The sequence below is a fragment of the Humulus lupulus genome, chromosome 1 (genome assembly GCF_963169125.1).
Source record: "Humulus lupulus chromosome 1, drHumLupu1.1, whole genome shotgun sequence".
Taxonomy (NCBI): Eukaryota; Viridiplantae; Streptophyta; class Magnoliopsida; order Rosales; family Cannabaceae; genus Humulus; species Humulus lupulus.
This window is the reverse complement of record NC_084793.1, coordinates 280,519,138-280,591,226: the sequence shown is the minus strand read 5'-3', so window position 1 is coordinate 280,591,226 and position 72,089 is coordinate 280,519,138. Positions and strand designations below refer to the sequence as shown.

General features: G+C 38.0%; 1 protein-coding gene across 1 annotated transcript; it reads right to left on the bottom strand.

Annotated features, from left to right (window-relative positions):
* Positions 1–29,532: 29,532 nt before the first annotated feature.
* On the bottom strand, positions 29,533–32,064 carry LOC133777972 (uncharacterized). Its single transcript, XM_062217763.1, has 4 exons — positions 31,533–32,064; positions 30,645–31,346; positions 30,197–30,306; positions 29,533–30,078 (listed from the first exon to the last, which is right to left on the bottom strand). The coding sequence occupies exons 1-4, from the start codon at positions 32,062–32,064 to the stop codon at positions 29,533–29,535; spliced, it is 1,890 nt and encodes a 629-aa protein (XP_062073747.1).
* Between the last annotated feature and the right edge of the window lie 40,025 nt (positions 32,065–72,089).

Below are 72,089 nucleotides of genomic sequence, written 5' to 3'. Positions count from 1 at the left end.
TTGGAGCTGATCCATGATTTCGTAGTCCGTCTCGACATTCTCCATCTTTGTCGTGAGAGTATCAACCATACTAGTCAACATGTAGTACCGTGCCTTGTTATTAGCTGTCTGTTAACACTCGTATTTGTCTCTTACAAACTTGGTAACTCCTTCAGCCGAAACTTCTGGGGATTCCTCAGTCATGACAAAATTGGAGTTGTCACCAATCAACACTATGCTGATATTCTGCTTCCACTTAAGGAAGTTTTCTCCAGTGAGTTTCTCCATCGAAAGTTGAGAAAGGATGGGAGTAGACACAACCATACTTAAAACTATATATTATCAATAAAATAGAAATCAATCACATTTTCTCAATAAAACTTCTATTCACTCTAATTGCAAGAAATATCACAACATATACCATAAATATGTAAGATATGGAAAAAAAATACCAAAATAATAATATCTCTATTTCTCTAGGTTTTTAACTATTTTATGATATCGTTGTCCCGGTTGGCGAGAGTCAAAAAAATATCATTAGTTAAATAGAGTTGTAAACTCATTTTATAATGGACACCATTATTAACTACTTATTATTCGATCAAAATAAGAAAACAAAATCTCTTATTTTATGAGCTAGATCCACAGTTTCGATAATCAATAGATTTAGTCCTAGTAGTCACCGTAGGAGTGAGTCTAGTAGAATTTGACCTATAATTATCTATCTTTCGAAATTTAACCTTGTCAAAATAACTAATGAACACATTCCATAGGGGGATGAATCAAAGCGTCTCGAGGCCCCATTAAGCTATTGACCTTGTTAAACTAACGGTGGAGATCGAATATAATCTTTAAAATAAGATCATTATTACATAAGAAATAGTATTTTTATTATTAATTCTCGAAAATTAATAACTATGGTTCTCCAAAAAATTGTAAAGTTAAATTTTTAAAACCAAAGTCATATAATTTTCTGTTAATTCTAAAGTGTCCTATTGAAACAAATTCAATTAAATTAGAATTAATTTGTTGCTAGTCAATATTTAGGTTTAACTATTATAATGAACCTATAAAATTAAGTCAAACTCAGGCAAATGAGCCTTAACAATTGGGTTTGTATGGAGGAGGGCTGGGTCCAGTATGTCGTTCCCACTACTAAGGCTCTCATACTTCCATACAAGGTCCAAAAGACAGTAATTTAAACATTCATTTTATTAATTGTTATTAATTGATTAGGCCCACTATAGTCATGCAAAGCAAATGGGCTTCACAAGTAGACACCCAAAATAGAGGAATTTAAACATTACATTTTCTAATGGGCCCAAATAAAACATATCATTTTATGAGTATTTTATTTAGTAAAATCCATATATTAAGTAAACATATGGACAACTATATGCATCTAAGCCCAATTACCAAAATACCACATATAATGCAAACAGAGATGTTATAATTGGATGAGTCTAATCATGTTACTATATGAGCAAGTCTATGAATTTATGCAAAAATACCACAATTAATTTTCTATAATTTATCCAAAAATTTGAATTAATTAAATTTTTGCAAAAATAAATAAGTCAATTTAAATTAAATTTATCAATAATTACAAAATTTAATTTAAATTTCATTTATCAACAATTAACTTAGTTTAGATCATTTTGAAAAAAAATATTAATTTAATTTAAATAGGATTTATCAACAATTAACCACAATTAATTTAAATCTCATTTATTAAAAAATATTTTATTAATTTGTTTGAAAAATATGATATTTTAAAAAATTTAACCAGTTATAAATTTTAAAAAAATTATCATTTGTTGTTTTTGAGAAAATATCTTAAACAGTTAAACAAATTAGAATATCTATAAAAATATCTAGTCATCAAATTTTCAAATTTTCAAATTATTTAAATATTAAAATTCATAAAATAATCAAATATTACTATTTTTAAATAAAAGATTTCAAAAATATCTTTAATATCTGATAACTTAATTATAATATTTTAATATATTAAAATATTTAAAATTAATTAGTTAACCTATTTTTAAAATTTGAGTCTTTGTAGAAAATGTCTTTTTTTTTAAAAAGATCAAACAACAAAAATATCATATATCAAAAAATATATATTTAAATAATAGAAAATGTAACGCCCTGGTTACCCCAAGACCGTTACGATGAACCGTAAATTTAACTCGCTACCCGAGTCCTTTAGTTAAAAAAAACGTACTTCTAGGTGTTATTAACAGGTTAAGGTGGAAAACCAATCAAAAGGGAAGGATATACTATATTTAAAACATAAAACTGTTCATGGGCCCATCCAAACATTTACAAGTTATTTACAACTCAAAATGGTCATTACAGTTTAAATTTACAACCTGCCCACCTAAGCAGCAAAAATAGGTTAAACCCACTAGTTCCCCTGAGAACTCCTTGGCCGTGGTGGTCAAGCGACCGCATATGTACACATCACCACCTAAGCTCTCCACTCAAGGTTGGGTGAGCTTTTATTTCCCTTTACCTGCACCACATAGCACCAATGAGCCAAAGCCCGGCAGGAAAACTCAATACAACGTGAAATAATATCAACAATGATCATAATAATCATTCAGGACTTTTAGTCCAAAACAGAGGAGTGACAGTCGCAAAAGTCACTAAGATGGGTTCTATTCCCATTAGCCATATGACGATAGGGTCACCAGGGCTTTACAAATAAGTGATCCTTTCACTAGCTTAAACAAGATAGGTGCTTAATGAACTAGTCACTAACATATCCTACCTCGTGACCATAGAGTCACAATCATGGGATTCCGCTCCCTAGCCATGTGACAAGCTGTCATCTAGGCTTTAGGCCTTGGCTCTAAGTAACTAGCTTAGACTAGTCAAGCGCTTATATTTTCATCGACCTTAGGGTCGATCCAGCATTAATGCTCCTACAGTCATTCAACGCTGATATTGATTAGATCTAATCTTTAATCGGCCCTGCATTCAGGACGCTTATGTCGTTTTTGACTCTCAGGTCAGTAATATGCGACCAGTGCTGTCCCTGACTAATCAGTGCCATACACAAGTAAGAAAGCTCTGCTAAGCATTTAATATGCAATCATTTTTCACATTTAACAACCAACATGCCTCTATAATAACCCCGCATGTCATATATAGGGTGCAGTTTTCTTACCTCTGGTTCAAGCGAGAATTAGTATAAGAACGACCCTTGAGAACGATCAACCTTTTAATTCCTTGACGGTCACCTAGTCATAACCAAATATGGGATTCCATCAATAAAATGAATAACAAAGGTTCCCGAACCAAAACCTAGCCTCAGAGACACCGAATCCTACTAAACCGGGTAGTAGGATCGATCCTGAGGCCTAAGGCTTGAATCCCCAAGCCAAAACCCTATTTTTGGCCAAAATGCCACTAAGGGCCGCGGCCCTCCCTGGCCATTCCGTGGCCCGCCCCTCAAACAGAGGTGGCCTCCCTTCAGCTCCTAGCACGGGCCGCGGCCCTCCCTGGCCATGTTGCGGCCCTTCAGCCACTTCCTCCCATTTTCTTAAGCTTGGGCCGCAACGCTCTAGAACAGAGTCGCGACCCCACCTGAAATTCAGTCAAAAACCCTATTTTCCTCCCTTTGAACTCTATCTAAAACCTCATTAAAACTCCCCCAACATCACCAAGCAAAGCCCCCAATTGCTACCACAACTTACCCACCATACAAGCTTCAAAACCCAAGTAAACTTCCTCCAAAAACTTCCATTAATTCTCAACTTAACACCTTAGATTTCACAACTGAAAACCATAAGAAAAATAGAGCATAACTAAGGTTTCATGGATAGATTCTTACCTGAAGCTGGATTTAAGTCCTCATCAATGGTTGAACTAGAGTCCTAAGCTCCAAACTTTGATTCCTTAGCTTAGTTCTTCAAATTGGGATAAAAAACTCCAAAGGAAACAAGAGGAAGATGATGAACGTGAGGGAGGTAACCAAACTCTGTTTTGGTTATATTTTCTACAGCCTTCAGCACATATACCAATCCTAGGGGTAAAAAGACTAAAATGCCCCTAGGTCAAATAAAAGTTTCCAAAGACTCCCATGGGTAAAATCGACATTTTCTACCTATCTCGTTAATCATAATTAACGTTCTCCAATTCCCGATATCCTCAAATACCAATAATTCACAACCCGTTACCCTTTAATTCCCGGTAATGCTCTAATCACCAAACATCCCGAGACTCACCCCGAGCCCCGAGCTTAAGCATGTTATGACCAAACCGATAATTTATATTCAAAGATCGTTTCATGTCGATTAGCTTGAACAAATCCACATTATAATGTGGCCTCAACAATTAATCACAAACATGCACCAAAATATTCAAATATGCCCTCAACGGGTCAAATTACCAATATACCCTTATAATCAAATGTGGACCCATATGCATGCATTTAACATCATATTATAGTATATTTGACATAAGCATGCATATAACAGTTTAATAGCATAATAAATCAATTATGGCCCTCCCAGCTTACTAATCCGACCATTAAACCACATTAGGGATTTCAGGACATTACAGAAATTTCGTCCTCGAAATTTACCTGAACAGCTCGGGATACTGATTTTGCATATCTGACTCCAGCTCCCAGGTCGCTTCCTCAACCTTGTTGTTCCTCCACAATACCTTAACCAAAGGTATTGTCTTATTCCTGAGGACCTTGTCCTTTCTGTCAAGTATCTAGACTGGCTGCTCCTCGAAGGAGAGATCTGCCTCAAGCTCCAGATCTTCATAGCTCAAAATATGAGTCACATCAGATACATACCTCCGAAGAGCTGAAACATAAAACACATTATGCACAACTGACAACGCTGGAGGTAAGGCAACCTGTCAGCCACCTGACCAATCCTCTCCAAGATCTCAAATGGACCTACAAATCTAGGACTCAACTTGCTCTTCTTCCAAAACCTTCTCACCCCTTTCCATGGCAAGACTCTAAGGAAGACATAGCCTCTCACTTGGAACTCCACGTTTCTACGCTTGGGATCTGCATAGCTCTTCTGTCTTCTTTGAGAAGCGAACATCCAAGCTCTAATCTTCTCAATGGCCTCACTGGTCCTCTAAACTGCCTCAGGACCCAAGTATCTCCTTTCACCTGTCTCATCCCAATGAATGGAGATCTGCACTTCCTACCATACAACATCTCATAAGGTGCAACTCCAATGGTAGACTGATAACTGTTGTTGTAGGAAAACTCTATCAAAGGTAGATACTTACTCCAAGATTGTAACGCCCTGGTTACCCCAGAACAGTTACGGTGAATAGTGAACCGAAAGTTTGACCCGCTACCCGAGTCCTTTGGTTAAAAACGTGATCTAAGTGTTATTATCACGTTAAGGTGAAAAATTAATAAAAAGGAAAGGATATCTTTTATTTAACGCATAAAACTGTTCATGGGCCCATAAAAGATTTATAAGTTATTACAACTCAAAATGGTCATTACAGTTTCAAAATATCAAACGCGCCGACCTAAGCGGAAAAAATAGGGTAAACCCCCTAGTTCCTCTGAGAACTCTCTGGTCGTGGTGGTCAAGCGGCCGCACATGTACACATCACCACCTAAGCTCTCCATTCAAGGTTGGGCGAGCTTTTCTTTCCCTCTACCTGCACCACATAGCACCCATGAGCCAAGGCCCAGCAAGAAAACACAATAAAGCATGATATAATATCAACAATGATCATAATAATCATTCAGGACTATCATTCCAAAACAGATAGGTGACAATCACAAAAGTCACTAATATGGGGACAGCTCCCTTTAGCCACGTGATGATAGGATCACCAGGGCTTAACAGATAAGTGAGCATTTCACTAGCTTTAACAAGATAGGTGCATGGTGATTAGTCACCAACATAACCTTCCTCATGACCCTAGAGTCATAACTATGGAACATCGTTCCCTAGCCATGTGACAAGCAGTCACCTGGGCCATATGCCCTGGCTCTCAGTAACTAGTCTTAGACTAGCCAAGCGCTTATAAGTTCATCGACCTTAGGGTCGGTCCAGCATTAATACCATAGAGCCATTCAATGCTGATATCGATTAGATCTAATCTTCATTTGGCTCGACGTTCATGACGCTATGCCATTTTTGACTCTTAGGTCAGTGTCCCTGACTAGTCAGTGCCATAAACAAGTAAGCAACATTCTTTAGCATTTAATATGTTATCCATGTCCACATTTATCAACCAACATGCCTAAAAAAAATCACGCATGTCATATACATATACAGGGTGCAATTGTATTCATACACTATTTTCTTACCTCTGGTTCGAGTGAAAATTAATATAAGAACGACCCCTGAGAACGATCAATCTTTTAATTCCTTGACGTTTACCTGGTCATAACCAAAATATAGGATTCATCAATGAAAATGATTAACAAAGGTTCCCAAACCAAAACCTAGCCTCCGAGACATCGAATCCTACTAAACCGGGTAGTAGGATCGATCCCGAGGCCTAAGGCTTGAATCCCCAAGTCAAAAACCCATTTCTGGCCAAAAATGCCTCTGTGGGCTGCGACTCACCCCTCTAACAGAGGCATTTCCCCCACAGAAATCAACACAGGCCGCGGCTCACCATAGCCGTGCCGCGGCCCTTTACACAAACTAGCAGTCCACCAGCTTTCTTCCCCTGCGTTTTCCCTTGAAACCAAACCTTCAAACCAGTCCCAAACCTCATCCAAACACTCAATCCAACCCCTAAACACCATCTATATCAAACCCTCATCAAAACCCAAGTTAAACATCAATCAAAACTTCGATTAATCCAAACTATCCTCAACAAAATCATAGGCTGAAAACTAAAAAAAAATAGAGTAAAACCAGAAAAACTTATGGCTGAAACTCACCTCAAACTTGAGTTTAAATCCCCTTCAATGGCTGAACCAACTCTATGAACTCAACTCCTTAATTTCCTAGCTTGATTCCTCACTTTGAGCTCAAAAACTCTAAAGGTGAAATGAGAGAAAATGATGTACGGGAAGGAGAAGTAAGGGCTCTGTTTTGTTCTGTTTTTCTACAGCCATCTAAAGTTTCATATAAACCCAAACCCAAATGACCTAAATGCCCCTAGGACACTTAAGGTTTCTAAAGTCACCCCAAGGGTAAAATCGGTATTTTCCACCTATCTCGTTAATCATAATTAACGCTTTCCAATTCCCGCTAATCTCAATAATCTCAAACACCAATAATTCATATCCCGTTACCCTATAATTCCTGGTAACGCTTTAATCATTAAAAACACCCCGAGACTCACCCCGAGCCCCGAGCTTAAGCCTGTTATGACCAAACCGATAAATTATATTTAAAGATCGTCTCATGCCGAATAACCTGAACCAATCCACATTATAATGTGGCCTCACAATATATCATTGACATGCAAACAAATACACAATTATGCCCTCAACGGGCCAAATTACCAAAACACCCCCGTAAACAAATGTGGACCCACATGCATGCATTTAACATCATATTATAATATAATTCTCATAAACATGCATAAATTCATTTAATGGCATAATTAAACAAGTATGGCCCTCCCGGCCTACTAATCTAGCCATTAAACCATATTAGGAAATCCGGGGCATTACAACTATCCCCTCCTTACAGAAATTTCATCCTCGAAATTTACCTGAACAGCTCGGGATACTGACTCCGCATATCTGACTCCAACTCCCAGGTCGCCTCTTCGACCTTGCTGTTCCTCCACAATACCTTTACCAAAGGTATCGTCTTATTCCTGAGGACTTTATCTTTTCTGTCAAGTATCTAAACAGGCTGCTCCTCAAAGGAGAGATCTGGCTCTAAATCCAGAACATCATAGCTCAAGATATGACTCGCATCAGATACATACCTCCGAAGAGCTGATAAATGGAATACATTATGCACAGCTGACAAAGCTGAAGGCAAAGCCAATCTATAAGCCACCTGACCAATCCTCTCCAGGATCTCAAATGGACCTACAAATCTAGGACTCAGCTTGCCTTTCTTCCCAAACCTTCTCACCCTTTTCCATGGCGAGACTCTAAGGAAGACATAGTCTCCCACCTGGAACTTCACGTTCCTGCATAGCTCTTCTGTCTACTCTGAGAAGTAAGCATCCGAGCTCTAATCTTCTCAATAGCCTCACTGGTCCTCTGAACTGCCTCAGGACCTAAGTATCTCCTTTCACCTGTCTCATCCCAATGAATGGGAGATCTACACTTCCTACCATACAACATCTCATAAGGTGCAACTCCAATGGTAGACTGATAACTGTTGTTGTAGGAGAACTCTATCAAAGGCAGATACTTACTCGAAGATCCACCAAAGTCCAGCACACATGCTCTCAGCATGTCCTCCAAAATCTGGATCGTCCTCTCAAATTTCCCATCTGTTTGAGGATGATAAGCTTACTGAACTTCAACTGTGTCCCCATGGCTTTCTGCAAACTCCCCCAAAACTTGGAAGTAAAAGTGGGGTCCCGATCTGACACGATCGACGTAGGTGCTCCATGGAGGTACACGATCTCTCTCACATAGAGATCTGCATATTGGTCAACTGTATATGTAGTCCTCACTGGCAGAAAGTGAGCTGACTTGGTGTAGCGATCCACTATCACCTAAATAGAATCATGCTGACCAACAGTCCTGGGTAAGCCCACCACGAAATCCATTGTGATGTCTTCCCACTTCCACTCTGGATTATCCAGAGGCTGCAGTAACCTTGCCGGCCTCTGATGCTCAGCCTTGACCTGTTGACATATCAAGCACTTAGCCACATACTCTACTACATCTCTCTTCATCCCTGGCCACCAATACAGCGATCTCACATCCTGATACATCTTCGTGGTGCCTGGATGCAAAGAGTAAGGTGTAGTATGAGACCCATCCAGAATCTCTCGCCTCAAAGCAGTGTCTAGCGGAACACATATTCGCCCCTTGTATCTCAACAACCACAAATCAGACACTGTATAATCTCTGGATGCTCCAGCCAAGACATCCTCTCTAATCTTGATCAACTGTGGATCACTCAGCTGACCTTCTTTAATTCTTTCCAACAGCGTAGACTGCAGCGTAATGTTAGCCAATTGTCCCACCAGCAACTCTATACCAGTACTGGTCATATCATCTGCTAACTCCCTGGCTATCAGCCACATACTATAAATCTGTTCCGGACCCTTCCGGCTTAAAGCATCAGCTACCACGTTGGCTTTCCCTGGATGATACAAAATCTCACAGTCATAATCTTTTACCAATTCCAGCCAATGCCTTTGTCTCATATTAAGATCTTTCTAAGTGAAGAAGTACTTCAGGATCTTGTGGTCTGTATAAATCTCACACCTCTCTCCATAGAGATAATGCCTCCTATCTTTAAAGCAAAAACCATCGCCGCCAACTCTAAATCATGAGTAAGATATCTCTTTTCTCAGCTGACGAGAAGCATAAGCTATTACCTTCTCTGATTGCATCAAAAGACAGCCCAAACCCTGATGAAAAGCATCGCAGTAAATCACAAACTTCTCCTGATCTGTTGGAAGACTCAGAATCGGAGCTGTAATTAACCTCTGCTTCAGTTCCTGGAAGTTGTTCTCACACTTATCTGACCACACAAATTTCTGACTCTTGCGTGTGAGCTCAGTCAACGAAGTAGCAATCTTCGAGAACCCTTCCACGAAACGCCTGTAATAACCTGCCAATCCAAGGAAACTTCTAACCTCAGAAGCATTCTTTGGCCTTGGCCAATCTCTGACCGCTTCAATCTTTGTTGGATCCACTTTAATCCCCTCCTTATTGACAATGTGCCCAAGAAAGGATACCTAAGACAACCAGAACTCACACTTCTTGAACTTTGCAAACAGTCTGTGTTCTCTCAATCTCTGTAGAACCAACCTCAGATGCTGCTCATGCTCTGACTCAGACTGAGAATATACCAGAATATCATCGATGAAGACGATCACAAACTGGTCTAGATAATCCTTGAACACTCTGTTCGTCATATCCATAAAAGCAGCAGGGGCATTAGTCAATCCAAATGACATAACTAGAAACTCATAATGCCCATACCTGGTACGAAAAGCAATCTTCGGTATGTCTCCCTCCTTAACCCTCAACTGATGATAACCAGAACAAAGGTCGATCTTAGAGAATATCGTCATGCCTTGCAACTGATCAAACAATTCATCTATCCTTGGCAAAGGATACCGGTTCTTAATTGTCAACTTATTCAGTTCTCTGTAATCAATACACATCCCCAGAGAAACATCCTTCTTCTTTACAAACAGAACTGGCGCACCTCAAGGTGAGAAACTAGGTCTGATAAAACCCAAATCCAACAGCTCTTGCAACTGTACTTTTAATTCTTTCAGCTCAGCTGGAGCCATTCTGTAAGGTGCTCTAGACACTGGCTCTGTCCCTGGTTCCAGTTCTATAATGAACTCAATCTCTCTGTGTGGTGGCAACCCTGGCAAATCTTCTGGAAACACATCCAGAAACTCATAAACAAGTCTAGTCTCCTCTGGTCTCACTGGCACGACCTGAGTGGTATCAACCACACTGGCTAAGAATCCAATGCAACCTCCTTGCAACAAATCCCTAGCCCTCAATATAGAAATCAATGGTATGCGAGGTCCATGCACAGCACCAACAAACACAAAAGGATCCTCACCTTCAGGCACAAAGGTGACCATCTTCCTTCTGCAATCAATGGTTTCCCCATACTTTGCTAACCAATCCATACCCAGGATCATATCGAAGTCAACCATAACCAACTCTATCAGATCCACTGACAACTCTCTGCCCTCTACTGACACTGGCAAAGATCTGACCCATCTCCTGGATACCACTATCTCACCAGTGGGTAACAAAGTACCAAACCCCACAGCATAAAAATCACAGGGTCTACACAGTCTATCAATAACACTACTAGCAACAAAGGAATGTGTAGCACCAGAATCAATCAATACATTATAAGCGGTTCCAGCACTAAGAAGCTGACCTGTAACAACTAAGGGAGAAGCCTCAGCTTCTGCTTGTGTCAATGCGAACACTCGAGCTGGGGCTGAGCTGTCCGCCTTCCTGGGTTCTTCTTTTCTTGCCTTAGGGCAATCCTTTTTAAGATGACCCACTGCTCCACGTGAGAAGCAGGCCATTGCCCTACATTCTCCCAAGTGATGCCTCTTGCATCTAGGGCACTCAGGATAAGACCTCCAGGCTTCACTACCACCTAGACGACCCATAGAAATACCACGGGGCCGCCTGTCAGGACCTGGAACTGGGAAGGTGTCAGGAACCTTCCTCTTCTGATCACTGGGGCCAACACCCCTACCAGAACCCACAAATGGAGGACCTGACCTCCTGAAATCCTTTCTAGCTACACTGTCACGCCAGATCTTGATCTTTGCACTCTCAGCTGTGAGTGCCTTCTCAACCACCTGTGCATAGGTAGTAACCCCTGCCACAGTGGTGATACGTACATCACGGGCTAACCTGGGCTGTAGCCCCTGCAAGAATCGCTCTCTCCTGGTCCCATCAGTGGGCACCAATTCCTTGGCAAACTTTGCCAAACGATCAAACTTTAAGGCATATTCAGTGACTGATAAACCTCCCTGAAGTAGCCTAATGAATTCCTCAGCTTGAGCTGCCCTGATAGCATCATTGTAATACTTTTCATTAAACAAGGTCTGAAACTCCTCCCAACTCAGGGCATTAACATTCTTGGTCTGGGTAATCACTTCCCACCAAATCCGGGCATTCTCCCGATACATATAGGTAGCACAGGCTACCCTCTCATTACCAGCTACCCTCATAAAGTCAAGGATAGTGGTAATCATACTCATCCATTGTTCTGCCTTGGCAGGATCTACACTACCCTCAAATACAGGAGGTTGTTGCTTCCTGAACCTTTCATAAAGAGGTTCACATTTTTCCTACCTCAGGCAGCTGCTCAGCTACTGGCACCGACACAGAAGGTGCCTCTGAAACACTGGCCACTATAGGCACTTGCTGCTGTCTTAGGAGACGAAGCTCCTCTCCCCGTTTCAACACTGTTGCCTGCAATTCATTAAACAACTGCTGCCAGTTTGCAGGAGCTGGCTGTGGAATCTGGGACTTGTCATTCTCTTGACCCTGGCTGTTATTATTCTGGCCTGTATCACTCTGGCCAGCTGACATGTCTATCTACTCTGGGTTCATTCTGTCACTGATACCTTACTCAAACAATGATCAATATGGCCAGTCAGGTAGTAATAACTAAACCTCTTGCCGCCTTACGGTCCAAGAACAAGCAAACAATTATCACATTCCACAGTCATACAAATATATGAGCTGATACATGTTTATAACATTGAGCACTTAGCATGTATCACATAATAATTCACAATCAATCATACTTATAAGTATGTTCCAGAAATCTCAGTACTAATTAGCACACATTTGCTGAAAATATAATATTTCAAGGCACAGGTTTAACATAGTGTCTCATGCATACAGGTAAAGCATATATACCATATTTAAGCAGTTATACATATAACCACATAAATAGTTACCAAACCATGAGTCGAGCTTGACTTCAGTGATGTGTTTACACGCCCAGCCAGTCTATAGGAACCTTAACCTTGGCATGCTCTGATACTAAGTCGTAACGCCCTGGTTACCCCAAAACAGTTACGGTGAACAGTGAACCGAAAGTTTGACCCGCTACCCGAGTCCTTTGGTTAAAAACGTGATCTAAGTGTTATTATCACGTTAAGGTGAAAAATTAATAAAAAGGAAGGGATATCTTTTATTTAACGCATAAAACTGTTCATGGGCCCATAAAAGATTTATAAGTTATTTACAACTCAAAATGGTCATTACAGTTTCAAAATATCAAACCCGCTGACCTAAGCGGCAAAAATAGGGTAAACCCCCTAGTTCCTCTGAGAACTCCCTGGCCGTGGTGGTCAAGCGGCCGAACATGTACACATCACCACCTAAGCTCTCCACTCAAGGTTGAGCGAGCTTTTCTTTCCCTTTACCTGCACCACATAGCACCCATGAGCCAAGACCCAACAAGAAAACACAATAAAGCATGATATAATATCAACAATGATCATAATAATCATTCAGGACTATCAGTCCAAAACAGATAGGTGACAGTCACAAAAGTCACTAATATGGGGACAGCTCCCTTTAGCCACGTGATGATAGGATCACCAGGGCTTAACAGATAAGTGAGCATTTTGCTAGCTTTAACAGGATGATAAGCAGTACTGAACTTGTCTGAGGATGATAAGCAGTACTGAACTTCAACTGTGTTCCCATAGCCTTCTGTAAACTTCCCCAGAACTTAGAAGTAAAAGTGGGGTCCCGATCTGACACAATCGACCTTGGCGCTCCATGGAGGCGCACGATCTCCCTCACATAGAGATCTGCATACTGATCAACTGTATATGTAGTTCTCACTAGTAAGAAGTAAGCTGACTTGGTGTAGCGATCCATTATCACCCAAATAGAATCATGCTGACCAACAGTCCTGGGTAAGCCCACCACGAAATCCATCATGACGTCATCCCATTTCCACTCTGGGATATCCAGAGGCTGCAATAACCCTGCCGGCCTCTGATACTCTGCCTTGACTTGTTGACATGTCAAGCACTTAGCCACATATTCCATTACATCCCTCTTCATCCCCGGCCACCAATACAATGATCTCACATCCTGGTACATCTTCGTGGTGCATGGATACAATGATCTCAGAATCTCTCGCCTCAAAGTAGTGTCTAGCAGAACACATATCCGCCTCTTGTATCTCAACAAGCCTAAATCAGACACTATATAATCTCTGGATGCTCCAGCCAAAACATCCTCTCTAATCTTGATCAGCTATGGATCACCCAACTGACCCTCCTTAATTCTCTCCAACAGCGTAGACTGTAGCGTAATATTGGCCAACTGGCCCACCAGCAACTCTATACCAGCTCTGGTCATATCATCTGCTAACTCTCTGGCTATCAGCCTCACACCATAAATCTACCCCGGACCCTTCTGGCTTAAGGCATCAGCTACCACGTTGGCTTTTCCTGGATGATACAAAATCTCACGGTCATAATCTTTTACTAACTCCAGCCAACATCTCTGTCTCATATTCAAGTCATTCTGCATGAAGAAGTATTTCAGGCTCTTGTGGTCTGTATAGATCTCACACTTCTCCCCATAAAGATAGTGCATCCATATCTTTAAAGCAAAGACCACAGTCACTAACTCCAAATCATGAGTGGGATATCTCTTTTTATACTTCTTCAACTGACGTGAGGTATAAGCAATTTCCTTTTCTGACTACATGAGAACACAGCCCAAACCCTGATGAGAAGCATCACAATAAATCATAAACTTCTCCTGGTTTGTTGGAAGACTCAGAATCTTAGCTGTAATCAATCTCTGCTTTAGTTCCTGGAAGCTGTTCTCACATTTATCTGACCACACAAACTTCTAATTCTTACGTGTCAGCTGAGTCAATGAAGTAACAATCTTTGAGAACCCTTCTACGAAACGCCTATAATAACCTGCCAATCCAAGGAAACTTCTAACCTCAGAAGCATTCTTTGGCCTTGGCCAATCTCTGACAGCTTCAATCTTTGCTGGATTTACCTTAATCCCCTACTTACTGACAATGTGCCCAAGAAAGGATACCTGAGATAACCAGAACTCACATTTCTTGAACTTTGCTAACAGTCTGTGTTCCCTCAGTCGCTGTAAAACCAACCTCAGATCCTGCTCGTGCTCTGACTCAGATTGAGAATACACTAGGATGTCGATGAAGACGATCACAAATTGATCCAGATAATCCTTCAACACTCTGTTCATCAAATCCATAAAAGCAGCAGGGGCATTAGTCAATCCAAAAGACATGACTAAGAACTCATAATGCCCATATCTGGTACGAAAAGTAGTCTTCGGTATGTCTCCCTCCTTGACCCTCAACTGATGATAACCAGAACGAAGGTCGATCTTTGAGAATACCTTCTTACCTTGCAACTGATCAAATAGATCATATATCCTTGGCAAAGGATACTTATTCTTAATTGTTAACTTATTCAGTTCTCTGTAATCAATACACATCCTCAGAGAACCGTCAATACACATCCTCAGAGAACCGTCCTTCTTTTCACAAACAGAACTGGCGCACCCCAAGGTGAGAAGCTAGGTCTGATAAAACCCAAATCTAACAGCTCTTGCAACTGTACCTTTAATTCTTTTAACTCAGCTGGGGCCATTCTGTAAGGTGCTCTAGACACTGGCTCCGTCCTTGGTGCCAGTTCTATCACGAACTTTATTTCTCTGTGTGGTGGCAACCCTGGCAAATCTTCTGGAAATACATCCAAGAATTCACAAACAAGTCTGGTATCTTCTGGTCTCACTGGCACAACCTGAGTGGTGTCAACCACACTGGCTAAAAACCCAATGCAACCTCCAGATCTCTAGCCCATAATACAGAAATCATAGGTATGCGAGGTCCATGCACAGTACCAACAGACACAAAAGGATCCTCACCTTTAGGCTCAAATGTGACCATTTTCCTTCTGCAATCAATGGTTGCCCCATACTTCACCAACCAGTCCATACCCAATATCATATTGAAATCAGTCATAACCAATTCTATCAAATCCACTGACAACTCTCTGCCCTCCACTGTCACTAGCAAAGATCTGACCCATCTCTTGGATACCACTAACTCTGCAGTGGGTAACAAAGTTCCAAACCCCACAGCATAAAAATCACAGGGTCTACACAGTCTATCAATAATTCTACTAGCAACAAAAGAATGTGTAGCATCAGAATCAATCAAAACATTATAAGGGGTTCCAGCACTAAGAAGCTGACCTGTAACTACTAAGGGAGAAGCCTCAGCTTTTGCTTGTGTCAATGTGAACACTTGAGCTGGGGCCGACCTGTCCGCTTTCCTGGGTTCTTCTGTTCTTTCCTTAGGGTAGTTCTTTCTAAGTTGACCCACTGCTCCACATGAGAAGCATGCTCTTGCCCTACACTCTCCCAAATGACGCCTCTTACATCTAGGGCATTCAGGATAAGACTTCCAGGCTTCATTACCACCTGGACAACCCATTGAAATACCACGGGGCCGTCTATCAGGACATGGAACTGGGATGGTATTAGGAACCTTCCTCTTCTGATCACTGGGGCCTCCACCACTACCAGAACCCACAAATGGAGGACCTGTCCTCCTGAACTCTTTTATGGCTGCACTATCTCACCAGATCTTGTTCTCTGCACTCTCAGCTGTGAGTGCCTTCTCAACCACCTGTGCATAGGTAGTAAACCCAGCCACAGTGGTAATGCGAACATCACGAGCTAATCGAGGCTGCAGCCCCTAGAGAAATCTCTCACTTCTGGTCCCATCAGTAGGCACCAGCTCCATGGAAAACTTTGCCAAACGATCAAACTTCAGGGCATACTCAGTGACTGACAAATCTCCCTGAAGTAGCCTGATGAACTCCTCAGCCTTTGCCGCCCTGATGGCATCATTATAATAAATCTTATTAAACAGACTCTGAAACACCTCCCAACTCAGGGCATTAACGTTTCTGGTCTGGGTAATAACCTCCCACCAAATTCGGGCATCCTCCCGAAACATATAAGTGGCACAAGCCACCCTCTCATTACCAGTCACCCTCATGAAGTCCAGGATGGTGGTAATCATACTCATCCACTGCTCTGCCTTGGTCGGATCTGCACTGCCTTCAAAAACTGGAGGTTGCTGCTTTCTGAACCTTTCATAGAGAGGCTCCCATTTATTACCAACCTCAGGCAGCTGCTAGCACCGATACAGGAGGTGCCTCAGATACGCTGGCCACTACAGGTGCTTGCTGTTGTCTCAGGAGGCGAAGTTCTTCTCCCTGTCTCAACACTGTAGCCTACTGATCATTAAACAACTGCTGCCAGTTTGCAGGAGCTAGCTGTGGAATCTGTCCCTGATTATTCTCTTGACCCTGATTATTATTATTCTGGCCTTGATCACTCTGGCCAGCTGATGTATCTATCTGCCCTGGATTCATTCTTATCAACTTATACCTAGCTGAAACAATAGTCAATACGGCCAGTCAGGTAGTGATAACTAAACCTCTTGCCGCCTTACGGTCCAAGAACAAGCAGATAACTATCATATTCCACAGCCATACAAATATGCAATTAGATACATGATTATAGCATTTAGCACTTAGAATGTATCACATAATAATTCACAGTCAGCAATACTAATAAGTATGTTCTAGCAATTTCTGTACTTTTTAGCACACGGTTGCTGAAGATGTATTATTCAGGGCACAGGTTTAACATAGTGTCTTATGTATACAGGTAAAGCATTTATGCTATATTTAAGTAGTTATACATATAACTACATAAATAGTTACCAAACCATCAGTCGAGCTTGTCTTCTGTGGTGAGTGTACATGCCCAGCCAGTCTACAGGAACCCTAAACCTTGGCACGCTCTGATACCAAGTTGTAACGCCCTGGTTACCCCAAGACAGTTACTGTGAATGTTGAACTGTGAATTTAACTCGCTACTCGAGTCCTTTGGTTAAAAAAATGTGCTTCTAGGTGTTATTAATAGGTTAAGGTGGAAAACCAATCAAAAGGGAAGGATATACTTTATTTAAAACATAAAACTGTTCATGGCCCCATCCAAACATTTACAAGTTATTTACAACTCAAAATGGTCATTACAGTTTAAATTTACAACCTGCCGACCTAAGCGGCAAAAATAGGGTAAACCCCCTAGTTCCCCTGAGAACTCCTTAGCCGTGGTGGTCAAGCGGCCGCATATGTACACATCACCACCTAAGCTCTCCACTCAAGGCTGGGTGAGCTTTTCTTTCCCTTTACCTGCACCACATAGCACCAATGAGCCAAAGCCCGGCAGGAAAACTCAATACAACGTGAAATAATATCAACAATGATCATAATAATCATTCAGGACTTTTAGTCCAAAACAGAGGAGTGACAGTCGCAAAAGTCACTAAGATGGGTTCTATTCCCATTAGCCATATGACGATAGGGTCACCAGGGCTTTACAAATAAGTGATCCTTTCACTAGCTTAAACAAGATAGGTGCTTGATGAACTAGTCACTAACATATCCTACCTCATGACCATAGAGTCACAATCATGGGATTCCGCTCCCTAGCCATGTGACAATTTGTCACCTAGGCCTTTGGCCCTGGCTCTGAGTAACTAGTCTTAGACTAGTCAAGCGCTTATAATTTTCATCGACCTTAGGGTCGGTCCAGCATTAATGCTCCTAGAGTCATTCAATGCTGATATCGATTAGATCTAATCTTTATTCGGCTCTGCGTTCTTGACGCTTATGCCGTTCCTGACTCTTAGGTCAGTAATACGCGACCAGTGTCGATTCTGAATTGTCAGTGCCATAAGCAAGATTTGATAAGCATTTAATATGCAATCAATGTCCACATTTAACAACCAACATGCCTCTATAATAACCCCGCATGTCACATATAGGGTGCAGTTTTCTTACCTCTGGTTCAAGCGAGAATTAGTATAAGAACGACCCTTGAGAACGATCAACCTTTTAATTCCTTGACGGTCACCTAGTCATAACCAAATATGGGATTCCATCAATAAAATGAATAACAAAGGTTCCCGAACCAAAACCTAGCCTCCGAGACATCGAATCCTACTAAACCGGGTAGTAGGATCGATCTTGGGGCCTAAGGCTTGAATCCCCAAGCCAAAACCCTATTTTTGGCCAAAATGCCACTAAGGGCCGCGGCCCTCCCTGGCCATGCTGCGACCCGCCCCTTAAATAGAGGCGACCTCCCTTCACCTCCCAGCACGGGCCGCGGCCCTCCCTGGCCAAGCCGCGGCCCTTCGGCCCTTCAGCCACTTCCTCCCATTTTCTTAAGCTTGGGCCGCGGCGCTCTAGAACAGAGTCGCAGCCCCACCTGAAACTCAGTCAAAAACCTCATTAAAACTCCCCCAACATCACCAAGCAAAGCCCCCAATTTCTACCACAACTTACCCACCATACAAGCTTCAAAACCCAAGTGAACTTCCTCCAAAAACTTCCATTAATTCTCAACTTAACACCTTAGATTTCACAACTGAAAACCATAAGAAAAATAGAGCATAACTAAGGTTTCATGGATAGATTCTTACCTCAAGCTAGATTTAAGTCCTCCTCAATGGTTGAACTACAGTCCTAAGCTCCAAACTTTGATTCCTTGGCTTAGTTCTTCAAATTGGGATAAAAAACTCCAAAGGAAACAAGAGGAAGATGATGAACGTGAGGGAGGTAACCAAACTCTATTTTGGTTATATTTTCTATAGCCTTCAGCCCATATACCAATCCTAGGGGTAAAAAGACTAAAATTCCCCCAGGTAAAATAAAAGTTTCTAAAGACTCCCATGGGTAAAATCGACATTTTCCACCTATCTCGTTAATCATAATTAATGCTATCCAATTCCCCATATCCTCAAATACCAATAATTTACAACCCGTTACCCTTTAATTTCCGGTAACGCTCTAATCACCAAACATCTCGAGACTCACCCCGAGCCCCGAGCTTAAGCATGTTATGACCAAACCGATAATTTATATTCAAAGATTGTCTCATGTCGATTAGCTCGAAAAAAATCCACATTATGATGTGGCCTCAACAATTAATCACAAACATGCACCAAAATATTCAAATATGCCCTCAACGGGCCAAATTACCAATATACCCTTATAATCAAATGTGGACCCACATGCATGCATTTAACATCATATTATAGTATATTTCACATAAGCATGCATATAACAGTTTGATAGCATAATAAATGAATTATGGCCCTCCCGGCCCACTAATCCGACCATTAAACCACATTAGGGATTTCAGGGCATTACAGAAAATATCTAATATTTTTGTATTAACTCATTAAAAAATACATTCAAAAATCAAATTTTAAGAAAAATTTTATCGCAGGCTGTGACCAGTGAAAGTTGGTGGCCGCAGCCACAATACATTTGGGCAGAAAAACGCGTGCTGGCCGCAACCAGGGGTTGATGGTGGCCGCGGCCACTGCCCGAAAGAAAAAAAAATTAATAAAATTTGTGTAATTTTTCAACCCAAAAACATTTTCTAAATAATTTTTACCATGTTTTACATCAAATAAAGCATTTATATAAAAATTATTTACAAAGAAAACACAACAAAATAACCCAAATATGCTAATAATCACATAAAATTCAATATGCAGTATAAAAAAAAACATGAAATCAATCCAATTACTCAACATATCAAATCATTCAATTTTACCATGTTCATGCATGAAAATAAAGATTACCAAAAGCTCTGAGGCCAATTGTTGGGAAAACTTATACATGATCTTAATTATTTTCATGTAAATTATATATTAAACAAATTAATATAAGACAACCTAGAACACGTTTCTATAATTGAATTTAAAGAGAGATAATGATAAGGACACTTACATTATACGCAGCGGAATGAATAAGTCATTCCTTCAGTTTCTCTAACCCCTGTATCCTTTCTGTCGCAGGGTATCACCAAGAAACTGAATCGATCTTCAATTTTCTTCACAACCTTCCAAAGTATCCTTAAAATCACCTAGAATAGAGTGGAAAATTCTCAACTCATGAGATAGATACAAAGAGAAGAAGAATAGAAGAGAATATTGAGGCTTAGATAAGGACTTATGCTGTAGAGAGAATCTAAAACCTAGAGCATCAAGAATAAATCTTTTGATTTTTTGTGAGATAGTCTTTCTCAAATCTTATTTCAACTCTCACTTAGCATTCCTTTTATAGACTCAATTAGGTCATTTATTTTAATTAAAAAATCAATAAAATAATAAATAATATCAGTCTAACGGTCGAAATTCTCATAGCTTTAAGCCCAAGAAATTTCCCATTTAATTACAAGCTCATTGGACTTAAAATCAAAACCTGTATTATTTTCTATTGATTAATTAATTAAATCCTTATCAAATTAATTATTTATAATTTAAATTTATTTCTTAATTTAGACACCAATTTGTCTTAATTAATAAATCTGCCCTAAAATATCTTTTCTTCTCTAAATTGTATAACTCTGTGAAACTATCCAATATTGACCTGGTCAACTTTGATAATTCTAATTGATAATTAAATTAATTAATTGAGACTATCTAGATGATTTTATCCAAGGTACAGTGGGTACCATGGGCCTATAAAATTAAGCTTCAATAAGTTATCATAAATTTAACAAATAAATTTACTAACTTATTAATTCCTCATGACTCCACTAAAGACTCAGAATTGCAGTCTTGAATTCATAGAATGCTCTATAAATAATATAGATACGTTATTAGTTATCCATTGTTACAACCATAATTGTCACTCAATCCTCTATAGACGGTCTACAATGAGATGAGACTAAAATACCGTTTTACCCTTCATTATATTTTATCCTTAAAACAATTAGTTCCTTGTAAATGATATTTCAGTAAACTAATATTAATTACTGAAATGAGATCTCTATCATTTAGCACCTTGAACCAAACTAAAAGGAAACCATCATTTTACTTATTCATCAGAAGCTATAGATGTTCATATATATAATTAACACTCCCACTCAATTATACTACCGAGTTCCCAAGATGTAAGTATGGGCTAGACTGTAGGGTAAGCTGGTAACGAACAAGTCAAAGAACTCAAATAATACAACCAGTTAGAATACTAATCACACAGAATTGAGTTAAATTGAGCTATGGTCAACTATATGATATGACTAGAATAGATAATAACAGTATGTTTACTTATCTTATATACTGTCAATATCAGTCTAGTCCGATGTAACAAATACATCCGATCTTATCTTCTTTGCTAATAATCTGGAAAGAGCATAACACTACAATGTGTAAGTAGATCATATCGTAGATTGGCAAGTCAGTGTAAATTCTATGCACTCACAAATCTTAGGATTAGCTTATGTTTGAACATATAATCATATTTATATTTTACTGTGATTACGTCACTATAGTATGATTAGCTATATGCTCGGGATTTAATAGAAGTTTATATTAAACAAATAATCATGAAAATAAAACATGTGAGCAAAGTGATTGACCAAGTCAAAAATTGATTTCTATTCTTTTATTGATAATAAAATAATGTTGCAAAGAAATTGAGTTTTAATTAGGAAAGATGCAGTCAAGTCTGCTAAGATGAATGAGTTTCTGAACCTGGTTCAGGGAAATGCAACAGTAGGGCGTTACTCCAAGACCGTTACTGTGGACTTTAAATAGTGCTTAACTCTCTAAACGAGTCATTAGGTTATAAATATGCATCTACGTGTCATTAATAAGCCAGGATGAAAAATCTCGGTCAAAATGAATGGATATATTTTATTTAAAACATTAAAATGCACATGGGCCCACAAAAGTGTTTACAAAGTTATTATAATAATGATATTTTATAATATTTAAATTTATATTAATATAATTATTAAATATCTACTCTACCATATTTTTTAATTGGTTTTAAAGTTATATCAGTAAGATTTTGTTAAAGTTGACAAAATCTCCTTGAACCAAGAATTCGTTAGATACAGGTTGCAAAATTAATTAGTATGTGCAAGTGTACACTGTCACAAAACAAGTGATAAGTAAGTATCATCTGCACATGGATTGAATTAGCAACAAATTGGGTAAAATCAACACTTAACGATTTGGATTAAACAAATGGGTATGATTTGATTTAAACTAAAAACTAAGAAAGAAAGTATATAAATATAGAATAAAAAATTGAGCAAGATAAGGGTGATGAGCTAGAACTATGAAATCCCCCTAGAATACAAATTCAATACAATTTTAAGAGGAATGCATTAACAATTAAGCTTTGTCAACCAGAAATTTACAAATGAACATATGATTTTTCCAACCCTATATGATATGAGTTCTCAAACTAGATTACACACTGTTAAGCAAAAATTTCACATTTAGAAAATAAAAAATAAATAAATGCGAAACACAATTTCACCTATGCCAAATTTATAGCATAAGATTTTATTTATTTAAGTTCGACCCATCCGAGATTATAAGAATAACCTCTTAATTACAATCCTTTTATTTAAAGGAAATATCCTTTGATTCCAATTACGATGATATTAAATAATTTGAAATAATTTAGGGAGAACTGGGATGAATTTGGAATTGCAGCTGAACTCAGTACTTTTGGCTAACTAAGTTGCCTACATACCTTCTTTATGAAGGATCAAGCCACTTGTAGTTCAGATTGAGATATGTTAGAATTTGGATATAAGAATTCCGGTATATGACCATTTTCAGGAATTCTTTACCATTTAAAAATTTGGAAAAATTCCTAGGTGGATGACCTTTTATGGAACTTTGAGATTTGTGTTTTTATACCATTTTGCGGTATTGGCGACTGCACTTAGTCTTAGCAACTAAGTTGCCTACGTATCCCTTTTTAGGAATCAAGTCTAACGTAGTTCCGGTACTTTCAAAGATTTTATGATGCTTTGATAATTAAGAGGTGAATGACCTCTTTTTGGGATATCATTTATTATGGCTTTGAATTTTAGTGCACTTTTAATTTTGAGGTAAAATTACCATTTTTGAGATTTTGTGAGGTTAACGACCTCTTTGAAATTTTGGAATGATATTTCATCATTTGAATTGATTTTGATGAGCTCATTTGGGATTTTGTACCATTTTGTATGGTTTTAAAATTTTATCACGTTTTGTGATAAATTGAGTTTTAAAATTCTCTTATTATATTTTATAAAATAAAAGAATTGTTTGACTGATATTTTAATTATTTGTTCCACAATTCGGGGAATAATAATTCTTTGTTTCATTAAATCAGATAACATCTCTTAATTCAAATTTAACTTATATATATATAAATTGAATTTTGAGAATAATATCTGAAAAGGAAGAAAATAATATACGATAATTTATAATTCAAATTAAATTTTAAATTTGAATTAGAATCTATCGTACGATGATATTTTCCTTTTGGATTTGTTTACTTATTTATACTTCCTTAAATTTGAGATACATATGCAGTCACTTCATATTGAAGTGAAGTGATCTGATTGAAGCCTCAGGAAGTTGTTTTGATACGCACACATTCAAGGTAATGCATTAAACTTCCCTTTTAGATTCTCTTATTTTAATATATGAGACAGCTGAACAGAAAGTCAAATATAGGTGTATATATGATGTTTTTTTTTTCTTAACTTTTCTTTACAAGGTACGAATTCTTCTGTTTTGATCAACAACTGAAACTTTGGGATTTAATTCAATTCAGAAGCTTTATATTCACTTTGAGTAAAGCAGGGAAATTCTTCAGGTAACACACATTGATTATTTTCAAATGAACCTGTTCTTTCTATTGTTCTCTCATATCAAGTTATCCCTGCATATGTATACATATTTACATATTTATCGATATATTTTGGTACAGACAATACATGCTTATATGTATATTTATATCAATATCATATGTCGTTTTTTATTTGGAGATATGACCACTGAGAAAGAAATAAAGTGCATATATGTCTTTTTGTTATGTACTGTTGATATCGTGCATATATGCTTGATCCAAAGTGGAGTACTCATTCATTTATATATACATACATATATATAAATCCTATATGACTCATGATTTAATTGTATCTCACTTTTGGAAGAGTACATTACAAGAAATTCTCTTCAGCCACGAAACTCTAAAAGCTTGGACCAATAATAGTGATTCATTCATTTATATATACATATATATATATATAAATCATATATGACTCATGATTCAATGCCATGAGACTCTGAAGGCTTGGACCAATAATAGTGATTCATTCATTTTTATATACATATATATATAAATCGTATATGACTCATGATATAATTGTATCTCACTTTTGGAAGAGAATTTAATTCTCTCCAGCCACGAAACACGAAACTCTAAGGCTTGGACCAACAATATATATCTATTCTTTTAATCTTGTAAACCGACTCATGTTTTTCTTTCTCTCATATGTGTGTTGATCTCTTTTGAACCCGACGGTTCAGTGGAATGATTTAGTTGCAACTTTTATACCAATTAGGTGATACATTTGGTGCAAGTAGTTTGACGATAACTTTATGGATGAGGGCATCCAATTTGTTGGTGGAATGAGGGCATTCCATGGATAAGGGCATCCAATTTCATTTATGGAATGAGGGCATTCCAAATATGAATAGAGAAAATAAATAAATAAATAAGAGAGACAATGAACATCAAAATAAACAAAGAAAGAAAGAGGAATGAGAGCATTCCACAGATCCTTACCCTTGAAGCTTGTTGTCCTTTGCAAAAATAGATCGTAGTATTTTTTTCTGTTTCTTTTCTCTCCCTCTTTTCCAGATTTTTTTCAAAGTGTCAATTTCCTTTTTTGTTCTCAACTCCTCCTATTTATAGAGCCTATTTTTTTTTTTTTTTTTTTATCTTCTCAACCCATGTAATGTAATAGGTGAGAAGAAATAGGGGAGTGGGCAGTTAAGAGAGTGGAGAGAGTCTCCTAATTTTTCTCTCAATTTGACTGACCATTTTTTTTTATTATTATTTTAATAATCAATTATTTCCTTTCAGCCTTTAAAAAGAAATACTTGTATATAAATAATAATAATTTAATTTAATTTTTTTTTTCGTTCAACACACACATTCCTATGAAAATATAGTAATAAGAACACTAATTAAGCACCAAACTCCCAATGGGTCATACATGGTAAATAACATATTCCTATGTCATCTACAAATCACGACCTAGATAAGGGTGATATTCATGCATCATTCAAGTATTTCCACTAATCTTATTTTTTCCAAAATCAAGATTAGCTAATCAACCTACAATTGATGATCAAGCAAAAATAGATATTAACAATAAGCACACTTGAATGAACAAAACTTGTTTTGCTAAAAACATTCATAAAACATCAATTAAATCTACAATCCAAAGTTCATCAATAACTCTAGCTACAAGAAAATTAGTTCATACTAAAAAGTAAAAAACTCAAATCAAATATGAAATAAAGAAGTAAAAGAAATACAAACATCAAAGGGTAAAAGAAAATATGTGGATAAGTCTTCCTTTGCCCTTCTCTCTTCTGCACCTCTTTTTCCTCCTTTCTCTTCTTTTTCTTCATTCTTTGGATATTTTCTATGGTTTTTCTGGTTCAAAAATGCAGAAACAATGGCTGGGTTTTCTCTCTTGGGTGACTGGAAGATGAGAGTAAATGCTAGGGTTCCAAAAATTGGTAGAAAAGCCTTTATTTTCTTCCACACGTGGGGAAATTACATCGAATATGAGATTTTTTTTATTACTTTGAAAAATATGGCAGTTTTTTTCTTAAGTTTCTTATGACATTTTTTTACATTTTTATGGGAGTTTTTTTTTTCCATGTGTTTGTAATATTTTATTTGTATACTATATTATAATTTTATACAGTTTTAGTAGCTAGTTTTTAATATATTTTGAGGTTATTTTTATAATTTTAATCTATTTGTAATATTTTCTTATCATTCATATTTTATAAAACGTTTTTTTACATTATTTTTTAAAAAACAAAAACTAAGACATTTTTCACCGTGCTTTTTATTCCCATTTCTTCTTTTTATTTTCTTCCATTTTTTATTTTCTTCAACATTTTCTTCGCAATAACCGGTTACCAATATCAAAATAGCAACTGGATTGTAACTAATTGCTTAGTTAGATCTGGAAAAAAAAACATATTTGAAAAAAATAAATCAAATTGATCGTGAATGTAACTGGTTACAGCTAAGTTTGAAAAAAAAATCTAAAAAAAGGAACCAGTAGTGATGGTAATCGATTACTTATCCAGACTTGGAAAAAAAATCAATCCTAACAAAAAAATCTAAACTGATCATAATCGTAACTAGTTACAACTATGTTTGAAAAGAAAAATCAGATCTGAAAAAAAAAAAAAAAAAAAAAAAAGAACCAGTAGCCATGGTACATGGTTACTTAGTTACGTGTGAAAAGAAAATCATATCCAAACAAAAAAAAAAATCAAAATTGATCATTATCGTAACTGGTTACAACTAGGTCTGAAAAAAAAATCAAATATGAATAAAAAGAATCAGTCGCCATGGTACCTAGTTACTTAAACAAGTCTAAAAAAAATCAGATTTGAACAAAAAAACCTAAATAAATTGTGATGGTAACCTGTTACAGTTAGGGCTGAAAGAAAAAAAAATAGATCTAAAGTGCAAAATCAGTTTAAAATGCAAAATCAAATGTGGAAAAGAAGAACAACAACAAAAACAACAAAATGAATAACATTAAAAAAAGAAGAAGAAGAAAACCAAAGGAGGGTGGAGCTGCATCATCGTCAAAGGGGTGGGGGGATGCGTCGTCGGCAGATGGCGGAGGTGGTGTCTCCGGTGAATGGCTGAGAAGAAAGAACCAAGTGGGGAAGGAGAGAGGGAGAAATGAGAAAATGAAGAGAGATCGTGAGGGAGAGATAAGAGGATGAGAGAGTGTGAGAGTTTTGTGTAAAAATATAGGGGTTGTTTGGTAACACTTAAAAAAATAGTTTTTTATTTAATTAATTAGAAATTTGAAAATTAAACATAAAATGTGTTTGATAATTCTATTTTTATTTATTATTTTTTTAAATTTTAATTAAAATTTATTAAATTTTGAAAATAAAAAATTCACTTTCAAAATTTTTTTAAACAGTTTTCATTTTATTTTTTTCTTCTCTTCTTCAAATCAACACCTCATATTGTTAAACAAAAAATAAAAATAAAAGTTATCAAACACGTTTATTATTTTTTGTTTTTAAAAACAAAAAACAAAAATAATTACCAAACATATTTTTATTTTTTAAAAATAAAAAAAATAATAATATTTCCATTTTTGTGTTTAAAAAATTCAAAAACAAAAATTTTACCAAAAGAACCCATAGTAATTCATTTTTTTTATTTTATAGAATTCCCATCATTTAAACTTTTTTTTTTTTTTGCAAAATTTACCATATTTTGTGACATTTTTTTTGTCCATATATATAGAAACTCATCTATTTTTTTCTCATATTTACGTAAACTTCTCAATATAATATCATACAAAATTTAAATAAAACTTTTAAATTTTAAAAGTAAATAAAGTGTCATTTTTGGAAAAATAGTTATGGGAGAAGGTGTAAATCTAAAAAAAAAAAAAAAGCATCATAAGTTGGTAAAACTACCAAACTAGTGGCTCTAAATTGTGGATCTTCATCGGATCATAGATTTTGTCTTTAATTTTCTAACTGTCATCCGCTCAACAATGCAACTTTTATTTAGTGATTGTGCTAAATCAACCAAAATAAATGTTATCATAATGAGCTGGACCTTAATGTATAAGGAAACTTAACACATATTCTAATAAATGATGTTAAAAAAAAAAAGTTGCCTAAAATATCTAAATCCAAAACAAAAGCCTCTTCCTTATCTATGTTCCCTCCTCCTTTTAATATAATCTATTATGGGCTCTAATTTCTATGTAAATTTAATTAACATTATTAGTTCTTGATTTGAATTTGTTAAAAAAAATATTATTCATTTTTCTTCAAACAAAATGAATTTTTTTAATATATATTTTAAAAATACTTCAATTTAATTTTCGTTAGCTCTTATACTCCCACAAATCGAATTTTCTAGTTTCGTATTCTTCTTTTTATTTTCTTTTTTTTTTATCAAGAAAGAAAATTTTCATTAATCACAAACTCAATTACAAGCAAAACCTCCCTCAAAGAGAAGGCTCCAACAACATTACAAGGAACATAAATTCCTCACAAAGAGTCTCTCTTTTGCTGTCATTTTCTTTTGAGAGAAGTATCTAACTCTATGCACTATATCTCTTTATATCATATCTACAATAACATTCACTCTAAAGGAGTATCCATTAAAAATACAAGAATTCATGTTTTGCCAAATATGATATATGGTAGCTGAAAACACCGCTGCCACAACCACTATCTTAACACCCTTCCTCATATCTTCAATCCAACAAGTCCAATCTTTGAACCGAAGAGGCCAGTTACAGCCAACCCAAGGTTGAATAAGGTAAGCCACCTGCTATGAACATTTACAATGAAAAAATAGATGGTCATGACTCTCTTCAAGTTGACAACAAACTGGGCAAAGGCTACTGTCAAGATGCAGAAGCACCTTTTGCAAGTGGTCCCGGGTTAGCAAATTGTCATTTACCACTTGCCAAATAATAAAACGATGCTTTGGCACACTCATCCTATTCCACACAAAATGATGATATTTGATTTGCTCTTGGTAGATAATTCTTTTATAGAACATACCAATCTTGAAAGTACCTTGACTAGCTACCGCATCTATGTCCATTTCAGTAAAGGCATCGCGGATATGACACAGTTTGCGCCAATACCAACTAGAATCAGCTTTAAGTTGATACTTCCAGAAATTTTGGCCTTTTAAATAGACAGCATTGATTCACTTAACCCACATTGCCTCAGGTTGATGACTTATTGCCCAAATATACTTAGCAAGCATAGCCTTGTTCCATTTTGCTCCTTCACCAAAACCCAAGCCCCCATAAGCTTTAGGCAAGCTGACTTTGGACGAAGAAGCACGATGGAAGTTACTTCGGATTCCATTGTTACCCCACAAGAACCACATGCAAAGTTTATCAATCTCCTTAACTACACTTTGTGGAAGCATGAAGATATTCATCCAATAGTTACGCAAACCCAACAGGACAGAATTAATGAGTTGGGTCCTCCCGGCATAAGAGAGGTGTCTACTAGCCCAAGTGTGAAGCCTAAGTTTAATCTTTTTTAGAATCACATCACAATCAGCCGCTTTCCATTTTGTTGGTCTCATTGGAACTCCAAGATAATTAAGAGGAAATGTTCCCTCTTTAATCTGCAAAACCTGAAGCAAATGACCCTTTTCTATATTCGGAACACCTCCAAAATAGACATGTGATTTGCTGTGATTTGCCTTCAGCCCTGTGCTACTACAGAATTCCTCAAAGATCTACTTAACATATTGAATTGAGTCTCTATTATCTTTACAGAAGATGATTAAATCATCTGCAAAGCAGAGATTTATTATCTTGAGGCTTTTACACGGAGGATGGAACTTGAACTTAGACTGTGTAGCTCCTAGCTGCAGTAATCGAGTGAGATATTCCATTACCAGGACAAACAGTAATGGAGAAATAGGGTCTCCTTGATGCAGACCCTTTACACCTTGAAATCCCCCCTGCAATCTCCCATTCATCATAAGTACAAAATAGGTGCCACGAAGACATACCATCACCCAAGCTATGAACCAGGTAGGAAATCGCATACTAATCAATAGACCCTCCAAAAAACACCAGTCCACCGTATCATAGGCTTTGCTAAGATTGATCTTCAAAGCACACCTCGGGAAAGCATTCCTCCTATTGTAATTCTTAATCAAGTCTTGAAAAATGAGGATATTATGGGCTAGTAATCTCCCTTTAATAAAAGCACCTTGATTCGGACTGACTAATTTAGGAAGGACCTCCGAAAGCCTGCTGCATATCATTTTTTAGATGCATTTATAGATTGTGTTACAGCAAGCTATGGGCCTGTAGTCAATGGCACTGCACGACATATCAGATTTAGGAACCATAGCAAGGACTGTTTTATTCAGCTCAGCAGGAATCTTCCCAGAGTTAAAGAACTCAAGAATGGCCTCAGATAATTCATCACCTATGTCCTGCCACATAGCCTTATAAAACTCAGAGCCAAAGTCATCAGGCCCTGGACTCTTAGTACCCGAAATGCTGAACAAAGCCTTCCTAACATTTGATTTTCGAAATTCTCTGATAAGCTTCAGCTGCATCTCAATGTCCAGACAAGGACCAAGACCAATATAGTGAGTATTAATTTTTCTTGTTGCTGAGCTGGTGCTTCCCATATATCCGCGAAAATGGTCCAGAAAATGAGCAACAACTTGACTATAATCATCAATAATAACCCCCTGTTCATTCTGAAAGGAAACAATTCTATTCTCCTCTCTTCGTTTTTTAATGCAAGCATGAAAGTAAGAGTTGTTGTCATCTCCCTTCTGCAGCCAAGTGATTTTACTTCGTTGTACCAAAAAGCTTATGTACATTGTAGAGTGAAATTGATAGTTGGCTGCTGCATCTTTTTCAGTTTCCTGAATAGAGCTATCCAATGGGGAAGCTTGAGCTCTGTTTAAAGCCAATTCATATTCACCCTTAGCTTGATGATAACCCTTCTCTACATCTCCAATTTCCTCCTTGTTGAATGCTTTCAATACATGTTAAAGCCAGAGCAGTTTGTTTGTCACCCCCTGTAATCCCTTCACCGCCATAGGTTTGTTCCAGCTGCTTCGAACAACCTCCTTGAACCCTCAATGAGATATCCAAAGATTAAAAAATCTAAATGGCTTTGTGCCTAGATTTCCAAGTTTGTGAGTTTTGATGAGACAATAACAGTGGTCAGAGTTAACATCCCACTGAAACGCAGCTATAGTGTTAGGCAAAGTATCCACCCAATTCTCATTGATAAAAGCATGATCAATTTTCGAGTACACCCTATCCTTCCCATCTTGCCTATTAGACCAAGTATACTTAGAACCAATACTCTTTAGACCAGCCATCTGCATTTGAGCTATCCAGGTAGTGGAGTCATAAATCTCAGCAGCACTAACTGACTTCCCACCAGCTTTGTCATCAAAGTGAAAAACGGCATTGAAATCTCCAACAATCAACCATGGTTTTACAGGTAGAGGTACACATGAAAGACCCTTCCATAACTCCAATCTCTCTTCCATGGTATTTAGGCCATAGACAAAAGAGATCACAAAATCAGTCGGCACATCAGCAATCTTAACCAAACAGTGCACAAACTGTTGGTGCTCCTTCAAAATCTGAACTTTGATAAATGATTTCTGCCAAATAACTAAGATTCTTCCTTCAGTGACATTACTACTATGACAATCCCAGTTAATAAACAACTTATCCATCATATCTTCATAAACAGATCCAACTTTCTATTTGGGTTATTCCATTAAACAAAAGAAGCTAAGGAGTTAGAACTATTTTTTTTTCTTTCTTTCTTAAAGATGAGCATACAATGATATATAATTATATAAAACACTATTTATTTTTCTTCCTTAATTTTGGTTCATGCACTTTAGATAAGGCAATATTTGTATTAAGTCGTTACAACATACACTTTTGTGTCTTTAGCAAAAGAAGAAGGCATTTTAATTAAAATCTCATCAAAAGTATAGTATGAAATATGCATTTAAAAGTTAGATCGTTTGAATCAAATGTATGCATGTTAAAAAGGGCTTTGCAACATTCACAAAACAAAAAAAGAAAAAAAAAGTTTTGCCAGTTGGACATGTCAAGTTAAATTTAGAACCATTTTTTAGAATTTGCATCACTACATACATGATAAAAACTAAAACGTTATTTCAACATAAGCATAATATTCATAACATAAACACTTACATTGACGGTTAGATCTGGAGCTTTAGCATGTGTATCAAGGAGAACTTAGTGCATATGAATCGTGGCTCTGGTACCAACTGTAATGACCCGACTAACTTAAAGACCTCAGACCTTTAAAATTACTAATACATAACTACAATTTTTGGATATATACATAAAATAATATAACTTTAAGGGTTTATACCTCTTTGGACCCTGTGTTTTTCCTATTACCTGTTTGGACCCTGTGTTTTGACAAATTACTTTTTGGACCCTATGTTTTGTAAAATGGTTAAAATAGAACCCTAAACTCAATTTTGATAAAGAAAAAATTGAATATAACAACACAGTTTTTAAGCAGAATGATTTTATTCTTGTTATGAATTGTTAGTTTGGTAAATTATTTGTGATTTTAGTTGAGAAAACATTGACAAAAATCGGGTTTAGGGTTCTATTTTAACCATTTTACAAAACATAGGGTCCAAAAAGTAATTTGTCAAAACACAGGGTCCAAACAAGTAATGAGAAAAAACACAGGGTCCAAAAAAGTATAAACCCTAACTTTAATTACTAATCTTTGAAAATCCAAAAATACGGGTCCCCAATGTTTATACATAAAATGATAAAGAAAACAAAACATTTATTTAAATATTCAGGTACTAAATGCAGAAATCATAAAGACATAATTAAAAGACTCAAAATATCAACATCATCCTCGATCGATCTCATCGGTTCATTCCTTAAGTTCCTCACCCAATACACAAGCCAAAGCTACCTCAGATTCGTCCTGCCTTCCATGTTCATTTATCTGCACAATCTAAATAAAAAGGAATGAGCCTAATGCCCAGTAAGGAAAAACTACTAAAACATAAAATATAAAAATGGACTACAATATTAATGACCATTAACTCATTACCGTAGTATGTGATAGGAAACCGCTATAGTCCTCTTATCTACTATTTTAGACGTAGGTTTAGACACAACTATAGTCTACGATAATGATAAAAAATCTCGGGATTTTCTGTCTAAGCAACCATATTTCCCAAGTGACAAAAAGACATAAAAAAACATACAAACAAACACAGCACATAAAATCTAATTTATTTTCCTTACCTTGAGTGTGGAGAGAAAAAAAAGAGAAAAGATTGCTTGCTATAGAAAACGTCCAATTCAACCTTAAATACAATATAAGATATTTATATTAGAGTCTTATAATAAAACTATACTTTCAAGAATTTTCTAAACCTCATGAAATCTCGAGTCTTCTCTCTAATGTCTATCTCCAACAACAACACCAAGAGTTTGGATACTTGGGTAGATTTTGGCTATATATTGGCTTGATGGGGTTTAATATTTTGGTTATGATAGGGTTTAGAAAGGCAATAGTGTTTAAGGAAAAATAAAGAAAATAGAAGAAAAACATCCTGAGCACTATAAGGACTAGTGTTTCAGCTATGGCTATGTACAGTGTTTATGACAAAAATGGAGAGAGCTTTTGGGACTTTGGATTTCGAAACTATGAGATGTTTATGAGAGCTTTTGAGTGTGAGAAAAATGGTGAAGGGTAAGTCTCTATTTATAGGCTTCAAACTCCAACTTCATTCCTTGATTTTCTCCACACTATTCAACTTAAATTTTAAAAATTAAATCTTCCCTCCACTATATGGTTTTGGCCAATGTAATGCCCCAAAATCCCTAATAAGGTTTATGACCTTGATTAGGAGGCCGGGAGGGCCAAAATTGATTTATTATGTCATTAAATGATTATATGCATGTTTATGTAAATTATATTATAATATGATGATAAATGCATGCATATGGGTCTATTTTTAATTATAAGGGCATTTTGGTAATTTGGCCCGTTGAGGGCGTCATCGTGTATTTACATGAATGTTGAGGAATTATTAATAATACCACATTATATTTGGATTTTTTCGAGCCATTCGGCATGAGACGATCTTTGAATGCAAGTTATCGGTCTGGTCATAACGGGGTTAGTTTCGGGGCTCAGGGTGAGTCTCGGGGTAATTTGGTGATGAGAACATTGCCAGGAATTAAAGGGTAATGGGATATGATTTATTAGCATTTGAGAATATTAGGAATAATGAGAATTGGAGGGTGTTAATTATGATTAACGAAATAGGCGGAAAATGACGATTTTGCCCTTGGTGGCCTTAAGGGGATTTGAAATGACCTAAGGGTATTTTAGAATTTTCACCCTAAGGGATATATATTAGCCATTAGATGGCTGTGGAAGCTTAAACCCAAAAACAAAGCACCATTTCTCTTATCTCCCGTACACCATTTCTTCATCATTTCTCTTTGATTTTTTGAAGCTTTTTTTGAGGATCCAAGCTAGGGAACCAAGCTTTTCTAATCTAGGGTTTGTGTTCCACCATTGAAGATGGTTCTAAGCTGAGATTTAGGTGAGTTTCTGGCCATTAAAACCTTAGTTCTTGCTCTGTTTTCTCATTGAGTTTCAGTTGGGTTTTCTGTTTGAAAGTTGAGTTTCAATGGGAGCTTTTGGCTAAGGTTACTTGGGCTATGATGCCTAGGACATGTGTAGATGGTATTTGGGTTCATTTGGGGGTTTAAATGAGGTTTGGAAGCTTTTGGTTCAGGTTGGAAATGGTGGTGTTGAAGGGAAGAAGAACCAGGGCATTTCTGCCTGGTTGTAACGCTACAGCGCCCACAAGGGGGTGCTACAGTGCTAGTCAGGGGCAATTCTGTTTTGCTTAGAGCGTTGGGGCGCTAGGGGGGTAGCACTATAGCGCTACCCTGCTCTTTCAGAATCTTGTTTTAGGCATTTGTGAGGGTTTTTGGCTCAAGGTTTCAATTCCTAAGGCTTGGGATCGAATCTACTCACCGTTTGGGTACAATTTGGGGTCCCAGGAGTGAGATTTAGGTCAAGACCCTTTTATGGTTGATTTTCATTAATGGAGGTTGTGTTTGTTTATGACTAGGTGACCACAAAGGAATTAAAGGATCGATCACTCTCAAGGGTCGTTCAATTGTTATTTCTCGTTCGAACCAAAGGTAAGAAAACTGCACCCAGTATGTGATGCATGAGAAACATGTGATTAGGGCATGCCGTGAATGTTGAATATGAGTTTGATCAGAGCTTGAGTCTTTGCATTTGTGCATGATCACAAGTATATTAGCAATTGTTAAGTAAGCATGCTGAATGCTCTACATTTGGATTTTTGACATATGATATATGTCGGGTTGCATTGCTTACTTGTGCGTGGCATTGACTTATTAGTCAGAATCGACAATGGTGACAGAACTGACTGTGAATCTATGATTTAATAGTCAAGTTCGATAGTAGCACTGAGCACTGGTCGTATGTTATTGACCTATGAGTCAAGAGCGGCATAAGCGTCATGAACGCAGAGTTGAAAAGATCAGATCTTATCGATATCTGCATTGAATGACTCATCATGAGCATTAATACCGGACCAACCTCAAGTTCAATGAAAACTAAAAGCGCTTGTCTAGCCTATGGCTAGTCACTTAGAGTCAGGGCCAGAAGGTCCAGGTGACCGCATCGTCACATGCCTAAGGGTACGGAACCCACACTAGTGACTTCCTAGTCACTCATTTGGTTTACGTAGTGACTCCTTCATCAGTCACTCATCTGAGGGTACGAAACCCATGTTAGTGACTTGCTCATTAGTCACTCATCTGGTTTATGTTAGTGACTTGCTTATCAGTCACTCATCTGAGGGTGCGAAACCCATGTTAGTGACTTACTCCTCTGTCACTCATCTAATTAGGGCTATAAGCCCCAGCATGGTTATCGGAACCTCCAGTGTTAATCACTCATCTGTTTAGGATTGACTCATAGTCATCCTTACAGGAGGGTGTGGCCCACAACCATCATTGTTTGGACTTATTTACATGTGTGAATAGAGCTACTGCTGCTAGGCATGCACATTATGATTTAGTAACATGTTATTACTGTTCATGAGCATATTGAGTTTTCTTGCTGGACTTTGGCTCACGGGTGCTATGTGGTGCAGGTAAAGGCAAAAGAAAGCTAGACCATCCTTGAGTTGGAGAGCTCAGTTGACGATGTGTACATATGCGGCTGCTCGACCGCCACGGCCAATGGTTGAAAGAGGAACAAGGGTTAAACCTTATTTTGCCGCTTAGATCGGCTGGTTGTAAATATTTTCTTGTAATTAACCTTTAAATTATATTTTTGGGATCCCAATGTATACGTTAAACGTTTTAGTGAAACGTTATATCTTAACCAAAAAATTTAACCCTAAACTGCTAATCATAATTAGTTACACGATTATGGCCAAATGACTCGATTAGCAAGTTTAGCACTGTTTAAAATACACACCGTAACGGTCCCTGGAGTTTAGGGCGTTACAGCCAGCCTATTCTTACTCCTTTCTTGTTGCTACATCATCTCCAAGTATGCCACACAGTCTCCATTTGGTTCAAACTTTAGTTAAAGTCCAAACTACTATCCTATATCTCGTAACTCAAAACCCTCTTATTGTAAAATTAACGTAAATACTATTTTTCTAAAATCATAATATAACTGGGTCAAAACTAGGTCTAAAGTGACAGTACCCTAAAGTTACGAACTTCATTTACTTATCTAACTCTTAATTCAACCATCACACTACTATCTCTACTTAGTTATTTGACTACTTAAATTAAATATTTTAAATCCTCATTTATCTAACTTTTCTTGACACATAGTCACTTAATTCAAATAGATCTAATCTTGCCTATCTTTAAAATTTTAAAAGAGTCAAATCCTTCCTATTTTTGTGCCAAACCTAAGACTAAGCTATTTTGGTTTTCATTTTAATTCTAATACTTGGACTTAGTTTAATGTCACATGTTCACTTCTTAATGCATTAAATAACATGTGCATTTAACACTTAATCAAACTATACACTAATTTAATTATATGTTAAAATAATTATAATTACTCAAACTATAATTATTTCTAAATCATAATTTAAACTTAAAGAAATATTTATTCCACAACTCAAGTCATAACTAAATCTAACCTAAGATCATATTTAAGGAGCTTATAAGAAAATAATAAGCTTGGTTATTACAATGACTAAAACATAATATGTGGTTGTTACTGAAGCTATCAAAGAAGACATCTGGGTTAAAGGTCTTATCGAATAATTAAAGCTACTTAAGGAGAAACATATTGGGTACTCTGCTAGTTAGAGTTGTATACACCTGTGTAAAAACCTTGTGTTCCATGAGATAACTAAACATGTAGAGATCAAGTACCACTTTATCAGGGGCAAAGTGACACAAGAAGTGATTAAGATTAAGAAGGTACCCACAGAGGATAACCCTGCTGATATGGGTACTAAAATCATAAACCTAACTAAGTTCAGGCACTGTATGAACTTATTAGGAATTAGTAATAGTGGCTAACCATTACTGACTAAGTAACCCTCAGGGAACATACCACTATACCTAGTGAGCTTATAAGATAATTTAGGTGGAATTTGTTGTTTAAAATTCCCTTATAAGATGCACAACTATTTTATTATTATTGATCAAAACTTAGTAATAGAAAACAAAGTTTACAGCAAGGCAGGTCTAACATTATCCAAATAGAATCCCAACAGAACTTACAACAGTCCTAACCGAATCTATTAGAAAGTTACAAAGGATTCTAAAAGAGAGTCGATAAAGACTTATCTGATAGACTTGACTTTGAAGAATAATTCGCAAGCTTTGGATCCCAAAATTTTAGAGAGAGAGTCTCTCGTGAGGAGTTCATGTAAGAGAAAGAAAGGAGAGAAAGTTAGTAAGAGAGAAAAATGTGAGAAACTGAGAAGAAAAGAGAGAGAGAGTTCTTTGAGGCTTTCAATTCAATTTGTGACTCAAATCCTCCATTATTGTACCTGAGATTTTGATCGTATAGTGAAAAGACTGAGCTACATCCCTAAGGCATGCTCGACGAGGAAGTAGTCTAATTTTGGGGCGAACCTCGATAATCTCTGTGTTTGTTCTTCTCTAATTCCTTTCTTTGTTTTTCAATTTGGTACCATATTGATACTTGCCCTATTTTCTTTCTACGACTTTGTGGAAAAAATTGAAGAAAATAGGTTAACTTTAAGGTATCAATTTGTGAGTGTGTGTGTCGTGTTCGATTGTGAGCCATTTGTTCGATTCCCGTGAAAGGTCAACTTTGACCTTGGTGTACTAATTGTTGAGTGTAGGGTTAGAAAGGTAAAATCCTACAACTTTTTATATTATTATTTTTTAACATTTCAAATTTTCAAAGAGTGTGAGTTTTGAAAATTTATACTTTTTCAAATTTTAAGTTAGTTATTTCAGTTTGTGTAGATTGTTCTCAAGTTAGTCTTTGTTAGTAGTTCCAATTTTTTGAAAAATTTATAAGTTGGTAAGTTAATGATTAATTTCAAAACATTTTGATTATTGTTATTATTATTATCATTCTTAGAATTAAAATTTATTAGTTATTTTATTAAAAAGTTATTAGTTATTTGAATTATTGTTTTCTTATGAGATTTCAAATTGGATTCAATGATGGCGCAAAAGTTGCATTTGACAGATAAGTTTTTTTTTTTGTTCATTATAATTGTTACTTTTTATACTTATTGTGACAATTATTATCCTTGTCCATAAAGTTTATTTTTCTCTTCATTCATTTGATTTTTATTTAATAATGTCTATTTTTTTTAATTTGCACTTAAAGCAAGCAATAACGATGTACTACTATCTACTTCAAATTTGTAGCATTATGTCATTCTAGTTGATCTTCCTATAACTTGATTTTTTCGAGGAGTTGGAGTTGGAGTTTTTTACACCTACAATCGTAGAAGCTTTTCGTTATAGTTTTTTTAGATTCTCTTATTTGTGTTTGGTAAAATTTTTGTTTTTGAATTTTTTAAACACAAAAATAAAAATATTGTTTTTATTTTTGTTTCTTTATTTTTAGAAAATAAAAATATATTTAGTAACCATTTTTGTTTTTAAAAACAAAAAATAATAAATATGATTGATAACTTTTATTTTATTTTTTGTTTAACAATATAAACGGATGTGTTGATTTGAAAAAGAAATGAAAAATCGAAAATGGTTTAAAAAAAATTTGAAAGCAAAAAAATTCTATTTTCAAAATTTAATGAATTTTAATTAAAAATTTTAAAAATAATAAATAAAAATAGAGTCATCAAATACTGTTTTATTTTTAATTAATTAAATAAAAAAAATTTCTTTTTTTAAGTGTTACCAAAAACACACCAAAACAAATAAAAAGAAAGTTAAGTAGAATTTTCCTTTTTCTGGTGTGACAGCAATGGTGTCGAATAAGTTATACCATTAACAAAATGATTGTGAAATTTTTGGCATATTATTCATAATAACGGCTACACTACTCACTTTTCTTTCATCTAATTTTATTCCAATTTATTTATGTTTTCTTAATTATTTGTAAGGCATACTAATAAAAAAAAGGGATAATTACATTAAGTACGGTGTTTAGGAAAAAAATTCTAAATATACGGTAATATAAAATAATTACACATTTACGGTAATATGAAAACTACTGATCATCATCATCAACATATGTATATATTGACTGATTTTTGAATATACGGTAATATAAAATAATCTCTTGACTGGTTTTTAGATATATATATATAATATATGTATATATTGTGATGAACTTAATTTGAGTCGATAGATATATACATATACTGGTTAGAAAGTGTATCATCATCATATACATATATAATATATGTATATACGGTTAGAAAGTGTTGTTAATAGTTTTTTCATCATCTAATCTCTTGACTGATTTTTGAATATATATATAATATATGTATATATTGTGATGAACTTAATTTCAGTGGATAATTCCATTGTTTTTGTTTTAGATTTATTACTTGGGTAATTGAGAATAATTGTGATCCGGGTTTTGATTTCTCTCATAGTAAAGAAGAAGACATTTTCAAATGATTTCTTAACTATAAAATATTTTCGTAAATATTAGTTACAAAAATATATTTCTTAGTTGTAAAACTAGATTTGTAAACTATTGTTACAAAAATAAAAAATTTAGTTACAAATTTCTTTGGAAGTTTTATCTAAAAAAACAAAAAAAAAATCTACAATTCTATAATGGATTTTGTAAATATTATTTACAAACATGTAACAGATATTTACAAGTTTGTAACAGATATTTACTAGTTTGTAAACGTTGTTCACAAAAAATTATATTTTACAGCTTTTATTTATGATTTTGCCACTCCGTATTTACAATTTTGTCATTCCGTGTTTTTATCCAAAAATTCCATATTTTTGTAATGCACCATATTTTTCAGATTTTTTTTAACTTTTAGTGTATTTTTGTAGATTTCCCTAAAAAAAAATAGGAATTTATTTATGGTAAAATAGAAATATAACAATAAACAAATTCACACAACAAAATTGTCATCTTTTTGTAACATTCTTCTAAATATTAGTTTTGACTAAGAATGGATCTGTCTTTTTCTTATATAATAGTCCCTTTATTTGCATAATAAGTGAAAAAATAACGGTGATTTCTCTATTTTAGTCGACAACATCACCTTAAAGTTAGATTTTTTTTCCTCAAAAAAACAAAAGTTTTTGAAGGTATTTTATAGATAACTCTTTATATAACAGTCCATTTATTTGCCTGATCTAGTGTATGGCATTTGTTAGAAAAAACAGTAATGAATAGTTTTTTATTTTTTTGTCCCACAATGTTTGTAAATGAAAATTTGCATTAGATAGAAGCTATAAATAAGCTTTAGTGATCTTAGTTTTAATTACACCAAAAACTAATATATATATATACATATATATCTTTCTTTGAAGATTAATATATATATATATTTTTTCTTTTTTACTTTTTAGAGTTCTTAGATCTTTTGTAGTGTGATAGAGTTCGTGTATATTTGGTTCGGCAAAGTAATTGAGTTACTTGTCATTCACTGTTGTATCCTGGGAGATAGGCGTCGAAACTTCTTGGAGGCTGTTTACCGAGTTTAACCTTAATAATAGAAGATTAGAGAGCTAAAGACAAGGTTTTTTTACGTGGTTGAAGCGTTAATGAGCCGAGCTAAAGACAAGGTTTTTTACATGGTTGGGGCGTTAATGAGCCTTAGTCCACGAGACAATTGTATTAGAGCTTAGAGAATCTATAACAATGGATTTTTCTACTAAGTTTCACCAGCCAGAGGTCCCCCTTGCCCAATGCCCCACTACCTGTATTTATAGGTTTACGGGTGCACTTGGCTTGGCCCGGGTAAGGGTATAAATACTGCTGGCTTCTCTAATGGAAGCTCAATACAAAGGATTAAAACATAGAAAATACACTAATCTGAGCCCACTAGGCCGACCCAAACCATATCTGTCACCCGACAAGTTGGGGCTTTGGTCTGGGCATCTCGGGTTACGAGGCAGATTCAGGGGACAAGATCGGTCAGAGTAGTGGCGGCGCAGGTCTGAACCAACGGCGTACAATCCCAAGGTAGCCTTTTCTGCAGGTGAAGTGTGGGGGCAACCCCCACGCTTCATGGGACGAAGTCAGGGTCACAGACGCTTTACCTTGCCAACCTCGGACAACCGACCCGGGTTCGTTCACCCACGTCCCCCTCCGTTCGTCAAGGTCCCGTACCGTTTACCAGGGGCCAGGATTATTTACCAGGAGCCCGCACCGTTTACCAGGCTCCGGGATCATCCACTGCGATCCCAACTATCATTATCGGAAGCCATGCTCATACCCTCTCCCGTATGACTGTCCCGGACGACACTCCCCGGATGCCCTTTGGGCCTCATCTAGACTTGGGCTGCCAACGTCTATTTTACTCTTTGCCAAACGGGCTTGGTCTGGGCCCAAACTTATTCGGGCGGCCCGCGGGCAGAAGCGTGGACCCGGGCGCCCGGAAGGAAACGAGGATAACATTTACCCCCCAAGCCTTCATCTGGGCTTGTGCGGTGGAGGCTTGCCTCAGTCCCAGATCTTCCCGACATTTCCCGGTTTGTTTCCAAAGTGACGGGTCTGCGGCGAGGGGCATTGCATGCTGGATGAGTGTGGAGCTACCGCCTGCTATGTTGACCTGGACTGCGTCCCACGAGCCAGGACCATTTACCAGGGTCCGGGTTCGTTTACCAAGGCCCCGGTTCATTATGGGGGATACACGTGTCCCCTAGAAACTGTCACATTTATGGCACATGATCCTGAAAGGTCAACAAATACCTCAAGGGTCACTATGCTAGGGCTATTATGTCAGCTCAGTTCACGAAGCGTCCCATCCGCACGAGCGTGTCCCATTATTATTTCTGTGACAAGGAGGACCGTAGGATGGGACGGCCTTTGGGGAGCTCCTCTTTCTAGGACATTGGATCGAAGCGGCGCGGATCGCACCTCGGGGGTCCGTGATCCAGTACTCGAGTGGATCCATTAATGTCCTTGCACGATCCTAGACCGTCCGATAGGGGGGATCGATCCCAGCTGTTAGATCAAAACCATCACTTTGGCTCTTATAAATACCCCTCAGGCTTTCATTTGAAACCTTTACATTCTCAAGCCAGAAAAAGAAAGTCGAAGGATTTTTTTATGACCGAGCTTGCCGACGACATCTTCCGCCGTTTGCTCCGTCTTCACCGTCGCCTATTCCCAACGATTTCGATATCTGCACCCTCGCCTGAGCAGACGACACCAGCCTGCCCTCTCGACGAGCTGCTGAATCGCCTCCAACTGTTCAAGATAGAGAGTCTACCGTCACTGTCGCTGGACAACCACCATTTTTCACGACCAGCAATTTACAGTAAGCTTTCCTGACTTTCGTCTTTACACATCCATATATACATATATAGATTTTATGTTTTTTTTCTTATCGGCTTAGGTTGCTAGACCTTGCTTGTGCTTAGAATTAGAGTGTTAGGGAAAGAAAACTTGGTTCGGGCTGCTCTGGACCCCTTCGGGTTCGGGTGGTTCCCGGACAAGTGGCGATGGGCCGGCTTAGGAGTGTAGTCTTTCTTTTTTGTTCCCGATTAGGATCTTGCGAATCCTTGGTGATCCCAGACCTGATCCGGAGGGGACTCTTCCAAGCAGTTCATAGGAGAGCCCCCATACCTTAACCAACCTTCTTGGGTTTCGGTGCTGACTGCTTGGTTTGTTTGTTTCATTCTATTCTGCTCCCAGATCATTAGCCATGACCTCGAGCATCACCCTTCATTCGGAGGAGGAATTCAATGCGACCCCTATCACTTTCCCCAGGTCCAAGACTCCCAAAGGCAACAGGTGGGAGATGGACGTGGTGCCGAACCTGTTCCGAAACTACCGGATGCTATACGCCCTGGAGAAGCATTTGGGCGTGGAGTCGACTCCCGGACTGTTCCACAACCGCCTGGCCAGGAGAGAGGAGAAGGCCTACACCTCCGTGGGTGGATTCAGGGCCTGGAGCGTAGGCCACATCAGTGCGGGGGCCACGCTCCCGCTCCACGGCTATTTCGTGCAATTCTTGACGTTCGTGGGGATTGCACATTTCCAGCTTCTGCCCCAAGCATACTGATTGCTTGCGGGATGGCGCATCTTCTGTGTCACGAATGAGATCCCGGATCCGACCCCGGCAGAAGTCTTGTACTTCTACAAGCTGGAGCCGCAAGTCAACGTCAAGGACAAGACCCTGGACGACTTCTACAGGCTTAAACCACGGGGCAACTACCTTGCTCCTACCAGCACCTGGAAGCATCCCCCGGACGTCAGACATTACTGATTCATGACGTCCGAGTTTCTTATAGAAAAGAACCCCACGCTGATGATGGACTTCCAGCGAGTGGGTAAGTGGTTTCCCGATCCCTGGCTTCCCTTTTTTTCTTTTTTGTGTTGGTTTCTTACTCCTCATTCTTTACTCATTGTCTTGGGCGGCAGGACCCTATGCCTAGACTCCCCTCACCCAGTTCATCCTGGACAAGAAGAAACTTTACTCCGAGCTAAGCGCGGAGGATTTGGACTTGGGGGGCTACGTCACCACTAACAACCTCCGAGTGATCGGGATGCTCGCGGCCCATCAAAAGATCAAGGCCCCAAGCCTCTGAGGGATACAATGCGAGAAAGACCCCGCATTGAGGGAGGAGCTGGCCCTGGAACACATCAGGGTTGTGGAGGTCGCGGCACTGGCAGACGCGGCCAAATGAAAGAGGGACCAAGCTCAGCAGAGGGAGCGGCCGCTTCCGAGGAGCTGGAAGCCCTCTTCGACGAGGCACAACTGAACGCGGGGACCCCTGGAGCTAGCGTATCAAGGCGAGGTAACTCACCTTTGATTTTGACTTATGATCCTCAAGTTGGGGACTTAGTTAGGGATAGGCTAGCACATCGAGGCCCCGTGTTCGGGGATGAAGGGGAAATGAGACCTTCGTCTCCCATTCCTGTAGGCTTGGAAATCCTTATGTATTCGTCTAGGTTCCTTCAATACGGGAACTTTCTACACGCGGATGACATGGGGGACCGAGTCTACTCTTTTGCCTTAGGAGAATTAAGTCAGGTCCGGGGCCCAGATAAGGGTTCGTCCCGGATAACTTTTAGTCTTGATTTCCTTGTTCTCTTATTCATTTTACTAACTCTTTGTTGTTTGTGTAGATTTCAGAAGACTCTGACATGTCCAACCCGGTGGACAAGATGAAGCAGGCCCTCAAGATCCGGGCTGCCAAGGAGAGGGTCGCGGCCAGGAAAGCCGCTAAGAACGCGCCTAAGCAGTCGCCAGCGCCAGAGCTTCAATCCACCAAGGTGGCCTTGGCAGCGGTTCCGATCACAACAGTTGACCTGGCCACTGTCCCCGATCTTCCCATTCACCCTCCGGTGATTGACCTGGAGCAGGAACAAGGGGCGAGCCAGAGCACCGAGAAATGAGCCGCGGACTTGGGCATGGCGGAGGCGGAACCAAGAACCAAGAGGGCCAGGACTAGACGCGCTAGTTCGGCTTGGGAGTCATCCGGGGAGAGTCGCCCTAACGCCAAGGAACTCCCGGCAGCACCAACTCTCCCCGTCCATCTGGCCTTACCTGAGGAAAGGGAGGCAGTTCTGCGGGATGAGCAGTCCAAATTAATTTCCCGGACTTGGGAGAGTGATCGAGAAAGAAGGGAGGAGGTTTACAAGGCCCTGACAATTCGTCATCTGGTCAAATTTGCTGAGCGTCCGGCAGCATTCAGTGTCCCCCAGCCAATCGTGGATCGGCTGGTCACCGAGACGGGTTTCCGCCCCAAACTGGGGCAGGACACGGCCCTGTTCGCATCAGACTTACTGGACCAGGTGGGGAATACCATGTCCAACCTCCAATTGAAGTGGTACGCCACTATCGCCAATCAGGACATGTTGTTCATCTCCCAAGCTCTCCACCACCAAGCCACTGCTGTGAGATTGCCTTGCATTTTTTTTTTAGTTAGGACTCTTTCTAAATTTTCTTTGTTCCAGGATTCTCTACTGGCCCACCGAAATGCCGATCTGGTGGCCGAGTGTTGATCCCAAAAGAGGGTGTTTTAATATTTAAACTCGCAAGTGCACGAATCGTTTCGGAATATAATGTTCATGTAAGTACGAGGTCGAACCCATGGGAGTTGACTAACATCAAAAGAAACAATTTCAAACAAAGCAAGAATATTCTAACCTAGTTCCAAATATTTGATGAGATTTTGTTTTAGCAAAATAAAAGACAAGTAATAAAAAGATTTAAGATTAAATAGAAAAATAGTTTTCAAATGTGATATGTAAAATAAGATTATTAAGATATTAGAATCCACAAAATGCAAGTTCAATAGTATTTATAAGTATATTGATTCCCAAGTTTAGATATAGTTGAAATAAATCACACTATATATTTTTTTTTCAAAATACATTTTCTATTCAAGCACAAGTTACTTTAAAAAAGGTAGGATTTTTCTTCACTTATATAAGATATAATTTCTAAGCATTAGTTGTGTTACAACCTAATGAAACTACAAAAAATCAAAGAGATTATGTTTAGTCAAAATATGATACTTATGCTCTAAGAATTAGATGTGAACAATTTAATGAAAAACATTTAATCAAAGAATATCATATTTTTGCATAATGAAGAGCTAAGTGTAATATGCTTTAACAATCAATAATAGATGAAAAATGCATATCTTTGATAGAAAAATCCATAAACAATGTTGCATAAATGGGAAATCAACATACAACAAAAAATACTATCTAGTTACATTTTGCTTCATCATCATCTTAATAATCTTGAAAAAATATTAGAAGCTCATAACTAGATTGAAATAAAAATTACAAAAATAACATACTTGGCATGCTCTTTCAAAAGATGAAAATGGTAGAGAGAAAATAGTGAAAAATATGAAGTGTAGAAGAGGTTGAAAAGATGAAGAAGAAGAGCCCCCCAAATGGTCTTACAATACTCTATTTATAGGCAAAATATGGAGATTAAATTAATCAAATTAAAATAAATAAATTGATTAATTTAATTGTGTTGGGAAGTGGTAGGATAAATAGAGTAAGTGTAAGAGTATTGGAAAAATGAAGTGTTTGGTTAGGTAAAAGATTAGTGAAAAGTTAGGGTAAAAAAATGAATTAGGAATGTTTATTTAGGTAAGAAAAATAGGGAAGAGTGAATTGATATTTGAGTGAAAAACATTGGGAATAAAAACATGATTTTTTTTTTGTCTTTTTGTGGCTGTGGCAGGGTGGGTTCGGCTGAGTTGGTGTTGGGCTTGGCTGGTGGCAGGCGGCCCAGAAGCTGGTGAGGAGAGCAGCTTGATCAGTGGGCCTGGCTCTTGGTGGGCTGAAGAATTCGGGCCCGTTTAGCTAGAAGGAGCAGCTGGTCATAGGAAAAACGTGAGGACTTGCTAAAGTTGATGGAGAGACACGGCTAGCAGAGGCGTGGGCGTGTGGTGATGATTTCGGGAAGCAGCTGGCGCAGGAAGGCTTGGGAGTCTTCTGTGCTGGGCCGAAGGGGGCTGTAGCAGGCGGGCCTAGGAGGCTGGAGCTGTGGGCTGATGAGGCTTATGCCACTTTTCTTTGTTTCTTTCTTGAAAATGTCACATTTTACCTTTTTTTTTCAGCTTTAAATCTTTTCTAACACCAATCAAACAACATACTCCCTACAAAATAAATCATAAACTAAATTAAAATTAAATATTTTCACTAATAAAATATATCATATAACTTCCATGAAAATATTAATTAAAATTTAATTTACATAACATTTAATTTCAATAAAATCATATTTTTAGCATTCAACTAACAACACTAATTTCAACTAATTAAATTACAACATAAAACAATAAAATATCTATAAAAAACATATAAAAATCTAGAAAATTACAATAAGACTAATAAATGCAAAATTACTTAAAAACTTAATAAATTAATTAAAAACTCAAGAATTAAGCAACAATTAGCACATAAAAAGTGGTAAAATAACTTTATTATGTAGAGTTATCACCGAGGCTGCCATGAAGATGGAAACGATCCAGCTGAAGCTGGAGGCGGCCGTGAACCAGCAGGAAACCGTTAAGGAATCCCTGGCCAAGGAGGTTGAAGAGGCTGCCCGGACTAAGTTTCAACTTGAAGAGACTATGTCCCAGAGAGAAGCCGAGACTGGTAAGCTGGTGGCCAGTCTAGAGGCGGAGCTCCTCCGAGTAAAGGCCCTGCAGGAGGCGGCCGAAGCCTAATCTACCCAGGATCGGGAGAGGATCACCGACCTGGAGTCCTGGGTCAGAGGATTCGATGAGTTGCTCCAACAGGAGGTGAAGGCGCACAACGAGACTCGCCACAAAAAAGAAAAGGCGGATGCCATGCTGGAGGTCACCTTCGATGAGGCCGTCTACATGGCCTGGGTCCAGGACAAGAATATGAACCTCCTGCTCTACCCTGACCCTGCCGCGAAAAGGGCTGAATTCAAGGCCAAGGAGAAAGTAGACGCGGAGCCCATGGACGAGGAAGAGGCGGATGAAGTCGTCAAGGATACGTCAGGGCGAGGCGAAGCCTAGGCCCGGGACCTCTTTTCATTTTTATTTTTCTTTAATTTTGCAACACTTTTACGGACGCGGGTGCGTCTAAGACAATTTTTGTGTTCTTACCCACGTTATTATTTTTTTATATTGGTTTCCCATTCTCATTCGTGTAAGCTTTCTCTAAGTGTTTTACCACTTATGCATGAATGAGTTGAGTGTTTGGTCCCGGTTCCAACGGTCGGGAACTCTCCTGGTGATCCGTCTTCGGACCTCCATGGCCTGGGCTAGATTACTCCTGCTTTTAACCTATCAACTTGCTTTAATCCTGCTACTCAGGTTCCAACGGCCCGGGCCATTAGGGAGTTGATAATTATTCCTGAATTTCTTTGCCCAATTTCCTGTGTTGAGAGTTTGACGGTCTGGACCGTAAGAGATTAGCTGATTAGCTTGTTTTGAACCCTAGGTTAGGTTCCCATGGCCTGGGCCATTTCTAAGACTAATTTTAGACAACTTATACCTGGGGGGTTCGCGTTCTTATAATCCTATGTTGTTGTAGGAATGACGCAGGTGGGTATTTAGTTATCTGGGACCGCAGACCGCATGCGGTCAACCAAGTTTTAGGTATTTTATGTTCCCAGGACATGCATGTCCGGGTCGGGACCAGGCCTAAGCCTTAGGTCCTATATATTGTACCCCTGGACCGCGCACGTCCGGGTCGGGACTAGCTTGAGCCTTAGGTCCTATTGGGTTTGTACCCCCCAGACCTTGTCGGTCTGGGTAGGGACTAGGCCTGAGCCTTGTATCCAACCGGGTTTGTACCCCCCGGACCTTGTCGATCTGGTTCGGGACTAGGCCTGAGTCTTAGGTTCTACTGGGTTTGTACCCCCAGACCTTGTCGGTCTGGGTCGGGACTAGGCCTGAGCCTTGGGTCCAAACGGGTTTGTACCCCCAGACCTTGTTGGTCTGGGTCGGGACTAGGCCTGGGCCTTTAATTTCTTGTTCTCGTATTTGTTCATACCTGACTGGACTTACCCCCCCCCCCCCAAGTGAGTGAAGACCGGTCTTGGGTCACTTTATTAGGGAAACAGATTGGAATTTTCATTGTTTGATAATATTTCTTTATGATGTTTTGTACACGCCATTTTTATTATTCAAGGAATCGCCCTGAGGCGTACATTGTTTACAACGAAAATATAAAACTGAAACATGCTCTCCTGACTACTGATAGTACTTACGGAGATGTTTCGCGTTCCAGGCCCTTGGGACTTCCGTGCCATTGAGCCGTTTTAAACGGTATGTTCCCGGACAAACTTCGTGTTGAATTTCGTACGGCCCTTCCCAATTCGGGCCCAGAACCCCCACTCCTGGATCTTGGGTTGCAGGGAAGACTCTTCGCAAGACCAGATCACCAATTTCGAACCTTCGGCTTTTTACCTTTGAGTTAAAATGCCGCGCGATCTTGCCTTGGTACATCTTCAACTGAACTTGTGACTCTTCCCGGATCTCCTCGATGAGATCAAGGGATTCCTAGAGTAAGACGTGGTTCTGGGCGAGATCGTACGTGTCTCTTCTATGGGATGGGATGGCCGTTTCTACTGGGATAACGGCTTCGCACCCGTACACCATGGAGTAAGGAGTGTGTCCGATGGATATTCTTTCAGTGGTCCGGTACGCCCACAGCACGCGGGGCAACTCTTCGGGCCACTTGCTCTTGCAGGCTTGGAGCTTTTTCTTCAATGTTCCTTTCAAGATTTTTTCGGTGGCCTCTGCTTGCCCGTTCACTTGAGGCCTGGTGACTGCGGAGATGCTTTTGACGATACCATGTCTTTCATAGAAATCCGTGAAGTGGATGCTGTCGAACTGCTTTCCGTTATCGGACACAATCTTGTAGGGGAGCCCATACTGGCATACGATGTTGTTGATGATGAAATCCAAGGCCTTCTTCAAGGTGATTGTATTCATGGGCTCCGCTTAAACCCACTTGGTATAGTAGTCGACGGCCACGATGGCATACTTCACCCCTCCCTTCCCGGTCGGGAGCGATCCTACTAGGTCGATCCCCCATACCGCGAAAGGCCAAGGACACGTCATCAAGATTATTTCTGTTGGAGGGGCTCGCAAGATCTTCGCATACCTTTGGTAATGCTCGAATTTGCGGACGTAATCGACACAGTCTTTCTTCATGGTTGGCCAGAAATATCCTTGGCGCAGGATCTTTTTGGACAAACTGAGTCCGGCTGTGTGATCTCCGCAGAAGCCTTTGTGCACTTCATGTATGATTGCGCTCAGTTCAGTCTCGGATACACATCTGAGGTATGGCATGGATAACCCTCTGCAGTAGAGCTTTACGTCCATCATGACGTATCTGTGGAGCTGGTACTGAAGCTTCCTGGTTGTGGCCCTGTCTGCTGGCAACTCTCTGGTTGTCAAGTAGTGGACAATGGGTCCCATCCAGGACGCGGAGTGGTCGATGGCATTGATCGCGGAGGGTTGAATGCTAGGGATTGGGAGATGATTGATCGGGTGCAGCCCAGACAGCTCCGCCTCTGCATCGGTGGCCAATTTTTCCAACGTGTCAGCGAACACGTTTTTCTCCCTGGGGATCTAGCGAATGGAGTGTCTCTTGAACGTTTGCAGCATTTCTCTCGTCTGAGTCACGTAACCAGCCATCTTCTCCCCTTTGGTTTGGTATTCTCCCAAGACTTGTCTGACAACCAGTTGGGAATCGCTATAGATCTCCAGGTTCGTGGCCCCGACTTCCCGGGCCAGACGCAATCCGGCCAGCATGGCCTCATGCTCAGCCCCGTTGTTCGATGCCTTGAAATGGAAATGCAAGGCATTTTGTAACTGGTGCCCTTGTGGCAACACTAGGATGATTCCGAGCCCTTCTCCATTTTCATTCGAGGCTCCGTCCATGAACACCTTCCATACGGGCGCCGCGGGGTCTGCGGGATCGTCCCCTTCGGTGATCCCGGAGCATTCCACAATGAAGTCGGCTAGGGCCTGTCCCTTGATCGAGACTCTAGGTACGTAAGCTATGTTGAATTGACTTAATTCCATAGCTGACTTCAAGAGTCTTCCTAATGACTCGGGCTTCTGCAGCACTTGCCGCAAAGGATGGTTGGTCAGAACTTTTATGGCGTGGGCCTGAAAGTAAGCTCGGAGCTTCCGGGACGCCGTTAGTAGACAAAATGTCAACTTTTCAATGATCGGATACCGTGATTCTGCCCCCAATAACCTCTTGCTCACGTAGTACACAGGGAGTTGGGCTTTCCTGTCCTCCCGCACTAGTGCGGCGCTGATTGCGTGTGCGGTCACAGCCAAATAGAGGTATAGCGGCTCCCCGTCCACCGGTTTTGCCAGTATTGGCACTTGGGCTAGATGCTCTTTCAGCTTTTGAAAAGCTTCTTCGCACTCGACTGACCATTCAAAACGCTGGCTTCCCCGAAGAACGTTGAAGAACAGGATGCACTTGTCCGTGGCCTTCGAGATGAAACGGCTTAAAGCGACTATCCGCCCGATCAGACTTTGCACGTCTTTGTGCTTCCGGGGAGAGGTCATTTCAACCAGTGCCTTAATCTTGTCCGAATTGGCTTCTATCCCCCGGAAACTCACTATGAACCCCAGGAACTTCCCGGATGCCACGCCGAAAATGCATTTTTTGGGATTCAGCTTCATCCCGTACCTTCGAATGATTGCGAAGGCCTCGACCAAGTCGCCAGAATGTTTACTGGAGGTTTTGGATTTGACCAGCATGTCGTCAATATAGACCTCGATGTTCCTCCCCAGCTGGGCCCGGAACATTCTGTTTACTAGCCTCTGATAGGTGGCTCCGGCGTTTTTGAGCCCGAAAGGCATGACGATGTAGCAGTATACCCCTTTGTCGGTCTGGAAACTGGTATGCTCCTGGTCTGCTACATGCATAGAGATCTGATTGTAGCCTGAGTAGGCATCCATGATACTCAAGATCTCATACCCGGACGTCGTATCCACCATCTGATCGATCCGAGGAAGCGAGAAGCAATCTTTGAGGCAAGCCTTGTTGAGATCCGTGAAATCGATGCATGTCCTCCAGGACCCGTTCGGTTTTAGTAACAGAATCGGGTTGGCCAGCCATACGGGATATACAGCTTCACGGATGAAGTTGATCAAAGATAGCTTTTCAGCTTCTAGCTTGAGGGCCTCTACCCTTTCCATTCCCAGGGGCCTTCGCTTTTGCCGGACCGGGTTCGCATCTTTGTCGATGTTTAAGGCATGGCAGATGATGTTGCGGTCGATCCCCGTCATATCCGAATGAGACCAGGCTAGGACGTCCTGGTTCTCCTTTACCTGGGCGATGATTGCGGCCCAAACCTCTGCCGTCAGATTCTTCCCGACTTGGATTACCCTGGTCGGGTCGGTGTCATTAATGCATACCTCTTAAATCTCGTCCATGGGTTCCAGTACGCGGTCGTCTCCTATCCGCGAGTCCAGCTCGTCCTCCTCTCGAACAATCCTTCCAGCTGGAGGAGGCGAAACCTGGTCGACGACTCCCTCGTGGGGTTCTTCCCAGACCATGTAGATAGGCCGAGCCGACACGTGGTAACATTTTCGGGCACTCTTCTGATCTCCCCGAACTATTCCTACTCCTCTGTTATCGTAAGGGAACTTCATGCATAGGTGAGGGATGGATGTGATAGCCTCGAACTCGACCAATGTGAGCCGACCGAAAATGATATTATAAGCAGTGGGATAGTCCACTACTGCGAACTTACAGAACTTGAACGAGCACTGCATCTCGTTCCCCAAAGTTACGGGCAACTGGATTTTTCCCATAGGGAGTATTGCGTCCCCGTTGAAGCCGTAGATCTGGGTTGGGCATGAGGCCAGATCCATTTCGGCTAAGCCAATCACGATGAAGGCGGGCTTGAACAGAATGTTGACGGAGCTTCCGTCATCCACCAGCACCCGGAACACCAATTTATTGGCGATCAGGGCATCTATGACCAGAAGGTCATGGTGCGGGAAATGGACGTTACGGGCGTCATCCTCCGTGAAGGTGATAGGGGACGTTCATCAGCTTCGGGCGCTGATCCGGGGCCTGGACCAGAGCGCATACCTCTTGATCGTGGTCGAGCTCTCTAAGGTAGCGTTTTTTATCATTTCGAGACGACCTTCCTAGATGAGGCCCGCCTGAGATGGTGGCCACATGGCCATCTACTCGAGGGGGCGAGGTCCCGGACGGATAGGGCATTCTAGGCCTAGGCGCTTGCACAGCAGGGAATCCCTGAGGGGTCTGCGCTGCCAGACCCTTTGCGTACCCTCCCTGAGGCGGATACGCTCCAGGTGCACCCGGGGCTGTGTACTGTCTAGGGACTGCTGACAGGCCCGGAACTCCCACGGGCATCCTGATCCACTGGTGGAGATGCCCCAACTTGATCAAATTTTCAATCTCATCCTTAAGCTGTCGACATTCTTCAGTTGTGTGGCCCACCTCCTTATGGTAAGCGCACCGCTTGCTAGTATATCTCTGATTTCTTCCTCCTTTGAACATGGGGGTCGGCTTCCGGTAATGAACCGCTCTCTCCGTGGCCAGGAAGATGTTCTCCCATGTGTCTACTTGGTTGGTGTATTCTAAGTATTGGAGCTCATAGCCCCTCTTGCCCTTCTTAGCCGGCTCGGACCAGTTTTTGCCCTTGTCGGATCTTTTCCCCCAGGAGGGGTTCACACTCGCCTTAGTTCCTCCCGCCTGGGACGGCTGGGCTACGACAGGGGCAGCGCTGTACCCGATCGGTGCAACTCCGTATCCGAAAAAAGGGGTAGACTGGGCCGGGGCATACCCCGAAGAGGTAGGGCCATATACTGTGGGCGTGGCGAAGGCTATCCCAGGCACAGCTGCCGATCCTGGTGCAAGCGGGGGAGTGACATATTGCTGTGTCGGAAACTGCACCCCGTACCCCGGAAATGCTTGAGCATTGGGCTGAGGTGCCGGCTGCCATCCGAACACCTGGAACTGGGCCTCTTCTCAGTTAATAAATCCTTGGGCCCTCCTTATGAACTCCTCTAGGGTAGCCGCCTTGCTACGCTGCATATCGTCCCAGAGGGGGGATCTGGCCCGGATCCTGGATTGTAGCGCCACCAGGCGCTGCCCATCGTCCACCTTGGTCTTGGAGGCCTCTTCGGTGAAATGCTGGATGTAGGCTCTTAATGTCTCCGTGAGGAGATGTTTAATATTGGCGAGGGCACTAATTTGCATGTCCATTCTCAAGGCGGCCAATTGCTCCCTGAGCTGCCTAGCCACACCATCTTCTAAGGGAACCCTCTCTTTCCTCCTGTCGTTAAGGTCATTTCTAAGGTCGCCATCTTGGGGGTGGATCTTTTCCTTGCGGGCACGCTCCTTTCAAGCATTCATCCCGTCGCGCAAGTCTACCCGGGACGTATCGTCCCCAGAGTTGAGGGTGTGATGCTCGTCGTTATATGGGTGCTCCCGGCGACTTTTGTTCACTGAAGCGCTGGGATGTAAAGACCGTTCCCGTTCGGCCTGCCTTAGGGCATACCGAGGCCTGGTACCCTGTGGCCATGTCCCTTGCGGATTGTTCAGGTGGCCCTATCCTGGAACGAAGCGCACCTTCTCTTTCCTAGGGAGCTGTCGGGAACGGGTCCCAGCTTTCTGGAGAGGAGGGTTTTTCCTCTTCTCTCAGTCGGGTTTCCTAGGCCTTTCTTGGGAGCTTGTCCCTGAGGAGGGATCGGGCTCGCGCCCTCAGGGGCGCCATTTCTGGCCTGTGGAGCTGGCGGTTGCGTTCCTGGAGGCGGGACAACTGGTGGATTAGCTGCCGAACCCTGGGCGGCTATGAAAGCTTGTAAGGTTTGGATGGCCTCTTGCATCCGCCAAGTTCTGCTCAGCAATCCTGGCTTCTTGGTCCAGAACTTGCCGCCTCAATTTAGTCACCTCTGGATCCTCCTGGTTGGGGTCCACACCTTGTGGGATCTCGAGATCCTCAGGCTCTAGGTCGTGGTATTCCCCCTCATTTCCCTCTTCCTCGTAGTAGTCCTCCTCGTATTCCGCTCCACCTTCATAGTTCTGTGACTTGTCAGGCTGGGACATCTGATGGGGAGCATCCTCAGGTGGACTCCGAGGAAGAGGCTGGTTGGGCAGTGGCTCTCCATTGCCTAGTTCTTGGTTAGTAGGGTCGAAAGTGGTGTGTCTTGTGTTCACCATTATTGCAAATGTTTGAGATCAACTCTAGCTTTCTCAGGCTCTCAATGAAAGCACCAAAATGTTTACCGAGTTTTTCGGAAACCTTAATAATAGAAGATTAGAGTGCTTAGAAGAATGGATTTGTGGAATAAAGACAAGGTTTTTTACGTGGTTGGGGCGTTAATGAGCCTTAGTCCACGAGACAATTGTATAAGAGCTTAGAGAATCTATAATAATGGAGTTTTCTACTAAGTTTCAGTAGAGTAACTGTTTACCAGCCAGAGGTCCCCCTTGCCCAATGCCCCACTACCTGTATTTATAGGTTTACGGGTGCACTTGGCTTGGGCCGGGCTAACCCAGGCCCAATAAGGGTATAAATACTGATGGTTTCTCTAATGGAAGCCCAATACAAAGGATTAAAACATAGAAAATACAGTCATATGAGCGCATTGGGCCGGCCCAAACCACATCTGTCACCCAACAAGTTGGGCTTTGGTCTAGGCATCTTGGGTTACGAGGCAGATTCAGGGGACAAGATCGGTCAGAGTAGTGGCGGCGCAGGTCTGAACCAAAGGCATACAATCCCAAGGTAGCCTTTTCTGCAGGTGAAGCGTGGGGGCAACCCCCACGCTTCATGGGACGAAGTCAGGGTCACAGACGCTTTACCTTGCCAACCTCGGACAACCGACCCGGGTTCGTTCACCCACATCCCCCTCCGTTCGTCAAGGTCCCGTACCGTTTACCAGGGGCCAGGATTATTTACCAGGAGCCCGGATCGTTTACCAGGCTCCGGGATCATCCACTGCCATCCCGACTGTCATTACCGGAAGCCACGCTCATATCCTCTCCCATATGACCGTCTCGGACGACACTCCCCGGATGCCCTTTGGGCCTTATCTAGACTTGGGCTACCAAAGTCTATTTTACTCTTTGCCAAACAGGCCCGGTCTGGGCCTAAACTCATTCGGGCGGCCCGCAGGCGGAAGCGTGGACCCGGGCGCCCGGAAGGAAACGGGGATAACAGAGACGGCAAATCTGTTTTAAGGAAATTGTATGTAACACAGGCCTCGGTTTTTATTTTGTTCATTATAATTATTGTCTAAATTAATTATAATTGCTATTTATATTATAAATATTTATATTATGTTATTTATAATTATAATATTGTTATTTATATTATAGTTATTTATATTGTGTTATTTATAATTATAATATTTATGTATTTTTAATTTAGTAGATATAAATATTGATTTTATCATATTGCGTTTATTCAAGTATTATATACATTATATTTTTCCTACAATCTTAAAACAAATTTTCGTTTAAATATAATATTTCAATGTTAGATATATTTTATATTATTATAATATTTAATATATCTATTAGTGATATTTCTATATCTATATATTGAAAAATATTGTTATTGTGAAAAGTTCGTTTGAACTTAAATCTCACTAGAGAAGTTCTAGGAACTGAATATTTTCAAAGAAACTAGACTGCTGAGGCAGGGGCTAGACCCTTCTAGTATTCTTTGGAAATTATCTAGTAGAGATATTTGGGGCTGGATATATACTCAATAGAAATATTCTATGAGAGGCTAGACCACGAATGGTTGGGTTTTTTACCCTTCCATGCTAACCTAAGAATTTTCTTTAAGTTTGATCTAATAAATCTATCAGCCATGGTTTATGAGATAAACCTAGTCAATTCCAACCCAATGGAGTGGTGGATTGATACTGGTGCCACTCGACATGTATGCTCAGACAAGAGTCTGTTCAAATCTTTTGAACAGGTAGATAATGGCGAGAAGCTTTTCATGGGAAATTCTGCCACATCTAAAATTGCGGTCAAGGAAGTGTGATCCTGAAAATGGCTTCTGGAAATGAGTTGACTCTGAACAACGTATTGTACGTACCAGAGATTCGAAAAAACCTAGTGTCTGCTTCACTGCTGAACAAACACAGATTCCGAATTGTATTTGAGTCAGACAAATTTGTTCTATCCAAAAGTGGAATGTATGTAGGAAGGAGTTATGTAACTGATGGGTTGTTTAAACTCAGTGTAATGGTTGTTAAACCAGTGATCAATAAAGTTAATAACACTTATATTTACTTGCTTGAGTCTTCCAATGTTTGGCATGGTAGACTAGGACATGTAAATTATGACACTTTGCGTAGATTAATTAACTAGAATCACATACCAAAATTCCACATTGATTCAAATCATAAGTGTGAAACCTATGTTGAGGCAAAACTAACAAGGTCTTCCTTCAAAATGATTGAAAGGAATAATGAACCCCTAAATTTAATCCATAGCGATGTATGTGATTTAAAATTTGTTCTAACAAGGGGATGCAATAAGTATTTTATTACTTTTGTCGATGATAGCACGAAATATTGCTATGTGTATTTGCTGAAAAGCAAAGACGAGGCTATAGAGAAATTTGTTCTCTATAAGACCGAAGTTGAGAATCAACTTAACAAAAAGATTAAGGTGTTAAGAAGTGATCGAGGTGGTGAATATGAATCATCGTTTGGTGAATTTTGTGTTAAACATGGAATAATTCATGAAACCACGGCACCTTATTCGCCTCAGCAAAATGGTGTTGCTGAACGAAAAAATCGTACATTGAAAGAGATGATGAATGCGATGTTGATTAGTTTTGGATTGCCTCAGAACATGTGGGGAGAAGCTATCTTATCAACTAATTATCTTTTAAATAAGATACCCAAAAAGAAAGAAGACGAGACCCCTTATGAGTTATGGAAAGGAACGAAACCTTCCTTCAAATACTTAAGAGTGTGGGGGTGTCTTGCCAAAGTGGTTGTACCTTTACCAAAAAAAGTAAAAATAGGTCCAAAAACTATTGATTGCATTTTCATTGGTTATGCACATAATAGTAGCGCGTATCGGTTTCTGGTGTATGAGTCTAAAATATCTGACATACAAAAAAACACAATAATGGAATCCAGAAATGCGTCGTTCTTTGAACATGTATTTCCAAGTAGATCAAAAGAGGATTCAAGTTCGTTAAAACGAACACATGGGACTATTGCTGAAAATAGTCATGATCAAAATCAAGAGTGTGAGGATGAACCTAGACGTAGCAAAAGAATTAGAACAGAAAAGTCTTTTGGTCCAGATTTTCTGACATATTTGCTAGAAGGTGAACCTCAAAGCTTTGATGAAGCTGTGAACTCCACTGAAGGCTCTTTATGGAAAGAAGCTATTAATAGTGAAATTAAATCCATACTTCAAAATCACACCTGGGAGTTAGTAAATCTTCCTCTAGGATGTAAACCTTTCGGGGCCAAATGGATTTTCAAGAGGAAAATGAAAGTTGATGGTTCAATTGATAAGTATAAGGCACGACTTGTAATTAAATGTTATAAGCAACGTGAAGGCCTTGATTACTTTGACACTTATTCTCCTGTGACGAGAATAAATTCCATTAGGATGATACTTGTTATTGCTGCGTTACGCAATCTTGAAGTACATCAAATGGATGTCAAAAATGCTTTTCCTAAATGGGGATTTAAATGAAGAAATTTATATGGAACAACCCGATGGTTTTTCCTCCCCAGGACAAGAAAGAAAAGTATGTAAATTGGTGAAATCTTTATATGGTTTAAAGCAAGTACCAAAACAATGGCATGAGAAATTTGACCAAACTATGTTGGCAAATGGCTTCAAAATCAATGAATGCGATAAATGTATTTATGTTAAAGAAACAGATAATGACTATGTCATTTTGTGTCTTTACGTAGATGACATGCTCATTGTTGGAAGCAGTGATAAGATGATCAAATATATCAAGAGTATGTTGAACTTGAAATTTGACATGAAAGATATGGGTCTAGCTAATGTCATTTTGGGGATTCAAATCTCAAGGACATCTGATAAGATCATTCTAAGTCAGTCACATTATGTGGACAAAATTCTTGAGAAATTCAGCAAAGAAGATTCTGGTGTATCTAGAACCCCCATAGATTCGAGTCTACATTTGTTCAAGAACAAAAGGGAGAGTGTCTCTCAGGCAGAGTACTCTAGAATTATTGGAAGTCTAATGTACTTAATGAGTTGTACAAGACCGGATATAGCCTACGCAGTTAGTAAACTAAGTAGATACACGAGTAATCCACGGTATGACCACTGGAAAGGAATAACAAGAGTACTTAGGTACTTGCGATTTACTCGTAGCTATGGGCTGCACTATACTAAATATCCAGCAGTACTTGAAGGGTATTGTGATGCTAATTGGATATCTGATATGAAAGACTCAAAATCTATGAGTGGATATGTGTTTACACTCGGTGGTGCAGCTGTATCATGGAAATCTTCTAAACAAACGGTAGTAGCTAGATCCACGATGGAATCTGAGTTTATTGCCTTAGACAAGTGTGGCGAAGAAGCTGAATGGCTTCGTCAATTTTAGAAGATATTCCAAAAATGGCCTAAACCAGTGCCAGCTATTGGCATACATTGCGATAGGCAATCTGCAATTGGTAGGGCACGTAATAATATGTATAATGGTAAGTCCAAACATATACGTCGTAGACACAATACCATTAGACAACTACTCTCAACTGGAATTATCTCTATTGACTATGTGAAGTCAAAGGATAATATTGCGGATCCGCTAACCAAAGGGTTAAATAGAGAGTTGGTTGAAAAATCATCAAGGGGAATGAGACTAAAGCCCATGAATGAAAGATCAATACAGTAGACACCCAACCTAGTTGATTGGAGATCCCAAGATCTAGGTTCAAAGGGACAACTAAAACTGTAAAGATTATGTTGGATCACTGTGGGGGTTATCCTCATTGTCCATTCCTATGATGAAACAGTGATAACCGTAAGGAAAAGGTTAAGCTATGATTTTAATGATTTCTTATACATCAAAATGTCGAGCAGAGTAATTCGGGTTACTCTTAATTAAGAAAATCACCTATGTGAGAGAGAAGATGGGCCGCTTCTATAGGGATTGAATAATGGCTCAATTCCTAGAATATCTCTTGCAGAACCAGGGAAATGTTCAGGGCCAAAACAAACATAATCTTGAGAACCAATATATGTCAGGAAAGATTCCCGTGTGTGGTATATCATCGTTTACACGAATGACAGAACAGTTCAAAGACATCGCGTCTACTGATCAGCCAGTAAAGTAAATATACTTACACAAGGGAAGGTTCAAAGGGTAACACCTACATATCCTATGCAAGTTTCAAACGTTGAACTCTATCACCAGGGTCTAAACCATCTGTTGGTTATTCTTGTGTCAGTTTTCATTCATGTGGGGGATTGTTAAAAAAAACAATAATGAATAGTTTTTTTTTTTGTTCCACAATGTTTGTGAATGAAAATTTGCATTAGATAGAGGCTATAAATAAGCCTTAGTGGTCTTAGTTTCAATTACACCAAAAATTAATATATGTATGTGTCTTCCTTTGAAGATTAATATATATATATATATTTCTAGTATATTTTCTCATTTTTACTCTTTTAGAATTCTTAGATCTTTTGCAGTGTGATAGCGTTCGGGCATATTTGGTTCGGCGAAGTAATTGAATTACTTGTCGTTCACCGTTGTATCTTGGGAGATAGACGTCGAAACCTCTTGGAGGTGGCGAATCTGTTTTAAGGAAACTGTGTGTTACTCAAGCATCAGTTTTTATTTTGTTCATTATAATTATTGTCTAAATTAATTATAATTGCTATTTATATTATAATTATTTATATTGTGTTATTTATAATTATAATATTGTTATTTATATTATAGTTATTTATATTGTGTTATTTATAATTATAATATAGTTATTTATATTATGTTATTTATAATTATAATATTTATATATTTTTAATTTAATAAATATAAATATTGGTTTTATCATATTGCGTTTATTCAAGTATTATATACGTTATATTTTTCCTATAACATTTTCACGAATTCAAATATTCTATTCTTTTTTTTTCTTTCTCAATTTTAATGTTTAGCTCTAAGAGTAATTCCAACCACAAACATACCTGTTGTGAATAATATAATTTTAACACTATAATATTTTCTCATTCTAACCATAATGAGTGTGTTTTTTTATACGTGTACAGTTAATTATTTTGAATTTTATTTTCGTCATCGTAAATTATTTAAAATTTCTCAAAAATTGGTAAAATGACTGTTATAAACACAATATACACTATCATGTAAAAAAAATTGACTTATTTTATACTAATGCCCTACCAACAATCTCCCCCATATACCTATACATATATATTTTCTTGACAAATATATTTATATACATATTTAAAAGATATTATTATTAAAATAGAAAAAGTAAAAAAAAAGGACCAAACAATTTGTCATGGTCTATAGTTTGCAACGTTATTGCAGGCAGGGACAGTATAGACTAACACAAAAATGTGAGGATTTATACCGTCCGATTGAGGGATTTTTGTGTGAAATCAACACTATTTTTGTGTTTTTCCATTTCGTTGGAGTTGGCCTAAGAAGAAGCAACTCATATAATTTTTATTTATTTATTATTTTTTTATAAATACATTAAGGATGCTTTTATTTACCTTTTTTTCTTTTTCTTTTTTTCTCTCCACACCTAAATTTAAATGAAATCATAATAAATTCTTAAAACTTCTTTTTACACACTTGTTAAATTAATGCATAATTATATATATTTTTAATTTGTTTTGCCATTATAATTTATTATTTAAATAAAACTAAAACATATTTAATACTTTCAAATAAAAATATTAATTTTCTATAAATTAAAAATTAATCACATTTAAAATAAGAACAAGTATATATAATATAAATAATTTAAATTATAATTTTTTTTTTTAAATTATCTCATTAGAATCAAATTTATTAGTAAAATCAAAATATTCAAATTTTGATACTCATAACATTTAAAATATGTCTAAAAATTTCTTTAAAATATAAAATTAGTTATTATATAATATTAATTAATTTGGAGTTGTGCTAAAATAAATTTGTATTATTTTTTAGTATTTAAAAAGAATATTTATGTGGTCTAGGCTAAGCTATGTGTTTCACACCTCTCTTTTTACATAAGAGGTCAAGGGTTCAATCCCTCCCATATCTATTAAAAAAATATCATTATTCTTTTTGTTATTATTATTAATATTTTCATTGTTTTTTTTATAATATGGAAAATAATTATTTATATCTATATCTATATATATTTATATATATCTATATAAATGATAGATTTGAGGAAATGAGGTGGCACCTTTCTTTTATAATCTTCTATTTTATCTATTTTGTGATTTTTTTTCTAATTTTTTATTAAACACTTATTAAAAAAAATAATAAATTAACAATTAAAAAAATCTATTGTCTCACATGGTTTACAAACATATTATACATTTAGTCTATAAATAAAGTATCATTGGATTTTTTTCTTCTTATATGGGTAATTTATTTAATTGAATCTTGCTCACATACCAAATAATTATATTTTTTTTAGTTTATCAAATTTAATATATTATTTATATTTTACATATTTAATTGTATATTAAAAAATGACATTATCTATTTATATTTTCATATCTATATATAAATATATTTAATTACGATAAAATATCCATAAAAACGTAATATTGCTACTATAAAATATCTATAAAAAAATTAATAATACTATTATTCTTCCTATTATTATTATTATTGTTGTTTTTTCAATTTTTCTATAACATTAGAAAATTATATATACGAATTTTTATATTTATTTGATTATTTTATAATATTTTTTAAAAGAGAATATAAAATGAGTAAGGAAATTATATTTTTTTATAATGATTAAAAATTATAATTTTTGTATATATTTAGTAATTCTTCCATTTTTCTTTAATATTAATTCACCCAAAATTATATATATATATATACATACACATACATTAAATCATCACTTAAAACTGTCTCATAAATCTTTTTTTTTTCAATTTGCTAATATTTTTTCTAATTCTTATATAAAAAATATGAGGTACTATATCATAATTTTATTTTATTTTTCTCTTTTACTTATATGATTAGTATAAAAGATAAATCATAACACAACAAAAATAAATTAATATTATATGGTCTTAATTTCCTTGAGTATCTTAAACTTATTAACTTGTTAGAGCGTCTATATTTTTTTTCCCCAAACGAATTCAATATCACCACACCATATATTATTTTATATACTGCTTCAAAGATGACTTTTCAAGAAAATAAGTGATAATATATATATATGCATTATTGTTACATTATATAATTATGTCATATATATGTATATATACATTCTTGTTACACTATATATTTATAATTTTATTCAATATATAAAAATATATACTACAAAATTAAATATATAAATATAAATAATATGTTAAATATTAATATAAATTTGATAAACTCAAAAAATATATATAATTATTGGGCAAGATTGAGTTAAATCAATCACCATATATATTTTTTAATATTTGGAAAAATTACAAATCAAAGTGAATGAATGGTACTTTATTTATAGCCTAAAAGTATAACACATATATTTGTCATTTTTTCAATGTATAATATATAAAAATATATACTGCAAAATTAAATATATAAATATAAATAATATGTTAAATATTAATATAAATTTGATAAACTAAAAAAATATATAACTAGGGCAAAATTGAGTTAAATCAACCACCATATAAGAAAAAATATATATTAATATTTGGACAAATTACAAATCAAAGTGAATGAATGATACTTTATGTATAGCCTAAAAATATAGCACCCACAATCATTTGTAAACCATGTGGGACTATAGGGACTTTTAAATTGTTAATTGATTTTTTTGTTAAATAAAAAATCTACAAATTATGAGAAAATAAATTAATCATGAATCATATATTATTGATTTTAGGAAGTCACATCACATCATATAGCTCTCATTTATATAAGTATATAGATAAATATAGATAAATCTTATATAAAAGATTGAAGAACTATATCGTCATTTCATTTTTTTTCTCTTTTATCTTATATGTTAGCACAGAAGATAAACCATAACACAACAAAAATAAATCGATATTATAAGGTTTTAATTACTTTGAGTATCTTGAACTTATTAACATGTTAGAGCGTCAATATTTTTTTTTCCAAACGAACTCAATATCACCACACCTTATAATCTTTTATATGACTCTTCAAATATTGTAAACGTTACTATTTTAAAAAAAATATATAGGTGATACAATATATATACATTATTGTTACACGATATATTATATCATATATATACATTTTTGTTATATTATATACTTGTCAATTTTTTTCAATATATAATATATAATTTTAAATTTTAAATGATATAAAATTATATACTACAACATTAAATATATAAATATAAATAGTATGTTAAATATTGATATAAATTTGATAAACTCAAAAAAATATATAACTATTGGCCAAGATTGAGTTAAATCAAATCACCATAAAAGAACATTAATATTTGGATAAATTACTAACCAAAGTGAATGGGGGGTACTTTATTTATATCCTAAAAATACCTACAATGGTTTGTAAACCATGTGGAATAATAGGGATTTTTTTAATTGTTAATTATTTTTTTGTTAAAAAAATATAAAAAATCACAAATTATGATAAAATAGATAAATCTTATATAGATAGTTAAAGGAAGCCACATCACCTCCCTATAACTATTATTTATATAAGTATATATATTTTGAATCAAGAAGTTGTGAAAGAGGAAGAATAAGAAAGAGGAAGGCACACTAGTGGTAGAAGATGCGTGCCATCATTTTCTGCCATGTTTAAATAAAAATCATGAAAGCACAAGAAGGAAAATTAAAAGGATGGACACGTGGACCAATCACAATAAATCATTTTTCTTTTGTATTTTTTCTATAAATAGATGTTGAAGGATCCATTTTGGGATCTTCGGATTGATTTTTTTTAATTGTTACACTGTTAAATTGTTGAGAGAATTCTAAATGACTTAAGCATTAGAAGTTCTTTTTGTAGGTACCCTATTTGGTTCTTTCTCCCGATTCAATTGAAGAACACGTTCAAATAGTTGATTTAGTCAATTGAATGTGCAAATACGAGGATTAGGCAATAATTAATGAACATGTTGAAGATCTTTCCTATTTTGGAAAGTTACTACTATGGAAAATTTACACCAAAACACTTAATTGAAATTATAAATTCTTAAACTTCATTTTATTAAAAGGGAAATTTGACTATTGATGCATAAAAGGGGGTCCTATAACAAAATTATTCCATGTTAATTAAACATCACCATTTTATGCTAGTATTCTCCTAGATTCCTAAAATGCTCATAACATAAATTGCCATCTCTTTTTCTGATATTGCCTTCTCTCTCTATCTCTCATGTTTTCCCTTCTCTTAAGCTCTCTCACTCAAAAAAAAAAAAAAAAAAAACAAAGCAGTCACCATGTATTCTCTTGATCTATAATAATTTTGGAGGTCATCTAATCTGAAATTTTAAGTTGTTCTTTGGGCAAGTTTTGAATCTTATCAAGGCAAGAAACTCTATTTTGGGTTTGGGATCTAGTGACACAAATCTTATGGGTAAGTATATTTTTGTTATATGTAGTGAGGAAACTTGTTTATTTACATTGCTTTAACTATTTTGAACAGATCTATGTTTGCATTTTGGATTTTTTTTACTATTTCACGGTTGGATTAGAACTGAGATTTTCTGGGTTCTTTGTCTGTCTCGATAAGTTTTGATGAAACTCGACATGCCTCGATGTACCTCGACATGCCTCAATGTAGATTAGGAATGAAACACCTCTATTAGCCTCGATTGTCCTCAATGGACCTCGATAGGGACGCGTAGTGTCCATATATGACCACCTCGATGGACCTCGATAGGGACCTGAAGTGTCCTATAGACGACCACCTCGATGAACCTCGATGGTCCTTGATGGACCTCGATACGTAGACAAAATTTCTCATACTTGGCCACCTCGATTAGACTCGACAATCCTCGATGGACCTCGATGGAAATTGATATTTTACAATTTTTTATGCAATTAAATTTTTGACCTTTTTGTTTTGTTTTTTGTCAATACAGATTCTAATGCTTCTATATTTGTTGCATACAATTGTGTTTCGGAACTGGAATATAAGGACTAGATTTTCTAAGATGCTGAAAATCAAGTTATACCTTTGGAGAAGAGCGTGACGTGCGAGAAACTGGTTGAAAATTTGTATGATGAGCTTGAAGTGGATAAATGTGTGTACGAATTGAAACTTGAAGTCTTGTACACATGCCTCTCACAACCCTTCAAACCTACCATTATGAAAAATGATAGGCATGTTCATGCATTCATGGGCTTAGCATCAAAATCTGTTGAGAAGATGATTCATCTGTGCATAACATTGGTTAAGAAGGATTGTTTAGGAAATGCTTTGGCCTCTCCCAATGTTAATAAAAAAGTTCAATTTGAAGAGAACATTTCACCCCCATGTCATGGTTTTAGGGGAACTCAAAGTGAGGTTGGGACATTTGTTCCAAAGAAAAATCAAGATGTTATTGTCCATGATGATATCCCTGTTAGAGCTCTGCCACATGTTCTTGACACAGCGGAGTACGATACTTATGGCTACGATATTCCTTATGTCAACAACGATCCGATTGCTGATGTAGCAGTAGTTGATGGGCCAGATATTAGGGCTGATTTGCCAACATAGAGTTCAAAAGTTATGGTAGTTGAGGAGCGTAGAAGAGAAGATCGAAAAACACCTAGGACCAGCAATAGTCATCCAGGTCCAGGTAGAATTGAAGATAATAATATATGGAGTTCTTATTTGGACTTAGGTGAAAATAGTAGAACTTAGAGTGCTCTCATGTTTACCAAAGAAGATATAGAGGCCTCACATCGACATCATCCTTCCTCAACCGACACATCTTTAGGAGAATTGCACCTTGGCAAGTTATTTCATAACAAGCTCGAATTGAAAACCAAGGTGGCCATCTTTGCGATGAAGAATAATTTTGAGTTTATGGTGGAGAAATCTGGTACTGGTGTGTGGTACATTACTTGCAAGGATCCTGATTGTGGTTGGAGATTGAGGGGATAGAAAAAAATGTGTTCTAAAATGTTTGAGATTACTGTCTACAATGATGTACACACTTGCTCACAAGAAATCTAAGAGAAGGACTACCGTCAAGCAGCACTATGGGTTGTTGGCCACCTAATCAAGAGGAAATTTTCTACCAATGGTACTCGGTACACGACAAACTACATAAGGGAGGAAATGAAGCACCATTTTGGGGTCGAAATGAGCTATGAGAAGGCATGGAGATGCAAAGAAAAGGCACTTATGTATGTTAGAGGCACATGTGAGGATTCATACTCCAAGTTACCTGAATACCTGTGTCAATTGGAGTAAAATAATCCAGGTACAATTACTGATTTTGTAGCCGAAGATGGTCGTTTCTTGTATTGCTTCTTTTCCCTTGATGTTTCTAGGAGGGGATTCCAGTTTTGTCGTCCTGCCATTTGTGTGGGCGGCACATTCTTGAAGAACAAGTATGGTGGTCACATGCTTTGTGCTGTTGCGTTGGATGCAAACAACCATTTGTTTCTAATTGCATTCGGACTGGTGGTCAGTGAGAACCATAACTCTTGGACTTATTTCATGAGCAAATTGAAGGAAGTCATAGGGGACATTGACAACTTAGCCTTTGTATTGGACATGCACGCAAGCATTACTCATGCTTTGAAGGTTGTGTTCCCAATGCCTACCACGGTGCTTGTTACCACCACATCTGTATGAATGTGGTGGAAAAATTTAAAACCGACCATTGTCAAGACATCATGGGGTATGCAGCGTACGCATATCGAAAGACAGAATTTCACAAATTCTTTGAAAAAATTAAGGTAATTGATCCTCCTATTGCTCAGTATCTTGAGGGAATTGGTTTTGAAAGGTGGACTCACGCTTATTTCCCTAGAAATCGATACAATATCATGATGAACAACTACGCAAAAAGCTTTAACAATAAAACCAAGGAGGCAAGGAGCTTTCCATTTGCCACTTTTCTTGAATTCATACGATTCACTCTACAGACGTGGTTTGCCGATAGATGTCAAAAACCAGCAAAAGCAACAAGTGTGTTAGTACCACTGATGGAGGAAAATTTGAAGCAAATGGGTCTGAAAGCAAATTTCCTAGATGTCCAAATCCTTGGTCATCATGAATTTTTTATGGTTGATGGTGATGATGAGGTGAACTTGGCCACAAAATCATGCTCCTGTTGCATGTTCCAAACCATTGGGATATTGTGTGTCCATGCATTTGCTGCTGCCAGAAAAAGCAGCGTAAGCATCTGCTCAATGTGTTCCCCTTACTACAAAATCGAGTCATGGAGGGAAACTTATAAGGAAACTATTTACCATGTTGGTAACGAGGATGAATGGGTGATCCCTGATCACATCAGAGATGTGGTTGTCAGTGTCCCTGTTGAGAAAAATCTTGTAGGAAGGCCGAAGAAGAAGAAATTGGGTAGGTCGAAGAACAACCGATATCCTTCTAGCGGGAAAAAGGTCGTCCAGCCACGTAAGTGTAGCATATATGGTGGTAGTGGGCACAATAGGAAGTCATGTAATGATAGGCTTTAAACATTGTCCCATCAATGTGTTGTTATTTTGTTGTATGCAAACTTCTAGTGTATGAATTGAAGTTACTAGGATATTGCTATTATTTCATTCAGGTTCTTCTGCTGTTATTTTCTTGGTTTTCCCTGTCTGCCTCGACACGTCTCGATGGGCCTTGACACGCCTCGATGGGGACTCGAGGTCTGTCGAGGTAGCATCGAGGCCCATCGAAGTCGCTATGTTCACGCCGTGATTTGGCCTCATCGAGGTTTGTCGGGGTGGCATCGAGGCTGCTATGTTCATAGCTTGATTTGGCCCCATCGAGCCCCGTCAAGTACTATCGAGGACTATTAAGGCCGCTATGTTCACGAATTGATTTGGCCCCATAGAGGTCTGTCGAGGTAGCATCGAGGCTTATCGAGGTCACTATGTTCATTGCTTGCTTTGGCCCCACCGAGGTCTATCGAGGTAGCATCGAGGCCTATCGAGGTCATTATGTTCATTGCTTGGTTTGGCCCCATTGAGGTCTGTCGAGGTAGCATCGAGGCTCATCAAGGTCGCTATGTTCATTGCTTGGTTTGGCCCCATCAAGGTGTGTCGAGGTAGCATCGAGGCCCATCGAGGCTGCTATGTTCATAGCTTGATTTGGCCCCATCAAAGCCCGTCGAGGTAGCATCGAGGCTCATCGAGGTAGATTTATTTTAACATTTTGAGGGTTATTAGTTGATGTTGTCGAGGCCCATCGAGGCAGTTTGTTTGACCTATCGATTTTTGTCGAGGTAGACAAGTTTATGAGATTTTAGCTGTATTTTTTATTACTAGTTAAAATTTTGGGTCGAGCCTAATCGAGTTTTATCGAGGCAGATCAAGGTAGAAAATTGGTGATATATACATATTTTTTCTGAGTATGTACAAAAAAATAATGTTCACATATTCAAAAAAATATAATCACGGTACCAATGTCTGAAAGAATAGGTCCACACACCATTTGGTTATGAAATGATGCATGTTCGCATCGATAACGGTATCGAGGGGTAGCCTAGCAACCAAATGCTCGATATGTTTAATGGCATACATACCACAATCCCCACCACATATAAGTGAATTTATGTCAATTATAAATAAAGTTTGTATAATTAAATTCAATAAACATATTTCAAATACCACAAATTAAATAAGGAAATACCTTGTCATAGTCCGAGGCACCTCCTTAGGGCCAAGATGACAATACTAGAATTATGGATGAACAGTTGACCCGCAAACCCACCCGACTTGCAACCTGAAAACTCGTTTTTTGATAAAACCCGTCGAATTTGGGTTAAATCCGGCTCGAACCCGAGAGGGTTCAGGTTTTGCATTTAGGGTAACACGGGTTCGGGTTTAGACCCGAAACCCGAAATAAAGTACATTTTTAAAACATTTTTCCCCTCTTCTTCACCTGCCGCACCCCTCCGCAGCTCTGCTTGCCGCACCCCTCTGCAGCTCTGCCTGCCGCAGCTCAAGCCCAGCCTTCAGCGTCAGCCCTCCGCAGCCGCACCCCTCGGCATCATACTTCCACACCACACAGGGCAGCCACCAAGTCACCGACCCCTCTCCCTTCTCCCCTCTCCGGTTAGTATTGTTACTTTTTCTTTATTAATATATATTATATACTATATAGGTTATTACTATATATAATAACAAAAATAAATATATTAGATAATTTTGTTAAAGAAATAATAAATTAAGTTAGCATATGTAATAATGTATATATGCCTATTGTTATTTGTTAGATAATTAGAAATCAAAATAGTTATTTAGTAAAATAAGAATTTTTGTTTTTTTTGGTAAAAAATAAAATATGCCTATTGTTGTTTGATTGTGTATTGTGTATGTATGTTTTTTCAACTCTTGAGAGTTAATTTCATTGAAATAAGTAATATCAAGGTTGGTTACTATTAATGTTTGAGTCTATTTTTTAGAGTTAGAGCTTAATTGTGTTAGAAATTTGCCTAAATGTTATTGAGAAATTGAAAATTATTTATTTTTGTTGATTTATAGATTGTAGCGAAATCAGACTAGTCTAAAGTAAAGTCAATGTTTATTCTACTTTGAAGCTTGAGGTAAATCTATTATCTTTGTTATATTGAATTATTATATAAATATATAGGCTTGTCTGAATGTGTGCTCCCTATTATAGTGGATATTAGGTTTGTGTGTGCTGATCTGTTGTAGTAGATTATTATAGGGTTGTGTGCTGCTCTGTTGTAGTGGATTATAGACTTGTGTGCTGCTCTGTTGTAGTGGATTATAGGCTTGTGTGCTGCTCTATTGATTAATTTTTTCTTAAATATGTTGTATTAGGTAATAGATATTGATGAGGTAGATGAAACTCTTTCTCCGATAGATGGTTAAGATCAACTACCTCTAAGTGAAAACCCTACTCATCTTACTCCTACTGAAAATGGTAGAAAAACTAGGGCAAGAGAAAGAGGGTTAAACCTCCCATTCCTAGTGCTAATACTGGGAAAACAAAGGGAAAATGGTCATCCATTTGGGATCATTTATGAATTGAAAGAATTTCTTGTAAGGATTGTTAGGTTCATTTTAGGTTTGTTTTAGAGATTGTTTTATGTTATGTTATTAGTTATTTAGGATTGTTTAGCGTAGATTTATGCTTGTTTTCTTCTTGTTTCAGGTTTTAATGGTCAAGTACATAATATGAAGTGAAATGAGAAGAAACATGTTAAATATGAT

Coding starts and splice junctions, on each gene's coding strand:
- LOC133777972 (XM_062217763.1), bottom strand. CDS start 32,064: ATGGATAAGTTGTTTATTAACTGGGATTGTCATAGTAGTAATGTCACT. Junction 31,347..31,532: donor GGATGTTAACTCTGACCACT/GTTATTGTCTCA, acceptor ATGTATTGAAAG/CATTCAACAAGGAGGAAATT. Junction 30,079..30,196: donor CTGCAGCTAGGAGCTACACA/GTCTAAGTTCAA, acceptor TATGTTAAGTAG/ATCTTTGAGGAATTCTGTAG.